Source organism: Sceloporus occidentalis, unplaced genomic scaffold (genome assembly GCF_023333645.1).
Source record: "Sceloporus occidentalis isolate IW3139 unplaced genomic scaffold, rSceOcc1.0.p SCAF_3, whole genome shotgun sequence".
In the NCBI taxonomy this organism is placed as follows: domain Eukaryota; kingdom Metazoa; phylum Chordata; class Lepidosauria; order Squamata; family Phrynosomatidae; genus Sceloporus; species Sceloporus occidentalis.
The window spans coordinates 220,313,367-220,385,455 of record NW_028316983.1 but is presented as its reverse complement, the minus strand read 5'-3'; the positions used below and the strand labels follow the sequence as shown (position 1 = coordinate 220,385,455).

At 40.3% G+C, this 72,089-nt stretch overlaps 1 protein-coding gene across 2 annotated transcripts; it reads left to right on the top strand.

Moving 5' to 3' along the window:
* The first annotated feature begins 24,157 nt into the window (after positions 1-24,157).
* On the top strand, positions 24,158-62,342 carry NIPAL2 (NIPA like domain containing 2). Of its 2 annotated transcripts, XM_089518926.1 has the most exons (11): positions 24,158-24,347; positions 28,187-28,255; positions 30,166-30,337; positions 32,857-32,916; positions 38,133-38,254; positions 45,263-45,359; positions 51,507-51,642; positions 56,183-56,271; positions 60,137-60,200; positions 61,574-61,668; positions 62,010-62,342. In XM_089518926.1, exons 1-11 carry the CDS (start codon positions 24,264-24,266, stop codon positions 62,102-62,104), a joined length of 1,083 nt encoding a protein of 360 aa, XP_089375052.1. In that variant the 5' UTR covers positions 24,158-24,263; the 3' UTR covers positions 62,105-62,342. The 2 variants fall into 2 exon arrangements, with proteins under 2 accessions (XP_089375052.1, XP_089375053.1); XM_089518927.1 differs by lacking the exon at positions 28,187-28,255.
* The last annotated feature ends 9,747 nt before the right edge of the window (positions 62,343-72,089 follow it).

Below are 72,089 nucleotides of genomic sequence, written 5' to 3'. Positions count from 1 at the left end.
CCAAAGCTGCACTCCAGTCCTTAGGACTGGAGTGTGGCTTTGGTGCGGCTTCTGGACTCTTAGGACGCATGTATCATTTAAATAGCATACTTGCAAAGTGACTCGAAGCAGCTTTATTTTGGCTGTCTGTATCAGGCCATAGTTCCATCCTGCTTCTTGGATCTGTAGTTTTATGAGAGATTTCGAATTACCTGTAACAGAACTCTAGTACTGCAGCTTAGAGAAATGCTGTGGTGTTTTCTCTAGCTGAGGGACACAGCAAGTGTATCTACTATACTACACCATTATGGCTGTTTGATATCCCTTTAATTCCTGTGGCTCCATCCTGTGGAATTCTGGAGTTTGTAATTTGGAAAGAAATTTAGTAATCTTTGGTGCTGTACAGACGGGTCCTACGGGGCGCTGTCTTTACGTATGAGGGGCGGCACTTCCAGATGTGACTCGCCCCTCGCACATGATGAGGGTGTCAAAATGGTGGCACCATGTACATATGGGTGCTGCCATTTTGACGTGATGGACGCCTAGAGTCCGCACATCCCAGTGCCTTTGTGATGCCGCAAGTGCGCCATTGGCGCTTTGTGGCATCACAACCGCGCCGCAGAAGGAACCCGGTTTTTGCAGGTTCTTTTTGCTGCGCGAGGGAGCTGCACGGTTTGTCCGCTGCAGCTCCCTCACGCAGCAAACCAGAGTGGCGGGAGACCGCCCTTTTTGGGCAGTCTATATCCCGCCTTTGATAGCGAGCTCTAGTTGTCTCCCCTGAGACACAGCACTAGAACACCCTAGCAGAAAGAATTCTAAGTACTGTGCCTTACCAAACTGCAGATTCTAGGATTCCATGGGATGGCGCAATGGCAGTTAAATTGATATCAACGTGACCAACAGTGTAGTATGGGTGCACTTTCACAGTACTTACACTGAGAAAGGGCTTCCCGATAAGCACTGCATAAAGTTATTTTAAAGTCCCTGCTGATTGGAGCTGGCCCAAAACCTTTTGCTGCTGAGGCAATGGACAAGATGATCAACAGCAACTGCTGCCTGAAGCAGTTCCCTCACATTGCCTAATGGTAAGGCTGGCCCTGCCGCTAATTGCCTTACATGGCTACTTTATTAGAACATAAAAAGACATCTTGTTCATATCCACTCACCCATGATCTATAGAAGCCAAATGTTATTTTCTAAAAAGGCCACGGCCCCTTTGTTTTCAAGTGAATGGATTCAGGGGACCCACACTGACATTAAAATATACATTTAGAGCATCCAAGACTAATTCTGAGTAATTTGAAACATGGAGCAAAATCCTTCATACCATTTGTACAGCTGTGATCAGTGCTTTCAGGTTTTAATGATGCCTCTGTGTTCCTGAGCTCAGATTGCTGCTGCTTCTGACTTTAAAAACAACAACAACTCTCTCTTTTCAATGTGTGGTTCAGTTTTCCTTTGTGGTTAGTGACATGCAAAATCTCATCAAGCAGAATCTCATCAAAAGCCACTTCAAAGGCAATTTGCCCTTTTTACAATTGTAACATCATCTCTCATGCTTCAGCAGCACTGCATGCACTGGAAAACATTTATGTATTGAAATGGATGGGGAAACAATGCATCACAGAGGGAGTCCTTAAGGCATTGAAACCAAACCAAATACATCCATGATTGCAAATGGTTTCAAGGCCCGGAAACAGTGGATGGGAATCCAAGGATGTTAGTGTAGTTCTCAATATTACATTTTACTACATTGCATACCACTGCAAGGTTTTAAAAGGTAAACTTACCATTGCTTACATCTGACCAATGGTTATGATATTTCCAGTTCCTTGATAAACCAGAAATTAAGCCACAAAAACTAAGAGATTGACCCAGCCACATCTAAGTCCCATTAATCTCAACCAGCTTTAAAAAAATGGACTTAAATCCAATTGTTAGTCCCTATTATTTATTTATTTATTGCACATATGTTCTACCTTTCTCCCAAAATGGGATCCAAAGCTTAAAGCTACTTAAGAGTGTGAAAAATTTACTTTCTGTGACTGTCTAGCCAGCATGAATTCTAGGAGTTATAGCCTCAAAAGTAACTTTTCAAAACTCTGAAATGAGGTAGAAATACTGTCCCAATGTCTTTTGTTTGGCCCTCATCAAACAGAATTAAAAGTGGATGCTTATAGTGCATGCAGCTGAGTGCTCATCTTTTCTGCAAATGAATAAAAAAAAGTCCAATCCATGACTGACTTTTGAAAAGGGTTCACACGTGTTAAGTTCATGTTGTGTGCTCTCTGGCAAAGACTAGGATGAACAGCTGTCCCTCTTTCCAGAGGGCACCACTCACCTCTGTTACTGGAAAACAAAAATACCAGCTTTATATATTTACTTTATATATACCTCATACTTTAACAGTAACTGTATAACTTATGATAATCGAATAAGAAATCCTGAAACTCAGCAAGCTGTGCCTCTTTTATAGAACAGAAATGACTGCACTGGATTTATATCGATTCCGCATGTATTTCTATGTTGCTTAGCATTATTATTTATTTTTTTTATAATCCAACCCAACCATTCTCAATCAACTAGAAAGTGAACTTGCCTCCCTCTGACCATGCAGATGTGGTGGGATTACAGTCCTTTAGAAAAGAGGGGGGAAAAACTCTTGTAAGAGTAAATTACAAAGCTGAAGAAAGCCTTGGGGGCTTGGAATTTGGGTGGATTCCATTTATTCCATATGTGTGAAAACTGGACATAGAACAAGATGATCCACAACAACCAAGTCAAGCTTTCTCCATGTGTTACGCCCATAAGTCTCTCTGATTGAAATCCCCATAAATCTTTTCCGTCTATAATCAACTCCCTTGTCTGGTACAGCTTGATTTCAATTTAGGACACTCTTTAAAAATATATATTATTCTTTCCAGCATGTGTATATTCATAGTAAAAAGCCAGTATCTAAATACTGTATATAAAATGACCTTTAACACACACACACATATGCACACGGAGTATTTTTCAAAAGAAAGATCATTTCCTGATGCCTAAACAAGTTGAAAAAGGGACACAGCCATGGAACACAGGAACAAACTATATGACCTTTTAACTTTCCAAATCATTATAATATGGTGAAAACATAATAAATATTATCAAAAATGTCCTGCAGATTCTAAACACAGAATCAAATTCATGACAAGAAAAGATTTACCTCCCCTGAAGGAAGGCAAATCTCACATGGCATCTCTGGAAAACATATTTTATGGACTCATTGTTTTCAAAAAAGCTTCAGTAACATTTTTAACAAAAAACTGGTGCGTGGGTGTGCTGTGTGCATGGTTGCGTCTGAAGTAAGTGAAGTATGTATGCATTTGGATAAGGTGGATATATGAGCTACTTGGAAGGAGACAGTCCTCCATTGGAAGGGTTATCAGTGGACCATCCTCTGTTTGAAGATGTCCTCTGTATGGAAGGACTGTGCAGTCCAGTGCCAGTGGACAACTATACAAACCTAAAATGGGAAAGCAGGAGGGCCTTAAAGTTTTTCATTTAAAATTGACACCTAAACATCTGACTGTGTGGGCACATACAAATGAACACAGGCATTTCTGAGTGCTCTTTGTCCAATTTTGGATGATACATTTCCTCCCCCGCCCCCGGACGGTGTGTAAGAGGCTGTTCAGAAATAATTCTTTCTCTTGGGGGACAGTATGGTTTGACATATGGAAAACTGGTAGAGCAAGAGAATAACTGAGATAAGATCTAAAGTAAATAAGTAGAAAGACAGAACTTGCTGTCTCATAGCAACCAAACTATCTTCCTACCTGGTCTGCACACTTGACCTTTGGCAAGGCTTAGAAATGTTGCCTATGTGGAGTAACACTCCCAGGATCCCCCAGCCAAACTTGTAGTCTAAAAAAGGAACATTGACAGGCTCTGGTCTTTGATACAGCCATACACTCCACTGAGCTGAAGCTCATTAAAGCAACTTCTGTAAAGGCAACTATAGTGCATCCAAAGAACAGTGAATAATTTGCCATTCTGAATAATTTCCCCAGCATTTTGCAAACAAAATCACTCATATCCACTCTGACTTGGATATTTTCACTGATACAGACTCAGTGGAAGTGCCTTTAGTGTCTGCTTGTCCAGTAATGAGAGATACTTTTTTATTTGTACAGCTCCAGGATGTGGGCAGGTGAGATCCAATTCATGTGTAGCAGACCTTTTCCCTTCCTGGCTCATAAAAAAGGCCAGAAGGGAACTGACTGGGCTAATAGAGGGAGTGAGTAATGCCTTACTACAACTAGGCATAGTTCCAACATGCCTAAAGAGGGCAATTACAAGAGCACTGTTCAAAGAGCCCTCCCAGGATCCCACCATATAATCTAACTACCAACCAGTTCCCAATATTTCATTTCTGGATAAAGTGGAATAGCTTCAGTACATGGTGGCCTTCTACTTCTAAAGTTCTTGTAGGAGATTAATTTTCTAGATTAGAGGTGGGCGACTGCAGTGATGGTGGGGATTTCCCCTTTGTCCTCTGTTAGCCACAGAGTCACTTCCAACATGGCTGGAACCTGGAAGACAATTCTGTATCAATTCTGGTTCAGAAATCAGATGAAATGTGACTGATTTTCCATGTTTTTCCCCTAGCTCAATTGTTTTTTTCTAATCTGGGGGATGGTTCCAGGCTTGGAGAGTGTCTAGCAGGTGTGGGGGCTGCAAAATGGCCCCCAAATGGTTGCATGTCTATTTTAGATCTGGTTATGGACATAAAAAACTGTGCTGAGAGCTGGCTGGGGACACTGATGGATCTCTCTGTGATTTTGATAATAGCAACCATAGTATTCTCAGCCACCTTGCTGAGGTGGCACTTGAAGGCACTGTTTTATAGTGGATCTGCTCTTTCCTGGAAAAGCAAGTTCAGAGGACAGTGCTGGGGAACTCTCATTTGAACCTTTGCTTATTGGCATGTTATGTCCCTCAGGGTTTGATTTTACTCCCTGTGCATGATACATGAAACCACTGGGACAGGTTGCCTATAATTCAAGGGTCCAGAGCCATCAGTATGCTGTTGACAACCAACTCTATTTCAATTAAGTATCCTTTCTACTTAATTCCAGGGAAGCTGTTTTGGTTCTAAACAAATGTCTGGGACCAGTAAGACAAACAAAATGTAAACTTAATTCAAACAAGGCAGATGTGCTCTCGATAGAGTGGAAGGCCGATCAGAGAACAGAAATTTAGCCTCTGATAGATGGAGTTATACTTCCACTAAAATGGAGTTTGCAGCTTTAGTGTACACCTGGATTGAGCCCTGAACCTGGAAGCTCAGGTTTCTGAGGTAGCCAGGAGTGCATTGGCATAGTTAAAGCTTGTGCGCTAGTTGCACCCATTCCCAGAAATGTCTGATCTGGCCACAGTAATACATGCCTTAGTCACATCCCATTTTGATTAGTGTAACAAACTCAATATGGGGTTGCCTTTGAAGAGTGCTTAGAAATAGCTGGTCCAAAGAGCTTACTGCTAGCTGGTTGTAGCTGGAGCTGGTTAGAGGAAATATACCTGGGGCTGGTTATAGAGAATATACAACCCCCTTGTAATGACAGCTTCAGTGGCTGCCAGTCTTTTCCAGGCACAATTCAAAGTGCTGTTTATGATCTATAAGGCTCTATGTGGCGCAGACCCAGACTATCTAACATACCATATTCTACCACGCAAACCTCTCTGTGTTTTGAGATCTTCAGGGAAGGTCCTCCTTTCTATCCCACCCCACCACTTTCACACTGAACTGATTGTTTATGAGGAAAGCACTTTTAATAGTGTGCTCTAATGTTCTGATTTCTTGTCATTTTAATGGATATGTTTTAAAACTACTTTAAATTCTATTGATGTTTGATTATATTTTAGCTCTTTGCTTGTTTGCCTGGCATAGTTGGACTGTGACTCTGGAGACCAGGGTTCGATTCCCGCACGGCCATGAAACCCACTGGGTGACCTTGTGCAAATAACATGCTCTCAGCCTCAGGGGAAGACAATGGCAAACCTCTGCTGAACAAATCTTGCTCCAACCCCCCATGATAGGTTAACCTTAAAGGGTAAAGGTAGTCCCTTGACATGAATGTCTAGTCGTTACTGACTGTATGGGGTGGTGCTCATTTCTGTATCTAAGCTGAAGAGCCAACATTGTCCGAGGACTGCTCTGGTGGTCATATGCCCAGCATGACTGCACCGACCGCTGTTACCTTCTCACTTAAGTAGTACCTTTCTAACTACTAGGTTCGCAGAAGCTGGGACTAGTGACAGGAGCTCACCCCATCATGCAGCACTCAGGCCTTGAACTGCCAACCTTCTGATCTTCTGATCATCAGAATGGCATCTTAACCACTATGCCACCACATCCTTTCACCTTAGGGTAGGTTCACCTTAGGGTAGCCATAAGTCAGAAATGGCTTGAAAGCACACAACAACAACAAACTGATGTTAAGCTTTTAAGTACATCTGCTTTGGTTTTTCTCCATGATTGAGGAAAAGGTGGGTTAGAAAGAAAGAAAGTTATGACAACACTGCACTACACTATAGTGGGCCCGAGAAACGAAGGTCAGAGAGTACGTCTATTAGGAGACAGTGGTCCACGGTGTCAAAGGCCGCAGACAGATCGAGAAGGACAAGGATAGAGTAGAGGCCATTCACCTTGGCTGCAAAAGATCATTTGAGATCTTAGTGAGGGCCATCTCTTTTCGCCCACGGCACTCCACAGAGATGGCTCTCACTAAGATCTCGAATGATCTTTTGCGGGCCAAGGCGAGTGGCCTCTACTCTATCCTTGTCCTTCTCGATCTGTCTGCGGCCTTCAACAACATGGACCACTGTCTCCTAATAGACGTACTCTCTGACCTTGGTTTCTCGGGCCTTGTCCTCGACTGGTTCACATCTTACTTGTCAGATAGATCTTTTACAGTGGTCTCGGGTGGTCAGACCTCATTCTCTGTCCCCTTATCTGTTGGAGTTCCTCAGGGCTCTGTTTTGGGTCCCCTTTTGTTCTTTTTATACACACTCTCCCTTGGCAAACTTATTAGTTCATTTGGTTTCTCCTACCATTTATACGCCAATGATACCCAGCTGTACCTTTCCACCCCTAATCTTTCACCAGAGCTAGAACAGCAAGTGTCATCCTGTTTAACAGCTGTCTCCCACTGGATGCACCATTGGCATCTGAAGCTCAATATGTCCAAGATCGAGCTTCTTGTTTTCCCACCTAAGCCTACCCTTCACTACTCCTTTTCTATTTCTGTCAATAACATCTCTATCCAGTCGGTCCAGGAAGCCTGCAGTCTTGGTTTCATGTTTGACTTCTCTTTGTCATTTATTCCCCAGATCCAGACTACAGCCAAGGTCTGTAGATTTTTTCTCTATAATATTGCCAAAATCCGTCCATATCTCTCAGCTTCTACTGCAAAAACACTGGTCCATGCCCTAGTGGTCTCACGACTAGACTACTGTAACCTCCTCCTGGCAGGGCTTCCTCTCTCTCACCTCCACCCATTGATTTCTGTTCAGCATTCAGCTGCACGTATTATTTCACTCACTCGCCGCTATGATCATGTCTCCCCTCTGTTGTCTTCCCTTCACTGGCTCCCTCCTCCTTTCCACATCAGGTACAAACTTTTGTTACTCACCTTTAAAGCCCTGCATGGGCTGGCCCCTCTTTATCTAGCTGATCTTCTCTCTCCCTACATACCTACTCGCACTCTCCGCTCTGGTAGCCAAAGTCTCCTCTCTCAACCCAGGATCTTCTCTGTCCCTTCCCAGATCTGTCCCTTCTCTCTTGCTGCCCCTCATTCCTGGAACCTTTTTCCTCTGCATGCATGGCTCATCACTTCCCTAACCAGTGTTAAGGCTGAGCTGAAAACCATATTGTTTAGGGAAGCGTTCTCAGGGAATTTGTGATTGTCATCTGGCTGTCTGATAATGTTTGATGCGATTTGCTATTATATCTGATGTTTTTTAATTTGTCTTTTCTATCCTACATTGTAATTTTATTTATTTCTCTATCTAATTGTTATTACTTTTAGAGTGTACGCCTCGGGCAGGCTTTTATATATTCCTTAATTTTACTGATTTTGTACAGCGCTGTGTATAATTACAGCGCTTTAGAAATAAAGTTTAATAATAATAATAATAATAATAATAATAGTGCTATTATTCCACTTTTACTGTTCTGGCTGCCTCCTGTGGCAGTCTGGGGTTTATCCTTTAGTGAGGCCGAAGAGCTATCTGGCTGAGAGTTTTGAATTCCCTTCAAGTGGAATAATAGCACTATAGCAGTGTACTGAGTTCTTAGTGACTTAAGTCAACATCACACTACACTGTTATAGCACTATTATTCCACTTTAACTGCTATGCTTGCCCCCTTGGAATCCTGGGAATTGTAGTTTAGAGAGAGGCATTTAGAAGTCTCACTGAGGGAGCTCTTAGGCCTCACTAAACTACAAACCGCAGAATTTCACAGACAGCAGTCATAGCAGTTAAAGTGGAATAATAGCTCTATAATAGTGTAGTGTGATATTGACTTTAGTGAGTTCATGCATTCAAATTGCCTGTCAACTTATGGTGACCTCATGAATTTAATAGGATTTTCAGAGGGAAGGATTACTCAGAGGTGGTTTTGCCAGCTTCTTTCTCTGAAATATAGCCTACAACACATGGTATACATTGGCAGTCTCCCATCCAAGTACTAACCAGGGCTGACCCTGCTTAGCATCTAAGATCAGACAGGATTAAATGCCTTTAGGGTACTTAGGTCCATGTGGAGGTAGGCTAAACACGGTCAGCCTTGGTTAGTACTTGGATGGGAGATCACCAACAAATACCAGGTTGTTGTAGGTTACAGTATATTTCAGAGGAAGGAACTGGCAAAACCACCTCTGAGTATTCCTTGCCTAAGAAAAACCTGTGAAATTCATGGGGTTGCCATAAGTCAACAGGTAACTTGAAGGCACACACACAGTGGTATTCTGTGGCAAATACACAGGAGTTCCTGTGTAGAGAAATCAAGGGGAAAAGAATGCATGAAGAGAGATGATGGCCTTATTTACACAGGTCTGCAGCTTTTAACCGGTTGGGGTAGTACATCAGGTGTGCTGGTTCTTAATATATAATAGGTTTTAATGGATTTCAATGGTTCTAAATTAATGTTTCTAAGTGGACTGTTTAATGATTTAAAGATTTTTGCATTCAGATTCTGTTAGCTATTTCGTTTTAGCATACAGTGTAAACTGCTTTGGGTCTCATATGGGAGATAAATAAAATGAAATAAATCCAACTGACAGTCCCAACTAAAGTCAAGCCATTCAGTTAGTGATATTTACATTCACAAGTTGATTCAATGGACTCTATCACATGGGAGGCAAGTGTCATTAAAATGTGATTAAAACGTGATAATAATACAATCGGAGAGAATATTATCACACCCCGTGTGCTTCTCCCGTTCTTGTCCCACGTGTAAACTGTAATGGGTGTGTCATTGGGTAATAACAGAAACTCCTGTTATTACCCAATGACACGCCCATTGCAGTTTACACACGGGACACAAATGGGAGAAGCGTGTGGGGGTGTGATAATCTTCCCCACAATCTTGCTATTACCACATTTTAATCATGTTTTAAATACGCTTGCCTCCTCTATGTGATTGGATCTACTTTAGCAGGGACTGTCAATCACATTTATGACAATGAATTTCTATGCTGGCCATCTGGATTTATGAGAACCTTCTTAGTTCTTTCATAAGGCTACACTGATTCTTATCAGCCAAATATTCTTGGGATGATCTCTGCAAGTCACCTTCAAAAGGGATTTCGTTTTGAAGGTGTGGAGCTTTGTGGCAGTGAAATGTGGAGATTAGCTGACAAAGTTTAGAGGAAAAGATTATCATTTTGACATAGTCTCTCTCTCTCTCTCTTTCTCTCTCTCCAGATTCGGGCTAGAGAATGTGTAGCAGTTGAGATGTGGGACTAAGACTGCATCTGCACTGAAGACTTAATGCAGTTTGACACTGCTTGAACTGCCATTGCTCATTGCTATGGAATTCTGGTATTTGCAGTTTTGCAAGGTATTTAGCCTTTTCTGTCAAAGAGCTCTGATAGCACAACAAACTACAAATCTCAGGATTCCATAGAATGGAGCCATGAAAGTTAAAGTGGTGTCAAACTGCATTAATTCTGCAGTGTGGCAACAGACAAAGCTCTATCTGTGAGGCAATTCAGAAGCAAAAGTAAAAAGGAACTGTGTGCCAGCAGATGCTTCCCGCTCTCTGTGAAAAGAATGGATCAAGTTTGTATAACTATGCTTGAGAAAAAAAACCTGCTCATATTTGAGGTTGTCACTTCCAGAAGTCTTGTGTTCTTGTTTTCAGTCATGTAGCGTATGCTGACATCTTGTGGCACTAGGAATGAGACCTTTCAAAAATAAAAAAATCTCAGCCATCCAAGGCCTCAGTTTTTCTCCTTGGCATTTATTATTCAGCAATTTACTTATTTTTCTTGTTTACAGAACCTCAAATGACATCCCACTGTGTTCTGCTGAGAAATACGTGACCAATTTTGTATTATTTTCCAAGCCTTCTTTTTAAAATTACCTCTGGAAGTTGGGAACTATGTTCTGTAGAGTTGCTTGGTGAGAAGATATGTATAGAAGTCCCTAAAAGACACTTACTCTGCCTGTCCTAGGGAGTGAAAAGTTACTTTAATTGTATTTAATTACCATTATAATTCCATTTCTCCCCCTTCCCCAATGGGATTTCTGCATTTCTAAAAAAGTAACAAAAAGGTTACCTTTAGGATTTTTTTTGTAAAAAATTGAACACTATGGGCTGCTTTTCTGAGCTACAAGCCATTCACTTCCTATCTACTTCATTGTCACCGCAACGCCCACAACAGACATAGAATCATAAAACATAACACAAAGCAGCATCTCAATCATGTGATATTCCCCCTCTGCCCTGTAACTGAGAACTATCATTATAAAAGTAGCTAAACATTGTAACTACCACTGTAATATATCTTAGTTAAGCCCTCATTATTAAATAACTAGTTATTTAGGACTAGTTATTCCTAGGCTTATGACCTAGATACCTTAAAGGCACCAGATCCCACCTGATCTTGGAAGCTAAGCAGGGTCTGCTCTAGTTAGTACTTGGGTGGGAGATGCTAAGGAATACCAGGTGCTGCAGGCAATATTTCAGAAACAGGAACTGGCAAAACCACCTCTGAGTAAGCTTTCCCAAAGAAAAACCTTTGAAATTCATAGGGTCACCATAACTCAACAAGTAACTACACACAGACTCCTAGGCTCAGTCCTGAACACTGCTGATGTGCCCCTTCAATATTAGAAGTGTCTAATAATTTTAATTCACATTCTCGGTTCACACTGTGAGGCATAACAGAAGCTGCTGCCATACTGAAGAATTAACACAGTTTGACATCACTTTAACTGTCATGGCTCCATCCTGTGGAATCCTGGGATTTGTAGTTTGTTGTGGCACCAAAGCTCTCTTACAAAGAAGGCTAAATATCTCACAAAACTACAGATCTCAGAATTCCATAGCATTGAGCCATGGCAGTTCATGTTATCAAGCTGCAATAATTCTGTAGTTTAGATGCAGCCAGAGAGATCAGATCCACATTGAAGTAAGACATGCTGTCAGGTCTCTTCAGCCAAAGTGGAACATGCTAGCACTTCCCTTTTCCAGCCCACTATTCTTTGAATACTGTCAATCCAATAAATTAGCAATTGTGTATATATGCACATATATACAGATAGATATGGGTCAACAGAGATACCTGTGTTTCCTGGACTTTCCTTGGGAATGTAGCTGTGGAGACTGTCATTATGCCTGGACTTCAGAATATACCACTATACAATGGGGACTCTGGTTAAATCGGTCCGAGAGTGTTTCACAGATAATGAAGCAAAGGGCTTCATTTTTCAATTTATTTGGAACCAGTGGCAGCTCTTCCCATTCTACTCCAAGCCCCACATTATACTCCAAGAAGGACCAGTACTATCTCAAGAATTTTATGAAGAGAATGTTATCACAACCGATGTTTTAAAGGCACTGTTTGACTATGAAGAGATTCATTAAACGAAAGGGATTGTTTGTCAGCCAGTTGTCAAGGTTTAAAAGAGATCCATTATATGGCTGTTTCTTGCATTAAATTTTGGATTGAAATTACATTTAACTTTCACTTCCTGTACACATACCCTGCTTTTGATTAGGTTTTGAGAGTAGTTGATGGTCTTGTGACTTAGAATTTTTTATTTTAATATTTTGTGTACATGGACTGGAATTTTATATGGAATTGTGGGTTTGATCTTTGACCTCTGTTTACTATAATACTGATTTCCCACTAATTTGATAGCATGGGTCTGTACTAGTATAGTGGTCTACTGTAAACAAGCTGCTCACTTTACATAGCTATGTTTGGCTCCTAAGCAAAGAAGTATGCATGGTGTATACTTTGGATACCATAGTCTACTGTAGGAATAATAAAAACCACATAATAACTGTTCAGCTTCACAGGTAACATACACATTTGAAGAAATATGTTGCAAGCCTGTTAGAGAGAAAGGGATAGCTTTCCTAAAGCCCTCTCCTATCCATGTTTACTCAGAAGTAGGTCCCACTGTATTAAGTTTCAGTGTGGTAACTTCCATACAACTGTACAGACTTAGAGCACAATACTATGAATATTCTCAAAAGTACATCCCACCAGATTCAATGAATTTACCTACCAATGAACTTACTCATATGTAAATCCCAATGAACCTACCTATCCCTTTGTTAAATCTACACAGGACTAGAATCTCCTAAATGGAATGTTTAAGACCTATAATCTGCATCATGTCAATGAATCATGTACTGGTCAATGTTCTAGGCATCAAATAATCAGAGGGACACAAATAAAATGATCCTATCGTATCAATGGGCTAGCCATCTGCAGTCTGAAGCTCCAGTGTATTGCCCCATCCCATATTAGCCAATATCAGGCACACTGATGCAGGCGCATGAATGTTTCCGACCATTGACTAATATGGTCTTGTGCTCCTGCATTTTTTCAATCTGTAGCCAAACGCCCAGAAATTGAAAGGACCCATTGTATAAAAATGTCAACTGTATGTTGTAGCAACTTGGCATCCTATTCAGGGCCCAGTCTTCAGGTGCTCAGGCAGTTTTGAGTAGTGATGGGCAACCTCAGTGGATTCAGGGATCAATTTGACCCCTCTCAGATAATGCCATAGGCCATATCTCCTTATACACTACCCAAACTGGGAGGCACAGGAACAACCAAAAGTGGGGGAAATGGGACCAGGTTTTACAGACTGTGATTTTAGGTAAACCAGAGAGTGTGTGCCTGGTTTTACAGGAAAAAATCTGCTTCCCAAATGAATTTGGGAGTAGGATTCCCCTCCTGTAAAATAAAGTGTACATTCTCTGTGCTTTCCCTGTCATGCCAGCACATCACTGGATTTCTATAACAGCAACAGAAACTCTGAGGGCTGCAGAAATGGCTGGGCATGTGCATGCAATCTGCATGTGTGACCAACCCTGGGTTTAAAGGTATTAAAGAAATGGAACAGTGTTGACAGTTAAAGAATAGTCTTTCTCTGTTCCCGGTAATATCCTCCTATCAGCTTTTTAAAACTTACCTTGAGCAACAAGATAATCTTTTAGCTAGCTACTATGCATTTTTCTAACTTCAGTTTTAACCTGATGGTACCCGTAGGACAATTGTACCATTGGGAATGTGTTCATTGGGCTGAATCCTGTTGATTCAGAGTAGATCCACTGAATCAGCTGTCCAGTGGTGAATCAATGCATAAATCAACCTCATAGATTCAATGGTTCTGAATCCTAGCAATAGAATTCAAGCCATTGTCTGTGTTCGGTGAATATATTAAAAGGGAGATACAGATACTGTAGCAGTGAGTGGCTTCCATTTCTTTCATTCTACACTTTAAAGGAACTACCCAAGTTGTGGAACCACATCTTCTAAATTGTGAAAGAGTTATCCAAGGTGCTGAACCTATTTGGGGGAAATAAAAGTCAGAGTAGACTAACCACAGCCCCGACGTGGAAGCCACTAGTCACCATAGTATTTTAACCTCCACCTCCTCCCCATGTTCACCAAACATGATCAGTTTACAGATTTGCTGCACCCCTGACATGTAAACCACCATTATTAGGATAAACACCATTAAGTTCCATAGTGGGAAAGCTTTTGCTTTTGTACACTCCCTGCATGGTACTGGACCTGGGTTTTGTGAGTGCTACACTGTTCAGAAAGCTTCCACTGATAGTACTGTAGATTCTTCCTGCTGTAAAAATTCATCTTGATAACAACGTGCCAAAGATAGGAACTGAAAGAGGGAGCAGCGCAAGTGTGTTTATCCTCCTTCCATCCCCTTGCATGCTCATTGAACACTTTTAAAGAATAGGGCAGAATGTCAAAACCCTATAAGCCTGACCCAACTGCAGAGTTTGGAAAAATTATTTTTGGGGACTACAGATCCTCGAACCCCCAGCCAACATGTCCAGCTGTTAGTTCTTGGGAAATTGGGACTCTATTGGCTAGGTTTCTAATAATTTCTGTCTAGAGATGAACCTGTGCAATCTGTTAAGTCACTGTGAATGTGGAAACCAATAGTTAATAGCCAATGTTCAAGCCCTCATGCGTTGGTCAGGAATTGCTCCTAACAGAAAAGCACTCCAAAAAATAAATATATACTGCGAATAGAAACTGGGAATGCAAGATTTTTTTTAAAAGACTTTCATCTTTTCTTTGCATGCTGTATAGTTTTACCTCAAGGGTTGGCGTGAGTTTGTAAAGATTGGAAAGAAAACTACTTAAAATGATGTACAGCTGTGGTGAAAGAGGTTAACAGGAGGTGACAAAGCTGGTCCAGCCACAGAGGCAAAGTCGGCTTCCCACTCTTTACTCCTTTGCCAAGGGTGCCAAATAACAGGGGACCTCTTTTAGCTATGCAGATGTCTTGGGTGGGGAGTCATTGTATGCATGTTTAGAAGAGACGGGATAGCCATTTGTGATGGGTCTTCCTTGATAGAGAACAGTTCTCTATTTAAAAGTCTTTTAGAGCACAGAAGGGCTACCGGATGAAGGTAACCACTATTTGAAGGACTGTCCAGTTGAAGCCCAAGTTTTATGATAAAGAACTCCAAGAAGGAAGAATAGAGACTTTGACATTCTCTACTAACAGGCAGCCCAGGCATGGGAAACATGTGGCACTTCAAATATTTTTGGATTTTAATTTTCTTCAGCCCTAATCAGCACAGCCAATGGTGAGGGATGATAGAAGCTGCAGCCCAATATCATCTCAAAGGTACATGTCCCTTGTCCCTGAGCATCAGCACATCAGAATGAGCAGGCACATGGATCAGTTGGCCACAGTGTTCTCCCGTATACAAGATGAATGGTATTTCTTTTTTACACCTGACTACCTATTTCTAAATTTGCACCTGTGGTTTTGAGTTAGTACATGCAAATTTTATGCAAACTTATGTCCTCTTTTGCCCTCTGGGGAGTGGAATATGTAAATGGTCACCCTAAAGATAACTTAGCAGTACTAAGGGTGGTTAATATCCTTTGTGTTCAAGAAAACTGGAGCCTACCTACATGTGACATTAACGCAAGCATGCGAATTATACATCCGTCCAGTCATTATTGGACTACAACTTCTAGCATTCCTCGCCATTGGCTGTACTGGGTTGGGCTTCTGAGATTTGCAGTTCAACAACATCTGGAAAGTTGCATGATTCCACAGACACCCCTCCAAATTAATGGCGTGGCTAGCTATCACCACATTAATTCTTTAAAATGAAATATTGGGAAACACCGGCTGGTAGGCTAGGGATAGTTACTAGCAGCTCAGCATGCAATAAGGAGAGGATTAAGCGTTCCCTCTACAGCTCATAGTAAAAATCATGTCCCCTTCCCATGGTCCTATTAGCATTAGGAAAACCTCCTCTTGATGCTAATGGGAGTTTTCCCCCAAATGCTAATAGCTGAATATATGGGGAGGGGGGATGTTACTGAGATCGTGGCTATGTAAAAATGTGACAGACATGAAATATGAAAATGGGAAAATAATATACCAGTCAATGTTGATCATTTAATGTGCTATTATTATGCTGCCCAGCATAAACACAACGGGCCCAATCATTAAACACAATAGGGGTTTTTCCTAAAAATTTCCTAGCTAATAGGAAATCCTGGGGCAGTTGTGACTAGACATAAATTGCCTGTTGTTAATCAAAATTAATGTAACCTTCCCCTGGGGTTGTAAACCAGTTGTACTGAAAATACAGCAACACAGTTCTGAAACCAACCTACCTAGAGTGACCAATTTAATTTTAAAGAACATCTTCAACTTTTTAACAAAAGATGAGACTGTGATTCAAGTATCTGAATTAGGTCACAGTAATATCCTGTGCTGAATATGTAACTGGACATAATTTGTGATGTTTCATGGAAGTCAAAGCAAGAAGTCAAACTCATAATAGGAAAGAAGTGGTAAATTCTGATAAAGAATTGTTCTTCTGGAAGAGACCAACTAGACCAGCATGCTGTCTCCAACACTGAACAGAAAAGGGACAGAATGGAGGTAGCTGTTCTGTATGCCTGGTCCTCATATACCATCAGCCCTATAATATAGGAATTTGTTCAGGCCAGCCTTTCCCAATCTGGCATCTACTCTGTTACCAAGTTTGGTTTTATATAAATTTTGGGTGCCAAGCGATTAAAAATCATGACCCCTGACTGACCCCATTGCAGCCGCCATTATCCCAAAAGTGAGCTGACCACATAGCCAGGCAGCCTAGCAAGGCATGGCTATAAGCAGAAGGTAAAGTCACACCTTTCAAAACCAATTTTGGGAGTCGCATTTCCAGTTTTCGCAAGCGACCCAAGAGAATGAGGACAATAGAAGTTTGCCTCACCTATTGATGGTATTAAGTACTCAGCCATCTACATAGTATTCTTCTCCCAAAGAAGTAGCAGACCCCTTTTGTGTATTTATTGTTTAACTTTAGACTTGGTCAATAGACAGTAATCAAGACCTTTGTTCCCAGGTAGCTATAGCCTGAGGATATGTTTCGCAGTATAAATAAGACCCAGATTTCGCCCTTCAGTGGGCTTTGTGAACTACAGTTCCAAACCTCAACTCTGAAGAGCAATCATTCTGGAGCTCTCTCTTGGGCACAGCGCCCTGCTGAAATCACTTGGGCAAGCCGAAGCCCGCTGTCTCTTTCGGGCTTCTTGTTAGCTAGCCCGCTGGAACTTAGCTCCTAGCCACCGCGGTCGCCGCTTGCTTTCTGTTCCCCGCGGCCATGTTCACCTTCCAACATCCCTCACATCCGTCGCTTGGAGAAGACTCCTAAGGTAATTATTCCAATGGTGACTCTATCCTTTCTCCTTTACCCCCAAACTCTTCCCCTCCCTTGCTTTAGCATTGAATGTGTGTGTGCGTGTGTGATCCCTTTTGTTGTGTGGCTTTAATAAATGTTTATATTTTAATTGCAACTCATTGGCATTGGAGTCTCTGTTTCTTGGGGTTGGACTAGATTACCTCTGGTATACATATAGGGACACGATCCTGCTGCGTGCATTGTTAGGACACGCCTCTCATAAATTTGAGCTAATTAAATTCCCCTAATTTGATCCTTCCTAACTTGGTATGTTGAACTACAACTCCCATCATCTCTGAATGCACCTAGATTGTAGAATAATGCAGACTGACACCACTTTAACTGTAATGGTTCCATCCTACAAAATCCTGGGGTTTGTAGTTTAGTGAGGCCCCAGCACCCTTTGGCAGGAAAGGCTTAAGACCTTGTAAAACTACAAATTTCAGGATTCCATAGGGTGGAACTACAGCACTGAATGTGGTGCATTATTTCTACTGTGTAGATGCACCATCTGATGAACATGACATTGGTTTACTCTTTGGGGGGAAGAGGCTTTCCAGCTAGCATTTATCATCATCTGGCAAGTTAATGCCCAAATGTCTCATTGGTGTTCCTTTGTTCTTTTCCTTTCTGTTCTCCTTTCTCCCTGTTTCCCATTCTCATACAATTGTAAATATTCATCAATGGTAGTATGTGCATTCATTGCCAATGTAGCCATGAGTTTTTTCTCACGGTAAATGAGCAGAGATGTATTAGAAGGGCATACTGCTATTCTTATAGCGCATGGCTTTTGTTTCTGGGAGTATTGCCCAGTACTAATAATAAGCAAACCTGGATGAGAGAGTAGGGAATGAGCGCAGGCTGCCAACTGAATCATTCAATCAAAGAATTTTGCCTGACAATATGGTCTCTCTCTGTGCCAGTTTAAGGAAATGGCGGCAGCCTTCAAACGCTGTAACCCCAGGAGGCTTACAGGTGGAGAGTGTTAGGCATTAAGAGCCAAAGAAAACAAATATTTCTTCTGAATACCCTTTCCAGAGTTTGGACGTAACATGCTAAATGCAATATTGGTACTTGTTACTCTTTTTGGTCTGTGGAAGTAACAATGGCCAATGGCTTAACTTTTAAGTCTTTTCATGTTAACGTTGCATTTTCAAAAAGCAATAGTGAATGTTTACTTCTTGCTTCAAAATGTTACTTCGAGGGAGCCATTTTTGTATTTTTAAAATATATATTTAAAATCAGCAAACAAATAGCATTACAATCCGTTACTTAAATGTAAAGTTTTCACTTAAGTTTACCTGGTCCATGACTTTTTTCATTAAACCATAGCACTCCATATGGTGTCAGAATACAGCTCCCATCACCCCTGACCACTGACTATTGGTGCTGGGGATTATGGGAATCTAAAAGGTTACAGACGCCCTAGACTACACTGGTATACATTCCTCTTGTATTCCTACAGATAGTCAGACCACCATTTATAAAACACTGTAAGAAACTTTTGATGTAAATTATATGTTGGGAAGCAAAAAACCAAAACAAAAAACCAGTGTGTTTCCTAATTCCACACTTCTCAGCCACATGACAAAAATATAAATACATTTCTAGCATAAACTATCATGGACTAATGTCTATTTTATCAGATGTATCTGATGAAGTGGACTGTAATCCACAAAGATTTATGCCAGAAATGTCATTTTCCCACTTAGTTTCAAAGGTGCCACTGGAAAATGACATTTCTGGCACAATTTTTGTGTGGATTTTGGTCCATTTCATCAGGTACATCTGATAGTCCATGCAATCTCATGCTAGAAATTTATTTTCCTCAATTAATCTCAAAGATAGTACTGGGTTCCTTTATGGCTTTTAATGCTAAAACAGAATGACACAGCTACCTCTTTAAACACATGCATAATGACACATGGACATCTCTTCTGGCATTGAGCTGTCAAATTTCATTTCTGACATGATTTTAAAAGAATGTTTTTAAAAGATTTGAAAAATAAAAATACAAAGAAAAGGAGGAAGATGATTTTATTGTGTTGTTGCTGCATGCTTTCAAGTTGTTTACCATTAATGGCACCCCTAAGGTGAACTCATCTCAGGGTTTTAATAGCAAGATTTGTTCAGAGAGGGTTTGCCCTTGCCTTCCTCTATAGCTGAGAAAGTGTGACTTACTCAAAGTCACCCAGTGGGTTTTCATGACCAAGTGGGGATTTGAACCCTGATTCTCAGACTCCAGTGCGCAAACCACTATACTGGCTCTGTTTTAACCACTCAGTAATGTGTATTGTACAGGCACTCACTCCAACTAAATGTAGTTTTTGACATATCATCAGGTTATATTATTATACATGCCTTGTCTATGTTCACATCATACATATTTGTTAAAGTGCTGGATTGGGATTTGGGAGATTCAAGTCTTCACTGAGCCTTTAAGCTCCCTGGGTGACCCTGGGACAGTTTTTCAGCTGCTATGAGGATATAGTGGATGAAGAGGAGAGCAACGTATAGTGCCTTGAGCTCACTGATGTAGAGAAGGAGCAGGAAAATAATTCCTGCCTAGCATCTTTGCGACACGCAGAACTATTCTTTAATAAACAAGAATAGAAGTGTATGCATTAATCTTCTTCCATGAAGAGAATAAATGCTTTTTCCTTGGCATCTCTTCCAACAAGAAATCAATCCAATCTGAAAGCAGTGTTCCAACCCACATAAGTCAGCTTGTGGTTGGGAACTTGTGTTCTGTCCCACACCAAGCAACACACAAGTAAACATGCTATTGACATCACTTTTCTAGAACACAAGCTATAGTTCTGAATGCCAGAGATTGATCTTCACTTGCAGGGGTTATAGTGTGGGGTAAAATCTGCTTGCCAGAAACGCATTCTATCCTAAGCAAATACAATCAGGCATGAGCAGAACAGATCTATCAGTCTACATTAGGGGTGGGAACTGTCTGGCTCTCCAGATTTTGTTGAACTCCAGCTCCCAGCATTTCGTGCCATTGGCTATACTGGATAGCCTTGATGGGAGTTGCAGTTCAACAACATCTGGTGGGCTACACAGTTCCCACCCTGGTCTATATAGTCTGACACATTCATACTGTGATAAGTAAGGAGATTACTACAGTAGCTTTTAAACTGTGATTAGACCCAAGGGGGGAAAAAAACAGCCTTCATGATACTTATTGCACAATGACACCTCCAACCTGTAGCTGCTGTGCCTGTGACCCATAGCTGTTGCATCCCTTTTCAATGATGGGGGAAACCAGTCAATGAGCTAGTAATTACGCAAGTCCCCAGGTGTAAAACGTCACTGCCAGGGCAGTTGTGATATTCACAGTCTTCTCTCCCCCTGTCCCCTCTCCTCCTCTGTATTCTTAAGCTCACAGCTTCTGCTTATTTCTGTCCATTCAAACAGAGCACAGGATTGCCTGTAAAAAAAATCTGTTTTCTTTGTGTGCCTTTTAAAAACTCAATTGCAGTAGCAAATTCTGGAATAACAGGAAAAGGTTAAAATAAAAATAAAATAAAATAACTGGAAGACATGTTGAGTAAGGGATAGGGCAGGGAACTGGGTTAAGGGGGGATCAGAGTGTGATGGCAGCAGCAGCTCCAGTTGAATGATTGTAAAGACATAAAATAATGGCTGTTTTGAAACCGGTATGCTACTTTTATTAAAAAAAACCCCTCAAGAATCATAGAATTATAGAGTTGGAAGAAACCACAAGTGCCATCTAGTTCAAACCCCTGCCATGTAGGAACTCACAATGAAAGCATCCCTGACAGATGGCCATCCAACTTCTGTTTAAATGTAATGTAAACCCCATCTCGCCCCCCACCCCTACCCGACAGTAAGGGTTGCTGGTTTAGGGGGTTTTAATCATTGGTTTTAATTATTGATGTTAATGTTAATTTGTATTTGTATTGTATTTTTCGGTTATGTAATTGTACTGTTGTGCACCGCCCTGATCTTAGGAAGGGCGGTATATAAATAAAAATTTTATTATTTATTATTATTAAAGACCTCCAAAGAAGGAGACTCTACCACTCTCCAAGGAAGCATAATCTCCTGTCAAATAGCCCTTACTATCAGGAAGTTCCTCCTAATCTTTAGGTGGAATCTCTTTTCCTGTAGCTTGCATTCACTATTTTGTGTTCTAGTCTCTGGAGCAGCAGAAAACAAGCTTGCTCCATCCTTAATGTGACACCTCTTCAAATACTTAAACAAGGCTATCATATCACCTCTTAACCGTGAATGGAATCCTGGGATTTGTAGTTTTTACAAGGTCTTTACCCTTTCCTGCCAAAGAGTGCTGATGCCTCACAAAACTGCAAATCCCTGGTTCTATGGGATAGAACAGTTAAAGTAGTGTCAAATTGCATTATTTCTTGAATACTTTTATAGCAGAGAAGGCCATCATGTGATTCTACAAATGATATTAGCCTGAAGCAGCCAGGGTTCCTCACTAAGGGCAATGCTGGCAGGGGCTGCTGGAATTTGCAGTCCAATAATATCTGGAGGACTGTTTGATTTCCACGTGTTTTTTAAAAATTTCTGTAAACATCTGCTGTCATAAATTTCTGTTCCAGTGCATTATGATCAATGCATAATGTGTGTCTGATCTTATCCTGCCCCTTTAGCTTGGAAATCTTCAAATCATGAGTTTGAGAAACTGATTTTAACGACAGCTCCCAGAATCCCCCAGCCAATATAGTCTGGCTGGCTTAGATATTGTAGGAGCTATTGTCACCAAAATAACTTTTCCAAGCTCTGCCACTCCATTTTTCCATGTAGGCACCGAGACATTTTCCAGTCACACATCTCCCCCATGGAAGAAAAGAAAAAGAGAAAAGAATCGGTCCAATAAGAGTGAATTATAAAATATGGGAGAAATGGAGTAAAAATCTGGGTATAAAAAATAGGAAGTGGTTACCAATTGAATATTTAAACAAAAGTAACAATGAAGATCTTGGAAAGATAATTAAAAAATTAAAGAATAAAGGATTTAAAATAATTGGAGATTTGTATGATTTAACAGGGGCACGAATTCAGGAAGAAAAATTAACCATTTTAATAGGTAAGCAATATTGGATTCAGATAAAAGGGATAATAAAATTACTAGATGAAACACAATTAAATATTGATGACCAAAATGAATTATTAGAAGAAATAATTTTAAAAAAATTAGAAGGGGGTAAAGGACTAATAGGAAAAATGTATAAGAATATGTTAATAACCCAATTTAGAATGATAGAGGGATTGACAATGAACTGGGAAAAAGATTTATTGGTTGATATAGATAAAATTAAAATTTGGCTACAAGAAATTGTTAAAATTAAAAACACAAATGTAAAAGAACAACAAATGAAAATGATCGGAAAACAGTATAAGACACCACACCAATTAGCATTTACGAATGACAAATTTCAATCCAAGTGTTGGCATGGATGTGGAGTTAAAGGGATATATATTCACATGTGGTGGGAATGCCCATTTGTACAAAAATTTTGGACTGAGGTTAAGCAACAGATAAATACAATTATATGGATAGAAATACAATTAAGTAAAGAAAATTGCTTGACTCTCAATTTAGGGGAATTAGGATTGAATAATAATAAAAAATATGTAACAAAACAATTTCTAAAAGCTGCACATGCAGTGATTGCTTACGGATGGAGAAACAAATCAAAATGAAACAAGGCTTACTTGTTTAAATATAGAAAAGAATATATACTATTTGACTTCCTTAGGGAAAGAAGATTAAAATATATAGGGGAAAGCAATAAAGAACAATGGGAAGACAAATGGGAAATAGTAATTAAGAACGTGAAAGGTAAAATGGGGTATGAAGAAGTTAATAATATAATCAATAATATTTTCCATATCTCTGAAACCGATTGTTAATTTGATTGGATTGTAAATTTCTCTATGCTGTTTTCTTATTTGGGTGGGGGGTGAGGGGAGAAATTATAATATGAATCATGATTGTATAATATGCATTATACACGGTATAATAATTATTTTGGGAAAAATTAAAAAAACAACACATCTCCCCCATGGCACCAAATATGTCCAACTGCATAAGAGCCAGCATGGTTTGTGTGCTGGGCTAGGACTCTGGAGACCAGGGTTTGATTCCCAGCTTGGCCATGAAACCCATCTTGGGCAAGTCACACTCTCTCAGCCTCAGAGGAAGGCCATGGCACTTAACCCCCTCTGGACAAATTTTGCCAAGACAATCCCAGGAGAGATCAGGACCAAAAAGCCAAAAGCACTCCAACTCATGCACTCCATCCATGCTTCAGAATGGTGGACATTGGAAAGGAGGCTGAAATAAAGGACATGTCCTGGAAAAGGAGGACGTTGGCTCGCCCTGTTGCTACAACAAGATTTCCGCCTGGTCCCTTTACAATTCTGATTCCTGGTTGCAATCACATTTAAAAAGAAGAAGAGAAGTAGCTGCAAATGAAGACAATGACTGCAGTGATGCTTCTTTGTGTTTTGCCAAGAGCTCCCTTCCAAGCACCTGTTAGGCTGCATCTGCACTGGTCAACTAATCCGGTTTGATGATCTGCTTGAAGCACTTCCGGCCGGAGATCGCCACCACTTACCTGTCCAGGTGAGAACAGCCCTTCCTCCTTTCCTCCTCCCAAAGCAGCTCAGACCAGGAAGTGGGAGAACAAGGTGAAATCCGGATTCCCTGGCTGCTCCTGTTGCTCATGGCTTTGCTTGGGGTCCAGAGGGGATCGGAGGAGTCCTTCTAGGTGGGGGTCCCAGGGGGGTCTCCTTGGCCAGGATGAGCTCCCTCTCCCCCCACAATGAGACAGCCAAGGGGAAAGAAGAGAGCTTTCTTTCCTTAGGGTGGTACTATGCGAATCAGGTAAGGCGAAAGTAGCTGGATTTACAAGCCCTTGAGTCCAGTATGCACTGGGAGGTTCGAGTTTTTAAAACTCTTACTGGATGTACAGCATGGAAGAATTGTTTTCTCAAAACTGTAAAAATGCCATTGTCCCCCCCCCCCCGCTGCATCCCTACTGCAGAAATAATCTGATAACCCCCCCCCCCCCCCGAACTGCCCCAGCTCCTTGCGATGGCATTTTGGAGCTGAGAGTTTGTTGGGGCACCAGAGCTCCCTTCCAAGAACCAGGCTTGGTACACAGCAGGGGTTTGTGGCCCTCTAAATATTCTGGGGTTGCAGTGTTCAGCATTCCCCATTACCTAGGGCTGATGGGAGTTTCAGAACTTGCAGACCAACACTATCTGGAGGGCTATGTGAGATCCATCCTTAGGACAAGGTAGAGTTTTTCTGAGCAGCAGGACTTTCTGTGTTTCTGCCTGAGAGACTACATTGCTGTGTTGTTGTTGTTGTTGTGTGACTGGGGAGGGGACTATAAGACCCCATCATATGGTTGCCAAGATTTGTTCAGAGGAGGTTTGCCATTGCCTTCTCCTGAGGTTGAGAGCATGTGACTTGTCCAAGGTTACCAGTGGGTTTCACAGCCAAGCTGGCAATTGAACCCTGATCGCCAGAGTAGTAGTTCCAACACTCAAACCACTCTGGCCATCCTATCATGGGTGTTTTTTGGCAAGATTTGTTCAGAGGAGGCTGAGAGAATTAGTGTAGAGTAAATACCCGCTGGAACATATTTTACCCACTGGAGAGCCAGCGTGGTGTAGTAGTTTGAGCATTGGACTATGACTCTGGTGATCAGGTTTCGAATCTCTGCTTGGCCACAGAAACCTTGGGTGAGTCACACACTCTCAACCTCAGAAAAACTCATGATAGATATCTTTGGGTCGCCATAAGATGGAAATGACTTGAAGGCACAAGAGAACACCAAATACACTCTGAGGCCCTAAACACTTTAAAAGCACCAGATCCTGTCTGATCTTGCAAGCTAAGCGGGGTCAGTCCTGGTTAGTCCTTGAATGGCTGTCCTCCTAGGAGTACCAGGTATTGTAGGCTATATTTCTTTGAAGAGCTCCAGAGAGGAAAAGCCCCTGTGCCCTGCAGATAGTTGGTTCCTCAGTCAAAATGCTTTTCTGTCATGGATTCAGGCTATTTGAAGGACTGTACATTCCCATGTGAGTTTGCTAAATGCTAAGGTCTTCTGAGGAGGCACTTATATCAATCCCACCACCTTCACAGGGCCTTCTCAGTGGTCCCAGATTATGGATCTGCCACCCCAGGAACTAGACTAGCTCTCTTTTTGTTGTCTTTACATTGGCAGGTGAGGAGCACTTGCACATTACATATTTATAGCACTGTGATTCCATTTTAACTTCCGTAGCAACATCCTAAGATCTGCAATTTAAGGAGATGTGTTTAGGTTTCTCGGCCAGGAAGCTCTGGTGCCTCTCCAAATTGTAAAAGTGGAATTATAACAATGGAAATTATCACAGGAGGAATGGGATGTCATTGTCCCATCCCTGTCCCATCCTTTCCATGCAATTGCTGGAAGGATATATATATACCCAACTTTTTCCAGGCAAGCATCCTCTGAAGTTGCCAGCCACTGATGCTGGTGAAACGTCAGGAAGAAACGCTTCTAGAACATGGCCACATAGCCCGAAAAACCCACAAAAAACCATGCTGGAAGGACTTTCAGATGACATTGTACTTATCCAGAGACTATCCCATCCAGAAATTGCAAGTGACAGTGATTGCATGAAAGACTTTCATATGACATTACTCTGATCCTGTCATTGTTCCGTCATTGAAGTGGCATTGCCCAGCATTTTGCTTTAATGGGAATTTGTGTTTATTCAGTGCTGCTTCAATGACAGGATAATGACAGGATCAGTGCTACATTTTGAAAGGCTTTTGCATGATCATTGTCATGGATGGGATAAGGACGGGGGAGCAATCCCGTTCCTATCCAGTCTCTGTATGATAATCTCATTGTGTAGTGTGAAAGGGGCTGAAGACTTTTATATTCCAGCAGGCAGTTGGGAACTGTTTGTTTTTCAAGAAAACTGCTTTTCTTAGCATAGCAGCCACTTTTTTCTTTGTTTTTAAATCAGTGTATTAAATATTTTAATTCTTTAGGCAAATCAATATTACTTTACTCTGGCATTTAAGATACATGTAATTTTATTTATTTCTTTTTATCTTGCAAACCATCTTGAGTCCCAGTTTTTTGAGAAAAGGATGGCATAAATGAAGGTATAGCATATGATGATGCAGTCACTATGCTCAATAGAGGAATCTATTTCTTGATTAAATATGGCTTTAAAATAATCAGCCAATGTAACTTCTTGTGCTATTCTGTGTTCCATTTGTTGAATTAAATTTCTGTAAATTATGTCTGACCAGAGTTTGGAAAATAGGTCCAAAACACATTATAGAAATCATCCAGTTTGAGACTGCTTTAATTGCCCTGACTCAATATTAGGGAATTATACAAACTGCAGTTTTGTGAGACATCTAGCCTTCTCTGTCAGAGAGCTCTGGTGCTAGAATAAACTACATTTCCCAGGATTCCCTAGCACTGAGCCAGGGCAGTTAAATCAGTCTCAAACTGGATGATTTCTGCAGTGTGTTTTGAACCATAACTACAAGCCATAGTTAACCTATTCCCCCTGTGTTTCTTTTCAAGAAAATGTAAAACCTTGTGGATCCTCTGCACTTAGGGTTGCCATAAGTGAGGACCTCCCAACCGGGACAAATGTAGGACAAATGTAGGGCAACATTTTCAAATGTAGGACAAGTTTTCATAAAAATGGAGGACGCGCAAAAAATGAGTTTTTTTTTAAAAAATGTTAATATAAATGCATGTTTTTTAGGCATGATCAAAATGGAGGACATTCTGGCATTATTCCTAGACAGATGGCAGAAATGTACTTGCCCTCAGGTTCAACTGTACTTCTCAGAAGTGTGTACTTGGGCAAGGGATTGTTTTTGCTTGGGCTGGTTAAGGCGTCTGCATTTATTGATTATGTATTTAATATAGTCATGTTAATCTATTAAAATACATTTAATACAAATGTTTTAAGAGACTGAAAAAAGAGGGGAAATTAATCAATGATAGCTAAGACACGTGGACTTCCTATGGAGTCAGACTACTTTTGAAATGAGAGCTGTAGAACTGTTGTGCGTCACAATTTCTATTTATCCAAGATTATCCAACTATTCTTCTTACATGGTTAAACAAATGAAAACATCAGTGTAGGCCTCTCCTTAGCAGTCACAGGCAGTGAGTACTTTTACTATTATTCCTTGCTCTGAAAGACTGATGGAAAGTTATGAATAGTAGCCAACACATACCCTCCAACATTTCACAAATGCAAAGCAGGATATGTGTAGCCAAGTTACATCAGAGTACGATCAAGATGGCCAAAGTTATTAATGAGGATGAACACACAAGCTAGGAGAGGCTGCAGCAGTTTGCTTTTGCCTGAGACTGCTGAGAAGGGCAAGATTCCACCACTTCCTCTACATCCTGCTGAGTTACTTCAGTGCAAACTAGTTTTGCACTTTGAACAACTGGAATAAACTGAGGGTAAATGAAGGAAAATGGGAAGAGAGAGAAACTGGGACATTCAACCTATTGGAGGGTATAACTTGGTCCCATATCGTCTCTTGAAAAAGCAGTGATTTTGACTGAAACTACATCCTAGACATTTGTCATTATATAAATGAGTGAAAGTATGTGAATATTTGTCTTCTGCTTTGCACATTCTGTCTCATTGTACATGGCTGTTGTTTTTCCCCCCCAGAATCTACTTTTAGGCATCTTGTTGGCGATTGCAGGGAATATTCTGATTAGCATCTCATTGAATCTACAGGTATGGATCTACATCTCCTTAACACTGTGAGCTGTAGTGTAACCAAAACTGCCAACCTCTGTAGAGGATTACAGCCATATGTCTTGTGTTAGTTCAGGGGTGAAAATCACATGGCCCTCCAGATATTGTTTGTCTACAAACCAGCATTGTCAGTGGTGAGGAATGCTGAGAGGTGCAGTCTGACTGCATCTGGGGGGAGGGCTTAATTGCTCTTAACTACTTGTGGTAGTTGAGAATCTATTAGCAACTACTTGTTCCATCACAATATGTTTTGAGATCATTTGGTTATTTATTTGTAGAAATTAATCCTCAGGTTATTTTGCCTAAATGAAAATATTTTATTTTATTTTTGATTTATATTTGGTGACAGCAAAATGTGCTTTTAACCTGGGCTTTTTTTATGGCAAATCTTACACTATATTGGGTTTTTGTATGTTAAAACTAAAACTCTTAAATTATACCATCGTTGCTTTATGTCCAAGAACCACAGGGCATACGATTTTCCTTCCCTCTCAATGCCTCCCCACCACACTCTTTGATTCTAACAGCTTGTAGTATTAAGACAATATGCTTGAAAGGGTGTTGAGCAAACGGCATGCCCTGTGGAGTAGTGATCAGATTACCACTCTGCCATGAAATCGATGCTTGCCACACACAGTAATCCATGTCCAGCCAGAAGAATCTTTTGACTACCAGTTTGAATCTTATGGCTCCCATGTGGAGGCTGTTGGAAACTGCTTGTGGGTGGAAGCGCTTGATACAATAACTCTACTATTTGCAAGCAGCTGGCCACATCATTAATCCTAATTGCTTTGTGATTTTCCATGCCAGCATGGTACAGTCCCTGGATTATATTGATACCCCACATGATTAGATCATAACCTATCCAAATAGGCTTTTATTTCTCATATTTACTATGTGGAATAGCAACTGGCAGAAGTAATTTTAGCAGCTTCTGGGCAGGGACCATAACTTATAAGAACATTTTAGGAGCTTCTGTTGCTCCCCCATCAAGTAGTAGAACTCTGATTTTGCACACAGAAATTTCCAGCATCAAAATATAAATTAAAAAACTGGCCTCTCCCAGATAGGGTTGAGAAAATTCTAGCCTGAAACCCTGGAGAGCAACCCTTTGATATAGCAGTGACTTCAGTAGAATGGGGAGGAGGGGTTTTTTTGCAAATTATTCCACTTAACCTTTAGTCCTGAGCCTTAATGCTCCTTTCTTTCTACTTCAGAGGGACTCTATGGTACAGCATGCGAGGTAGTTCCTTCCAGGAGCTACAGGGGAAGAAGAAATGGGTGAAAATTGCCCTGTATTCCATTCCATTGACCGAAGTTTCTGCAAGATCAAAGAGCCTTCCTTTGGTTGAGACACACTATTGAATATAACCTAATATTCCCTTTAAAATGGTTTGGGCTGTGGAGGGTTTACCGTCTTTGTATTTCAGATCTGTTATATCCCACATTCTGTACTTAATGTATAATTCAAACAAGAGTGTGCTAATACCTTGCCAGTTCAAACTGGCACATGGCTGGAGCTGCTTTTTTCTTTTTAGTTTTCCTAAATGGCAGGAGAGTTGGTATTGGCATTGAGGTAAGAGTTTCAGAATCCAGAGTTTCTGAAAAACTCAGTTTTTTGAAAGTAACTCCAAAATATGCAAAGCATTACAAACCACCTACTCAGCATGCTAACTTCAGCTGATGTTGACATTTTTGTTCCAGGAGTGTTTATTTAGAGACTGAAGATTTATATAATTTCTTAAGCATTGCACAATAACAACATGATTTCATCCAGGATGAAAAAAGTTTTTGTAATACTGTATTACTGTCAAGTTGTTGTCTCTTATGTTTGTGCAGACCCATGTCTTTTATTTTTTACATTCTTACCAATATCTACCAACTTCTAGAAATGTTCTCATCTTCGGCTGATGCACCAAGCCGATCAAAAGCCCTGTTACAGAAGCAAACTATGGTGGTCTGGAATTTTACTTATGGGGATTGGAGAAATGGGGAACTTTGCAGCCTATGGATTTGCTCCAGTCATGGTCATTGCTCCATTAGGAAGCATGGCTGTCATAGGTAAGACTCCTTCCTCACAAATTTTTTTCATGTGCCTATAAAAAAAACCCCAGAGAAACCACAATTTATCCTTGACAAAATTGCACATTCTCTGATAAAACGTGCTGCCTTTTCATGATACCTCAAATCTGCTTCCATGGGGTATATCCACACTGCAGAATTAAAGCAGTTTGAACCACTTTTGTTGATGTTATCCACCCTGGAATCAATCTTAACTCATGGCAACCCTGTAGATGAAACATCTCCAAGACACTCTGTGCTCCACTGCTCAGCTCCTGCAAATTCATACCCATGACCTCTGTAATAGAGTCCATCCATGTAGCATGTGAATTTCCTCTCTTTCTGCTTCCCTCCACCTTTCCTAGCATTATTGTTTTTTCCAGTGAGTCATGCCTCCTCATGATGTGGCCAAAGTACGACAGCCTCAGTCTTGTCATTTTGGCTTCCAGAGAGATTCCTGGTTTGATCTGCTGTGGGACCCATTTGTTTGACTTCTTGGCTGTCCCTAGTAATCTCAGCACTCTTCTCCAGCACCACATCTCAAATGAATTCATTCTCTTTCTATCCGCTTTCTTAATTTTCCAGCTTTCACATCCATACATGGTAATAGGGAATACAGTGGGCCCTTGTTATCCTTTTGGGTTTGGTTCCAGGACCTCCCGTGGACACCAAAGTCCATGGATGCTCAAGTCGCATTCAATACAATGGCATAGAAAATATATAAAATGGCAAAATCAAGGTTTGCTTTCTGGAAGTTATATATTGTTAAATTATTTTCAAGCCATGGATGCTTCTGCTTCGGGTACCAAATTTTCTGTTAAAGAAATAATGCCCAGGCCCCCTTTTTGTTAACTGAGATATACTTGCAATTTATATTGTGGATACTCCCTTGCCTCCTGCTGCTTTTGTTATACAGTTGTAGTTCTACGTTGCTTGGATACTAGTACCTTTTGCTTATGAAAGCCTTCATTTTAGTATTTCTTAAGATACATTTCTTAAGTCCATCTCAAAAAAATTATTCTTATTATCACAATAGTTCATATAGTCCTCAGTAGCTCTTTACAGCAATAACACTTAAACTATTTATAGGAAGAAAAGAAGTTATGTTACCTCCAGGAGAGGGAGGCTTCCTGCTGATGAAGCAAGTATGCATGCTGCTGTTTATCTTTTCTTAATCCCTGGGCAGCATTTGAAACAGGATACTGATTTTAACAAATGTGTTGTAATTCAAAGAACCATCTGTGTGTTTTCTTGTTGTGCATGCCAGTTCCTCCATTGGGGGTTTCTATGGGTCATTGACAGAATGGAAATGTGCTCAATCGATTTTTTTAAATGTAAAAACTGGCAATTTTCTCGCTACAATTTATGAATAATCTCAATATAGATTTGCATCTAGATACTATACTCTAGACAGAAATGAGAAAAATTACTTTGGTGGGTCATGTCATACTAGGTGAGGGATCCTGGGAGTTATAATCTACAAAAGGAATGTTCTTGAGCTCTGGTTTTATGACTGAGCATAAGGCCTATGTTCAGTACATAGCAGAATGATGTTGGAAGTAAGTGCTGGAGTCCTGAGGTGGTAGATTGGATAGAACTACCTAAGGCAGTGAGTGAGGCTCACTTTCATTAAATGTCCCCTTGTGCACAATGGTTCAGTGGAGGAACTAAACTCGAGTAAGAATGCTGCACCCAGATCTTGCTCTCACTTTCTCTGCTGCTTCCTTGTAAAAAGATGTGTTTTTGTAATGGCATCACTCACCTGAAGCCTAAAGTGATGTAACCTTCTCTGTAACCTTCTCTGAAATCAGGCTTGGTGAATATTTTTGGAGAAGAAATGCATGATTCAACCAGTTATATATAATCTCTGTCACTGCATGTATAAAATGAGACAGGCTTCTGTGACATTAACACAGAGATACTTTGCAAAATAACCTCCATGAAGTAAGTCATTCACAATTTGGATGTTATGTATGGAAATGTATTGGTACTGTGAAGAGATCTCTATCCCTGTGATATCCATTCTTTGGTTTATAGAGTCAGATTATGCTTGCTTAGCAGCTGGAGCCCTGATTGTTTGTACTTGTCCAGTATGGCGGTATGTAAGAAAGAACTAGAAACTAAGATGTATGTGGCACATATCAAAGCTGTCATTAACCAGTGAGCACATTGGTTTGGCTAGCGTATGGTACGTCGCCCATAAACATATTCATTGAGTGCCCCAGCACAGTCTTTTGAATAGCATTTCAATTTTAGTCCTTAGGTTGGGCCAACAGGAAAAAAGATCTTAGGTTGGAAAATCTAGCTAGCTAGTGTAACCAAGATTTGTTTTATTTTTTCATTTTTATATTCCCCCTCCCCCCAAGACCTGGAACTCAAAAAAGCTGCATTTTGCATTTGTCCTACCTTAGTTTATCTTTATGACACTATTGTCTTGTTACATTATAATTTTAAATTGAATTAGCTTTTAATCTATTACATGATCACATAACATTAAACAATGAATATTTATTTCCCAGGTAGCGCTGTTATATCTGTCTTATATTTAAAGGAGAACATTAAGTCCGAAGGCATATTAGGTAAGTTAAGAACTACTGCTAATCCTATACTTAGTAAATTGCTTTTATAATTTTAAAATGATTTATATATTTGCTTTATTCTGTTTTTGGAAATACTGTGTTTTTCAATCTCCTCTCTTTCATCAAGCATCAGCATTATTCTAACATAAGTGCAATGGCCAGAGGAAAGAAAGAAAGAATTTAAAATGTTTTCCAGTGTTTGTCAGCTGAAAATAAATAGTATTATAGCAGACTGGAACATAATTTTAAGAACAGGTAGAATCTTTGTGTTTTACTCCAAAAAAATACACAGCAATCCTGGAGTTCAAATCCCAGATGTCTCAATTCAATTGCTAGTTCCAACTAGAGCAAGCTAATTGAATCAAAATCTGAATAAATCAACACTTATGTAAACGTCATATATTTACTAGGTCTACTCCACTTGAGGCTAACAATTAAATTTTTGCCTCTGATGTTCTAGAGAGTTTTCTACATTTGGGCATCAGTTAAATAGGCATTTTATACAATAGTTTTTCTGAAAAACAAACTTTTTATATATTACATTATAATATATATGTTATGACAAGAATGAAGTACTATCATGAAAAAGACATGACTTAATTGCTTACATTCTTTGCAATGTTCTTTTAATACTAATATTTGTAAGCCAGTTACCTTTATTTAAAAATAAATAAATTAAAAGCAAACATTTCATTCCTTTTATACTCATTTGGCCATTTCCAAAAGCATTTCAGCAATGTTTTGCTGGCAAACATGATTTTCATTGAAAAAACAACAACCCACTGGGCTTTCTGTTTCCATTAAAAATATTTCTGCAAATTGAATTGCCATGCCCTATAATTCATTTATTACTCAATGACTAATTCAAGCAAGTATTTTTGTTTGTTTTACATAGGACAATCAATCCATTGCTATTTTTGGTGTCTGAGGCTGTATTGGCCAATTACTCATATGCATAAATGATAGATTTAAGATGGCTGTGTATTCTCATGCTCTGCCAAAATGTTCACCGCCACAGCAGCTATCTCTTTGTCTGGCTAATACTTAACTGGAATATAGGGAGATATTTCTGGCAAAGGTCCTGTTTTTGCTTCCTGCTCTTCTCCCAGCAAAAAGACAAATCCATTTATTCTGCTCCTCTAGTTATTCTCACCAAAATGTATAGGTCAGGTAGATCTAGTATAGACTCCACTCTGCTATTCATATGGTATGTGGGTTTTGCACAGGCATGCATCTTATTCTCATTCTCTATCATGGGGAATCTCAGGACTCAGGGCTGAATCTGGACAGACCTTTCCTTTTTCACTCCTTTTTCATGACACTGGGGCAAAACAACCCCCCCTCCAAAAAATGGTGGTCTGGAAGCGCCCGTTTAAACTGCAGAGGGATACCACAGCAGTCAAACTGAGCCAAACTGAGTAAAAAAAACCTACGAAAAGCAGGTTCTTTTTATGGCACCCGGCTGATGTCACCAGTGTGCCATTGGTGCACTGATGACATAAGCAACATGCAGCAAGTCTGTACGCTGCACGTCCCTTACGTCATCATGGTGGCACCCATGTGAACGGGATGCTGCCATGATGCCGCCACCCGTGAGGACTAGGGTTCTGGATCGTGTGGTTGCTGCACACTTGGGATCCCTAGTATCGGTGGTGGCATGCTGCTTTGGGCCCGTCTATTCCGGGCCACCAGTTTTTGAGCAATCTTTCCTTTATTCTAAATTGTTGAAATGGCTTTCATGAGACTTATTTCAAATCCACACTGGCAGAAATAATTCAGTTTGATACCACTTTAACTGCCATGGCTCAGTGCTGTGGAAATCTGAGAATTGTACTTTTGGTGTGGCACCAGAGATTTCTGAGACAGAAGGTTAAATGTCTCACAAAACCCCTGTTTCCAGTATTCCATTGGATTGAACCATGGTTCTTAAAGTGGTGTCAAACTGGATTATTTCTGCAGTGCAGGTACAGCCTTAGTTACTGGAACGAATGAGTTTCAAAGAGAATGCCATGTTAGTCTGTTGCAGCATTAAAAGAGAGGAGGGATGGAGGAATATAGCAGCATCTTTAAGACCAACTGGTTTAATTTTGTGTCAGCTGTTGTGGGTGCAGATCCAAGGTGTATCTACATGGCAGAATTAAGACAGTTTGACATCACTTTAACTGCTATGACTCTGTCCTATAGCATTCTGGGATTTGCAGTTTGGGGAGGCACCAGAGCTCTCTGATGGACCAGGCTGAATTCCTATCCAAACAACAAATCTCAGGATTTTGTAGGATAAAGTCATGGCAGTTAAAGTGGCATCAAACTGCTTTAATTTTGCAGTGTGTGTACACCCCAACTTCCTCAGATGCACTGATGGAGTTAATATTAAAAGCACCAGGTATATACCAGTTGTATAGCAGCTCTCTGGCTTTTTCAGGGAGAGATAACCAGAGTGGTAGTTTAGAAGTCACTATAAGCCAACCAAATATGGAAAATCCATGACTTTTTGAACTACTCCTGTTTGCAGTGGGATGATCCAGCTGTGTGCAGTACTTTACTGTTTGAAGACAATAAACCAATCTTCCCTTAAAATCCTGGCTTATCATGATATGTGAACTCATTCAATGAGTCACTCCTAATCATTTTGCCACTTCTTCTTGCTCTCTACATGCATCAAATTGATGATATCTTGTTTCACATAAGACTATTTGTACTTCCTTTGTGCCCTTTTCACTGTGCAGAAGAACATCTCCATCTCTTGTTTGAGAGATTTGTGCAAAATGAAGAGAATGGCTTTAGGTTCCTTCTATAAGTAAGCAAGCAGACAGTGTAGTATAACTTCACAGCTGTTGAAGATGTTTGCTGAAAGACATTCTCCTACAATATTTTATGATATTTTTTAAAAAAATCAAAATGATACATGGATAATTCTTCTCTCAGCTGATCATGTTCCCCTTAACCTTGTGTGCTGCACATTGTTTTAACTAGAGTTGTGTGCTGATTTATTTCTGTGAGTTTGTCTTTGCCATGGAGGGTTTAAAAAAACACACAATGTTGCTGCATTCCATTGGAGTTAGCTGTATAATGGCAGATATGGTGATTGTTGGGAGATTTGTGCAAGCACATAAATATAGACTGCAGCAGGGATTTTTCTTCTTTGAAATGAGTGTCCTATTAATGTTCCCTGCAGTCTTTTGTACCCCAGAAACTCACGTTCTACACTGATAGTTGGAGTGGGGAACCTTTTTGTAAAAAAACAAAAACTGCACCACCAATCCTAAAGACTCATTTTTATTGCCAGTTTTTAAATTGGCCCATCAGCAGCACCAAAGAACATAAGACATACTTATGCAGAGAAGCATATGTCTCTATACACTTGCACGTTCAAGTACACTCTGTCACAAGCCCACGTCCCATTTCACATGGATGCAATTATTCCTGCAATTACCCATGTTCATCTATAAGTTATGCAAAAAGAGAGTAAGGAGAAGGAGATGCTACTGGGAACTGTTGGATGAGAACTGGGATAATTCTCCCTTTACTGTGCTGCATTTATTAATTTTCCCACTCTGCTTCCCAGCCCTCAATGATATGTCTAAGCAGCTTCAAAATCTGCTCTAAAGACTCCAGAAGTGCTCTTTGCTTCCTGGGGAAAGGCCCAGAGTTTTTCAGCTTAAGGAGGCATTTGACTGCCTCCAGTAGGAGTAGCCATTTGCTCTCAATAGGTAGGAGCCAGTAGAGCAGTAAAAGGTACCCTAGAACTGGGTTAGCACCTGTTAAAGCTGTGATTTTAAAGATTCTTGCTTTTCTTCCTTCAGAATGATCTTTCTCATTCCCAATGCCAAATTAAACTGTAAGGCAATCCTATTTAGCGTGATGCCCTCCATAAATTATTGGCCCAATGTAAATGCACAGTACACCTGTTGCAAGCTTTCCAAGCTCCACTGGCTTTGTCATCAGTTAAAGATGTTAAAAACCATATAGGAGAAAGAAATGTGTGTGTGTGTAATATTTGAACATATCATTGCTTATGTAAGACAATCTTATTTATCGTGATGCCCTCCATATGTTCAGGATTACAATTTCTAATAGCCCAACTAACATAGACAATGGTCAGTGGTGACTGGTGTTGTAGTCTAAAAGGTCTGGAGGGCACCCAGTTGGAGAAGACTGGTATGCTCCAACTTGTCAACATCCTTTTTGAACTGGGATCCACAATTCAAAAAGGATATTCACAAGATGGAGCATGTCCAGAGGAGGGCTACCAAAAGGGTGAAGGGTCTAGAAACCATGTCTTATGAGGAGTAATGTAGCAAGCTGGGTATGTTTAACTTGGGGAAGAGACTGTTAAGAGGTGATATGATAGCCCTGTTTAAGTATTTGAAAAGAGTGTCACATCGAGGATGGAACAAGCTTGTTTTCTGCTGCTCTAGAGAATAGGACCCAGAACAATGGATGCAAACTGCAAGAAAAGAGGTTCCACCTAAAAATTAGGAAGAACATCCTGACAGTAACAGCTGTGTGACAGTGGAGCACTCTCCCTCTGAGAGTGGTGGAGTCGCCTTCTTTGGAGGTTTTAGGCAGAGGCTGGATGTCCATCTGTGCGGGTGCTTTGATTCTGTGTTTTTGCATGACAGAGGGTTGAACTAGTGGCCCTTGTGGTTTCTTCCAACTCTATGATTCTAAGGCATAGGTATGTAACCAGTCGTTGTTACAACAAAGGATTCCTGTGTTTCACATAGCAGATCAGTCTTAAATCTCAATGTTATCTGTGCTTGAGTTTTTCAGATTCAAAGTACCATGTTGTAAATTTAACCTGTGGAAAACCCTTCTGTCTGTCTATTCCTACAAAACCTTTCTCACATCTTTTCTGTAGTATGTGTCTGATGCACTCATCCTTTAAGATGGTCTGTCTCTACCTGGTGTACTTGATTAAGTTGAATGCTAACTCTTTCCTATCAGCATATCTTTTAAAAACTTGACAATATGTTCCTTACAATTGTGTTTTGACAGTAGTGTGATCATTGGAGAGAAATGGAAACTATGCTACCATGCTTTTTCTTTTTTTAAAAAAAATCCTTTCTTGTCATACTTGCTATATAAATTTGTGCATGATCAGTTTTATTTATAAATATTATCATTATACTGCTGTTAAGAAGTTTTCTGGCAGACATCTTGTTAAGGTTCTGTTAAAAAAAACACCTTTCTTATCTAAATGTTTTTTTTTTAAGGTGGAACTGTAACAATTGCAGGAACCTTTTTGTTGGTGACATTTGCTCCACATGTCTCTCAGGAAGCCAATGCGAGAAAGATACAGAATGATCTAGTTAGCTGGCAATTCCTGATTTATGCGGTGAGTGAAATACTCTACAAGTGTGCCATGAAACAAAATGTTGCAGTATGACATGTTACTGTTCTGGGTTCCAGACAACAATATATTTTTTTAGCACGCTCCATTCAATTCCCCTCCATTTCCCCATTTCCCATTGGTAAAACAAAAACAATATGAAGAACAAGACAGACAGTGTGTTTGTCCTGCACTGGCCATGTTGGCTAGGTGATTCTGAGAGTTGTAGTTTAAAAGTAACCTTTCAAAGCTCTTGGCAAGTAGTGTAAGAAGACAATAATTCTATGTGGCACTTTTAGTGGTGAAGACTAAGAAGACTGTGATGGTATAATACTAAAATGTCCTTTGTTTTTTCAGTATTTTAAGCAAAGAATTGCCATGCCAAAATAGCCCCTTCATTCTCAAATCATAGACTTGTTAGGAGAAAAAGAACCTTTCTCCACCACCTAAACGTTTAGGCTGTAGTCCAGGAAAGCACTTAAGCATACATTTGAATATATTTTATGAACATTTACTGGTGACCTAGTTTTTATGTGAGGAATAAAATAAGGGGAGTGGTCTCTGTTCATTTGAATGTATTGGGGACTGTATTGAGGGGTCAACAAATTTTAAAGCTGGGATACCATAGATTGCCTACACCTGATTGGTTCTTTTATTTACGTATTTTAGTTTTCTCTAAATGTTTCTCTATAAGCCATAACAAAACTGGATATATATATATATATATATATATATACACACACACACACACACACACATACATACACACACAGAACATAGCACAGATGCCTAAAATTGTAAAGGAACAGTATAAACATATAACAAAACACAGATGATTAAAATCAACAAATTTGTTTTAAGCAATCTACCACATATTTTGTATTAAGTTTATCTCCGCCTTTCTGCAAATAAATAAATAAATGACTTTTTCAGTTACAGAGATCTTCTTGCTTGCAGGGGTTGGGGGAAAGTTTTCAGAAATGTGGTCCCGACGGGGAAGGGAATTTAGAAGTGAAGAATCTCTCTTGCTTCTGATACATAGGATATTCTTTGGAACAAATAATAGGAGATTACTGTCTCTTTTTTGAAGTGTTCATTAACCCACCCACCCCGTAACAATAGTTGAATTGTCTGCCTTCTCAGCTTTGCATTCCTTTATATCAGGTGTTGAGAATTTTGGTCTTTCAGATGTTTTTACATTACAGATTCCAGCATCCCTGACAGTTGAAAATGCCAGCCAGGGCTTATTGGATTTAAGAGTCCAACAACATCAAGAGGGCCACACTTCAGCTTGTGTCTTGCATACATAAACATCCTATGACAGTAGCTTTTTTCTCTGTTTGTAGTCATGGCTGTAGCATATGTAGACATCTACCCCATGGGATATGCCATTTTCCAGTATCCTATTCAAGCATCCCTACTCTGTCGTGCCAACAATTAACCTCTGATCCCTATTTTCAGTTTTGTTCTTACATTTTAAATGCAGTAACACAGTTCTTTTATTCTGGGGCTCAGTACAGAATGCCAAAAGGTATAGAATGAGATAGCTGTGCCCATCTGTTTTAGCATAAAAAGACATAAAGGAATCCAGTAGCACCTTTGAGATTCATTGGGAAACACACACTTCTTTTTCAGACATATAAAGATTGTGTGTGGGGATTTAAATTTAATGGAAATGTCACCAGACCAACATGTTTTCTACTCCATTCCCTCTCATACACACTCCAACAGGCATCTGAAGAAGTGGGCAATCATTCATGAAGGTTTATGCAAGCATTTTATTTATTTATTTATTTATTGCAGTTAGTTTCAAAGGTGCAGTTTTAAGTATTTTTAGAATATTTAAGAGAAGAAATCAGAATAAGGAAGAATTGTAAATGTTACAATATGTGTGCTTCAGGTACATGTACAGAAGAAGGCCATAATGCACACTCTCTCACACATCCTGCATGTGTAGCTCACATGGAAATGGCCACTATACATAGTTTGGTTACTTTTCTATCATTGGTCCCTTGTGAGAGATACTTGGGTGATTCAGATTGCAACCATGTGAGAATATCTGGTTTCTGAATTACAAACTAGTTAATATTCTGAATAGATATTTTCAGAGCTCGTAAAGAGGTAGGGTTTTTTTTTTTGGGGGGGGGGGTTGTTTTTTGGACTACAACTCCTCAAATCTCCAAGCTGCAGAATGCTTTCTTGTTGTGGAAAACCCCATTCCCTTTGGCAATTGGTTGCTAGTTTGGCTTGCACATTATCATGCTAAGAATTCCTTCTGCAATTAGAATTGAGTGCACTTATTTTGTATTATCTGTAAAAAGCTGAGATATTCACTGAATTGGACATCTGTTCCTCTTCAACTTCTCTGAGCAGTCTGAGAAGAGTGACTTCCATCCCCCCTTCAATGCCAGATAACTTCCCTTCACCAGGCCTCTCACCCCCACACAATAAGGACTTCAGTCGCTTTTCAAATCTTCCATGGCAGAAAGCAGGATATACATTGTGGTGCTGAAACGTTCTGGGCTCGATCAGGAAGGGAAAGACCTACAGCCAAGAAACTTACATGCCATTTCATACATTAACCCAAAAGTTCTACACACCTGGCGCATCATTCCTCAAGTTTCTGTAACCCCCCCCCCCCCAAAAAAAAAAATCTGTCTGCTCACTCAAATACTGCTCTTCTACTGCTATCACTTCTGGGTCATTAAAAAAAAACTTCCTTTCAAACTCTTTTTTAAGGTTTGGAAACAGGAAATAGTCAGATGGAGCAAGTTCTGGGGAGTAGGGTGGATGGTCTGTGCACTCATACCCCAAATTCTTCAAAACATCCATCATCTTGCCAGCCCTGTGAGTAGGTGAATTGTCCTGCACAAACAGAACATTTTTTGCAGCTTACCTTGCTGCTTTTCCTTCATTGCCTTATTTAATAGACACAGCATGTTAAAGTAGTATTCTGCAGGAACTGTCTGGTCTTTCTAAAGATACTCTTCCCCAAAGACCTTTCCTACTGACCTTTGAATCTTGACTTTTTGGGCCTATGGAGAACTTGAATGGTGCTACTGCAAGGACTGTTGTTTGGTTTCTGGACCACAGTGATGTAACCTTGCTTCATTAACAGTGACAAGTCATTCCAAATAATTATCACTAGATCGCTCCACCTGCTCCAAAATCAACTTGGAGGTATCCATTCAATTTTGTTTCTGGTCAGTATTCAAACATTTTAGCATCCACTTGGCTGATAGCATCTGCATAGCCAAATGCTCATGAATTGTAAACCCAATGCATTCCTGGAATATCTCTAGTATCTCAGTAATTGAGATTTGCTGATCTGTCAAAAACAGGAAATGAAAATGCTCAACAATTCCAGTAGTTGACACTGTTAAAGGCCTCACTGGCTTTGCTGGAGGCAAGAGACGCTGAGGCCAGCAGGCTCCTGAGACCAGCCCTTACCACCAACCCCACGCTTCTGCTGTGCCATATAAAACCTGCAAGCAGAAGGACTGTGGAGGCAAGAGACACTGAGGCCAGCAGGCTCTTCGAATCCAGACTGTGAGAAAGGGAAATGCCTCTATTTTTTTTAATGCCTAATGATTGTATTTTAGTTGAGGGATGAGGGATGGAATTTTTGTTTGTATAGGTTTGTATTATTATCCATGTGTTTATGTAAATTGTTTATGTATTTTATGTACTTAACTTTTTATCTCCCTAGTGTAGATTTGATTATTGTTAATTATTATTTATTTTATTATTAACCTTTATTTATAAAGCTCTGTAAATTTACACAGCGCTGTACATACAATCTTTTTAATTAGACGGTTCCCTGCCCTCAGGCTTACAATCTAAAAAGACATGACACAAAAGGAGAAGGGAGTGGTGGAGGGGAAGGGGATGAGGGCCAGCAGTTCTTCTCTACCTCCGAGGCCTGGACCAAGGCAGATGGACTGGAGGGAGGGCTTGGCTTCTGAATGGATGGTTCATCTTCTTCAGGGAGGCCTGTTGGAGCTAGCCTGCCTCTCTAGTAGGATAATACATATAAAATACATAGCAATACAGGAAATGATTCAATAAAACAGACAACAAAAGAGCATCAAATAGCAAGTGACAATTATGCAAGTGACAACATATAGCAACATATAATTGGTTATATGTTGTTATGCTTTGTAATATATTTTGTATTCATATTTTTTTCTTTTCTTTTTTATCTTGGTACTATGTTATGTTTGTTATTTGAGTTTATTTAATATTGCTTTGTTTATGTAATTTTATTTAATGTTTAATGATGGGTGTATTTTAGTTAAGAGAGCAGGGATGGAATTTTAGTTTGTATATGTTATGTACTGTTTAGGTAATTTATTTATTTGTTTATGTTAATCATTTATGTGTTATGAATTTTTTGTAATTTTGTAAACCGCTTTGATCTTATTGGAAAGGCAGTATGAAGATAATTTATTATTATTATTATTATTATTATTATTATTATGCTGCATCTTCTGTCTTAAAATCTCCATGCTGCAAGTTGACACACCACTTCTTCACAGCTGAGTATGATGGACACTTGTCACTCAGTGTTTGTATCATATACTCATTACTTTCCTTTGCAGTTTTCTTTCTGCAGGAACAAGAACTTCATAATGGCCTGGAGTTCAACATTTGAAAATTCCATACTTTTTTTTTTACATGGTTCTATCAGTGATCTGAAATAATTCAGAAATTGGAGTTACAATCTTGCAAATTAACAGATTACAATGCAAAAGAAGACTCTTTCAAACTACAGTGACAAAATTGTCATATTTGGGAAATCTGCACCCCCTTGGAACATTTGACCAAGAAAAGTCAGTGTTGGATCTAGTGGTTGTATTTCACTTCAAACTAGAGTAGAGGGAAATCCTAGATGTTTTGCTGTGGCCTACATTGCCACTCAATGATATAGCTACATCCAGATTAATGTGTTTCCATGCTGATTGAAGGATTCTGGTAGTTTTTATTTCCTGCCTTTTTCTCGATCTGGAATGCAGCGAAGTTTACAAAAGTTAAAATGGATACAGCTAAAAAACTTACATCATACAAGAGTTAAAATATTATTAAATTAGCAATAAAATTTAAAGCAGTTAAAGCATAGCCTTTCAAAAGAACAACAAATGCACATGAAAGGCCTTCTGCTCCCCGCCTGAGCAGTTAACCATCAAAGTTTTCTTTCTGTTGAAAAAAAAAGGTCTTTGTCTACTTACAAAAGGATAGCAAAGAGGGCGCAAGTCTAGAATCATAGAGTTGGAAGGTACCACAGGGGCCATCCAGTCCAACCCCCTGCCATGCAGGAACTCTCAATCAAAGCATACAGGACAGATGGCCATCCAGCCTCCAAGTAAAGAAAGAGACTCCACCACTCTCTGAGGGTGTTCCACTGTCGAACAGCCCTTACTGTCACAAAGTAACCTCTCTAGAAAGGGAGTCCTGGAGCCTGGGAGCAGTCACAAAGCGGGCCCTTTTCCATGGCCCCAACAAATGTACCTGTGAGCAGATAATCTGTTGAGTGGTAGCCAAGAAGAAGGAGAATAGTTTAACAGCAGAATGCAGGTCTGCATGTAAAAGGTCCTAGGTCCAATAGCAAGAGTTGCCTGCTAGGATCCAATGCAGGTGGTGAAAAGGGACACTTTTGGAGATCTTGGAAAGCCACAACTGGACTGGATGAGTCAATAATCTAACCTGATCTTAAGCAGATCTTGTATTAAGTCAGAGGTAGCTGGAGAGACCTTTGCATGTCTGTACCTCATTTCTCTCACGTTATGAGATCCATTGAAAAACCAGCCCCAATACCGAAAAGGAATCCACTAATCTTCACTCAAGACTGTTAGTGACCAGGACTGTCAGAAGTCACATAGGATGAAGCCATCTTGACAGCAAATGACAACAACAAACCCACTAGCAGATATTTTGTAGCTGGAAGCAAAGGACAAGATGGTGTTCTTGTTTATTATATATGGCGGCTACTTGGACTGGGACTAGAAATCATGTTCAGTGCTAGCAAAAGGACGGCTCCTGCCCAGGAGCAGCAGAGTAGCTTTAACCCACAACTCTGTCCTCCAAGAGACTATGAAACTTTTAGAGTTCTGCTGTAATTGCTTCCAGTGTTTCTTGCTGCCTCAGTGTACCTAATGGTGAGGCCAGCCTTGCCCTCTAGCATGTGTCTACTAAACCTCAATCTGTAGCCCAGATGGAAACCACTTTCAAGTAGGAAGAACATATATGTAGGGGTGTTCCCGATGGCAATGAAGCAGCAAGGCTGGGCTATATCCAATAGTAAGGCAATCCCATCTGCAAAATGTCTTGCAAAACAGCTTCTTCTAATATACCCTTAAACTCTGCTGGTCTATTTTTCTATTATGCAAACTTTTGACAGGTAGTTGGCTAGGCAGTGATTGAAAGCCAGTATACAGTTACAAATCCATTGCAGGTGCTCTGAACAGAAGTGTAGCTTTAGTCCAAGTCTCATTGTTTAGGGTAGAACAGAAGAACAAGTGAAGTTAATTAATGCAAATGATAGTAAGATGAGCCATATTTTAGGATTGCAATTTTCAGGTCACTTAAACTGCAGTTGTCTCATTGCAGCTGGATGATGGCAGGCATTCCTTTATTTACTTTTCCTAACCAAGATGCTAAGTATGGACATAGTTCTATATTATATTATGAACTTGGATGCCTCTGCTTGCCAGATTATTACTGCAAAACACATATCCTCTTCCTCTCTCTCTATCCTTTGTTTTAAATCTTTTCAAGGCTGTAAAAACAAAACAGACATTTGAAATGGTAAGAAAACTTGACAGCAAAATGTGAACATCTCTTAGTTGTAGGCAAAGTTTATGGGAATAATTATCTGGTAAATGGTGAAAAGGTTATTCTTTTTACTCATCCTTTTAAAGGAGGAAGTAAGTATGTAACATCTCATTAAAGATTTTGTCTGAAGACTTTATTTTGCCTTTCTCAACTTAAGCTTTTTACTCTTTTTTCCATTTTCAGATCATTGAAGTAATAGCCTTCTGCATTCTTTTATATTTCTATAAGAGAAGAGAAATAAAGCATGTTGTTCTTTTGTTAACAATGGTGGCACTGCTAGGTAAGAATGTGGCTTGTTCATAATCCTTGGTTTGGATTACTTGTACCCTGGTCCTTGGATCCCTTTTGTACAATTATTTTGTAGTGATTGATCGCAAAATCTGTAATGGGAGGAGGTATAACAGACTGTTATTTGTGATGTTCCCTCCAACACTTTTTCCCATTGATCATGGATAGTTGGGGCACAGTAGGTGTGATCTCAGCCAATTCAGACAAAAAGTGTTGCCACTACCTAAAAGGTGCATGGGGCAACTTCTGGAAGCCATACACGCAAAAAGATGATCACACACAGCTCATTCTTGGTTGATTTTGGTATCCCTGAATGGACAGCTTCAGTGGAGTTGAGGGCCAATCCCCTGCACTGAGACATGCTGTGAAGCACATCCCTTTTAAAATATAGGGCTTTGGATTGTTTCTGACCAGAAATCCATTTTCAAGTGGAAAAAAAAATCCCCTAAAATGCTTTACAGGGGAATTGTGGTGTTTGGAGATCTGCAGGAGCATGACCCACCTTGTCCCCATATTTAGATGTAATTTTGGGAGAGACAGGTTAGTAGTTGAATGAGAGATTGCCAATGAATACCGGGTGCTGTAGGCTATATTTCAGAGGAAGGCACAGGCATTCATAGGGTCACCGTAAGTCAACAGGCAACTTGAAGGCACACATGCACACACACACACATTTCATATCCACACATTATAATTAACAGCTTAGGCTCAGGTTACTTAGTGGATTGTACTTCATACATCACTGTGCTTTAGCAACTGGTTTCAGTTCTTAATGGGGTTTTTATTTTGCCTTATAATGACATCAAGCACTGTAAGGCAGCAGATTTTGGCAACAATTTTAAAAGTGTTTGAAGTCATGCAAATATTTTACTATGCATCTTTGGTGATGAACTCACCTACTGAGTTTAGCAGGTGCAAGAGAGAGAAGTTAATATCTCAGAGAATTTCCACAACTTTCTCAAGATCCATGTTTGGTTCAGCAACTGAGGTTACCTTGCTGTTTCCCATGACAAATGCACAAAGTATGTATGACAACTGCATGCACTATCACATTCACTTGTATGGCAGCCCTGACTGCTCAACCTAATCTCCTGGTGTTTAGGTGTGCATGGCCAGAATCCTGCTGCTGACATATATTGGCATAACCTCCTGTTACACCGGACTATGGAGATTATCACACTAGGGAAAGTGATGGGAGCATACCGGGATGCTCCTATCACTATCGTGCTAATGTGCTAAGATTATCAGATGACGTCACATAACATCGCCATAATCCTGTCGTTATAATGTGAATAAAGAGGAATTCTGTGGGTGATTTTTATTCACAGGAAAGTTCCATGAATAAAAAGCAGCCGCAGACTTCCTTTTTATTCACCTGATAATGATGACATTATGACAACATGCAATATTTTCTGATAATCTTAGCACACTAGCACAATTATGATGGGAGCATCCCAGTATGCTCTCGTTACTTCCCCTGGTGTGATTCATTTAAGGTTATTGCAGAAGGAAGTATCCAGTACCTCCTTGCACAATGACCATCCACCAGGTTCAGTCTCAGCTGACATTTAACAATATAGCAATAGCAAGTACATTTCTATGCCACTTATCAATGCACTTAAGCATTCCCTAAGTGGTTTACAATATGTAAGCTAATTGCCCCCAACAAGCTGGGTACTCATCTTAGCAACCTCTGAAGGATGCTAGGCTGAGTCAACCCTGAGCCCTTGGCTGGGATTCAACTCACAACCTTGTGGTTGTGAGTGAATGGCTGCAGTACAGGCATTTAACCATTGTGCCACCAGGGATCCTTCAAGGTCTGGTAGGAACAAGTGGATCCCAGGCATGAGCTAAGTATAGTTTTTCAACTAGGAAAAAAGAAACAAGTCTGGGAGGGGATAGTTCTTTTTTCCCCCCATCTGCAAAACTATGCCATATTGTACTCATAACTCTCCTGCTCATACTGGCTATTGATCTGTTGTGAAGGTGTGTCCTAGTGCCCTCAGTTGAAGCTATTCTTTAGGTTGGAAGGGGAAGCCTAGCAGAAAAGTGTTCTTCACCCGACTCTACCAGCAACTGTATAAAATCTTGGCCCATTTCTGTCATCTATACTTTGTGTCTGTTTCAGTTTTCTGATAGCAAGCATGATTGTTATATGAAATACAACAGTGGCACTGGAGCAGCTGGTTTCCAGAATATTTCCACAAGCAAATAGAGGGTGATTTCATATGTCACCACTGGCTCACAGCCTACATACAGTATCATGAGATCAATAGTACAGTTAAAGCTATTTTGCTGACAGAACATCCTAAAGTAACAGATGGACTGGACCAGAATTTTAATAGCTACCTAAAGGAACTGGGACACTGAAATGATGATAGTTGTGTGGCATGGAGTGAGCATGGAGGGCTGGGCCACATTTGACTACTAAGCAGCTTTTAGGAGGAAGTACTTTCAAATTGTTTTCTGATTGACAGAAACACTTGGCTTAAGCTATAAAAGCGAGTGAATTTTTCTTCCAGTGATCTCAATAAGACAGGTATTGTACCTTTACCAACTAACAAACACAGAGCAATGACAAGCTGCTACTCAGCTGCTTTACAACAGTAATAGAATTGTAGAGTTACTTTGAAAACATAATTAGTTGAAGGTTGGAGGCCTGCATGGTACTATAGTTACAAATTTGTGAAAGTAACTATCTGTCACTCTTTTTAAAAACAACAATAACAACTGGATGTTTCTGTTTAACAGCATGGGGAAAGCACATGCAAGCATTTTAACTATATGACATTTCTCCTCCACCATTTAATGAGGCAATTCTGTAACTATAAAAGTAACTAAAAGGGTACAGTTGCACTGCTGGAGGAGTGAAATTATTCTTCATTATGTTATGATTGTAACACAAAGCAGTGATACGTTATTCAGTGTGGAAATGAGTTAATGATAAATAGTTATTTGTAACTAGTTGTAGCCAAATGCTGGTTTTAAATAATATATTCTACTGTTCTTGCTCAGTTTGCTTTTTAAAAATGGACTTTAGGAAGAGACTTGCTGGACCAAATTAAAAATGTTAAATAAGAAAGCCCACAAACTGGACACAACAGCCTCCCTGTTCCTACTCTATGGTGGCTATTCAGTGAAATGCAGCCTGTGACCATGGAAGATCCATGTAGCTATAATTGCCATGGATAAAACCTCTATGAATTGACATTAGGAGTTGGTGGCTCTGATTCTTCAGAGGTTTTTGACCTCTCATCAACTGTAGCTGGTATTGCCAAATGATACAGGTTTATAAACTTAGGTAGCCACAGCACCTCATGATATGCATTCAAAAGATTAAACCAGCAAGATATTAATGCTGTCCTATTTTGTGAGTGAGTTCTATGAAAGCTCAGGTTAAGTCTCTCTCCTCCTGTCTTATCCATATGTACAAATTGCCAGAAGTCACAGGGCTTTTCACATGTCTGCCATGCTAATCTTAATAAGCAGAATGGTCTGTGTTTCATTGGCAAGGAGAAGGTTTTATTTTCCCTGGAATGGGAGCAGAGAAGTGTTACTATAAAATTCAGCTATGGAAACTGGCTCATTGAGAACCACCTTGCTTCATGCCTAATCTGGAATTTACAGTATTGAGAGAGCGAACAAGTAGGATTTCTGAGCTTCCTGCTGTTTCAAATGATGTCACTTTTCAGCTGCTGCAGCGCTCAGTAGATGAGATCTGTTATCAGAGTCAGCAAAACCAATTCATCCCCCTCTTTGGTTCAGCATTCACCAGGAGAACAAATTTCTGTATTTAATATTTTTAAAAGGCTCTTCGGGGCTTCCTATGTCTGATCGTTAAACTTATATAGAAGTTGGGTGGAAATGGCCCCGCCAGTCGCTGATAATACTGTCTACTTTAATATCTTCACCTTCCAGCAATATAGCTGTCAGCAGGAAAGACGGAAATGGCAGGTTTTATTGGTCTTTTTTTTACACCATTTGCACAAAGCTACACGCCAACATGGAACTCATTGGGATTTTTTCTCCTGTATATTTAACCTTGGCACCTATGTTTGATACAAGAGCTGCAGAACAGGGCCTAATAGCTAAAATTGTTCTGTAACAAAGGGCAGCCATACCCAGACCTGACGTTATAGTCACTGGAATATTATACAATCTATTAGTTGTTTATTTAATTTATTTATATCCTGCCCAAGACAGCTTGCAGCACAAGTTAAAACAAAATGCAGGTTGAGATTCCCTTATCCAAAATGCTTGGGTCCAGAAGTGTTTTGGATTTCGGATTTTGACAGATTTTTTGAATATTTGCATATACACAATGAGATCTTAGAGATAGGACCCAAGTCTAAACATGAAGTTAATTTATGTTTTATATACACCTTATACACATAGCCTGAAAGTAATTTTATACATAATATTTTTAATAATTTTGTGCATGAAACAAAGTTTGTGTTCACTGAACTATCAGAAAGCACTATCTCAGTCAAATGTGGACCATTTTAGATTTTGGAATATTTTGGATTCTGGAATTCTGGACAAAGAAGACTCAACCTGTACAGCTAAAATGGTTTATAATACAAAAATTAACCAATTTTAAAAAAGCATTTCTATTAAAAACATTAATTTATTCTCAAGTTTTAGAAACATTTAAAACATAATAAAGAACATAAAGGCACAGCACTTCCCATTAACAGATTTTTCTGCTACAACCAGTTAATAGCAAATGGCTTGCCCAAATTAAAAAAAAAACAAAACTTTTGGCCTCTTGGCTGAAAGTGAGCAGAGAGAGAGAGCCAACCTAGTCTCCTGTGGGGGAGAAGTCCCAAGCTGGGAACTCTATTAACTTGCCACCAAAAAAGAGGGTTAGGAACAACTGAGGTACAGTATTCGTTTTCCTGAAAGTATCCTTGTTAAACAATATGTTTGGTTGTTGTATAGAAATTTGTGTGGCTTGAATAGGTAAGCGCTGCCATGTAGAACTGTATAGGAACAAATGGAAAACTGAGTAGGACAGCTTTTAGAAATGTAACTTTTTTGACTATGTATCCTAGAGTCCCCAGCCAACATGGGCAGTTATTTAGAGGTGTAGGAAAAAAGTGACATGGAAGCTGTGAGAACTTTTCTAAGGTGTCAAGGCCACTGACCAGAAGCCTAAATGACCAGTCTAAAGGCTAGGAGGTAAAATATACAGGGTTGAATTAATTTCAAAGCCCCATGACACCTGTACACATCTCCTCAGATTAAGCCACATTGAGTATAGCAAGGCTTGTGCCCAGGTATGTACAATATGTTTAGGATTTGTACCCTAAGTAAGCTGACCTTCTATTTGGTTGAAATCCATGGGTGTATTTAGTTGCAACTTAAGTTCTATCCATTTCTATTATTATTATTATTATTATTATTATTATTATTATTGTTGTCCTTTATTTATAAAGCACTGTACATTTACACAGCGCTGTACATACAATCTTTTTAATTGGATGGTTCCCTGCCCTAAGGCTTACAATCTAAAAAGACATGACGCAAAAGGAGAAGGGAGTGGTCGTGGGGAAGGGGATGAGGGCCAGCAGTTCCTCTCAACCTCCGAGGCCTGGATCAGGGGAGATGGATTGGAGAGAGGACATAGCAATACAGGAAATGATTCAATTTCAATGGGAAGTAGATGCAATTAATGTACAAGGTGATTGTATGAATGTCTTCTCAGAAGGAAGTTCCTCTCAATTCAGTGAGTCTCTTTCTCAGATAAGTGTGGTATAGGACATCCCCTTTTCACTTTTGTCAAAGTGTTAGGTCTGCCCCTATCATTCTGCTGGAGTATGTCGTTCCATAATATATTCTGCAAAATGTTTCAGAAGCCTTTGTATTTGCTTATGTACTTTTGTTTCCCCATCCCATCCATGCACCAAATTTTCCACTAATGACCATTTTGTAGAAAAATGATGTGTGACTTAAAAGGCACTTGGATACACCAGCACTAACAATTGCATAAATGGCAGTATAACAACAATACTGATACTGATATTCACACATTAATATAGGAGACATTTGAGTGATTAGCTGTTTGGTTCGTTTGTATACATAAATCATTCAGGTGGTGGATTATGTATGTATTGTTTGTTTATTTATTTCCTTCCAGCATCTATGACCATCATTTCAGTGAAAGCTGTGGCAGCCATGATAACACTTTCTGTGGAGGGGAACATGCAGTTGACTTACCCTATTTTCTATCTCATGCTCATTCTAATGGTGTTAACATGTGTATTTCAAGTCAAGTAAGTTTTTTAAAAAACCTCTGTATGTGTGTGTAAATATATATGTTCATGTACTAACTTGTTTTCCCATCATCAGCCATATGTGCTAATTTTTATTTAATGCTTAGTCGCATGGTTTAGAAATACAGCCAACTCTTGACAGGTCCTTGCCAAACTCAGTGCTGCTTATTTCAGGCACAGATGCATTATTATGAGTTCACTTCTAGCTTTGATTTATGATCATGATGCTTTATTCTGCTATTAACTAGCCATGCAGGTTTTTCCTAAATGCACTTGCACAGTTCAAGCCAGCTGAGCTTTATTGTCTTCCTGCTGCTTTCTCATTCTGACATTTACTATTGCTCATAGACTCGCTGTCCATCACTAACACCCAGAAATACTTTTTCTAATTCTTCCTCTCATGCTCTGCATTTACAGGTTGTAGCAACACACACTTTCACTTCTTGGCATGATCTCCATAGAACAGATGGAGACTGATGGAGAAATCTTTATTTATTTATTTATTTATTTATTTATTTATTTATTTATTTTGGTTCAGTTATGGAGATGTGAGTATACTAGAGCTGTACTCTAACATAGGACTTTATCACATGGGAGGCAAGTGTACTCCCCCCGTGAATAAAGTACATTTAATCCCATCAATATCCCACAAGACATTATCCCATAAGTAAAGCAGCAAAATTGCACTGCTGGGAAAATCCTGAAAATAAAAAGTGGTGTGATTTTGCCACTTTATTCATGGGATAATGTCCCAATAATGGTGACATCGGGGGACATCATCTGAAAATCATCCCACTCTTGTGGGATATTAATGGAATTAAATGCGCTTTATTCACAGGATTGCTTCCCATGTGATAAAGTCCATAGTTTTTCCCAACCGAATGCCCTCCAAATGCATTGAACTCCTCCTCCTCCATCTATTGCACATGCTGATTGGAGAATGATAGGAGTTGTAGTCCAAGACATTTGGCAGACACTGAATGGGGAAGAATGCTCTAACCCAATGAGATCCTTAAAAGCATTCTTTACTGAACTGGGATTTCTTTTTGAGGTCTACTTCCTGACTGATTAACCTGATTTTGCTGGTTAGAGAGCATAATAATAATAATAAATAAAATAAAAAAATTATTTTTATACCGCCCTTCCATAGATCAGGGCGGTGTACAACATGTTAAAAACACATACAATAAGTGCGATACAATATTAAAACAAATTAAAAACTTAGTCAACCAGCCATCTTGCCGGCAAAAGAGGGAGGAGGCCATCAGGGGCTTTTAAACAGGGAATGCCGATCGAAATAATAAGGTCTTCAAGTCCCTTCTAAACTGGGCCAGAGAGGTAGCCGAGCGGAGCTCTGTGGGCAGCGTGTTCCAAAGGGCCGGGGCAGCGATGGAATAGTCCTCCTTGACGTGGAGGTAAGTCTGGCCCCTGGAACCCTAAGTAATTGCTGCCCAGATGTTCTGAGGGTGCGGGGCGGAATGTATGGGGAGAGGCGGTCCTTCAAGTATCCTGGGCCCAAGCCATGTAGGGCTTTATAGGTCATCACCAACACCTTATACTGTGCCCGGAAGCGAATTGGCAGCCAGTGCAAGTTTTTAAGCACAGGTGTGATGTGGCTGGCCCTGGGAGTACCAGTGACCAACCTGGCTGCCATATTCTGGACCAACTGTAGCTTCCGAGTATGGTATAAGGGTTGCCCCATGTAGAGCACATTGCAGAAATCCAATCTAGAGGTTACCAGAGCGTGTACCACCGTTTCAAGATCCCTCTGGGCCAGGTATGGGCACAGCTGGCGAATAAGCCGAAGCTGATAACAAGTGCTCTTGACCGTCGCATTCACCTGAGATGTAAGGTGAAGCGACGAGTCAAGAAGCACCCCCAGACTGCGCACGGAATCCCTCACAGGAAGCGTGATCCCATTCAGGACAGGTGGAACCACCGCCATTCCTGGACCAGGGGAACCTATCACAAGTACCTCTGTTTTCTCTGGATTCAGTCTGAGTCGGTTTTCCCTCATCCAGCCCATTACTGACTCCAGACAGGCCACGAGAGGAGAGACGCCATCCTCAGTCACTGCATCAGTCGGAGACATAGAGAAGACTATTTGGGTGTCATCAGCGTACTGATAACCCCACGCCCCATGTCTCCGGATGATCTCTCCCAGCGGTTTCATGTAAATGTTAAATAGCATGGGAGACAGAATGGCTCCTTGAGGGACCCCAGTTATGAGGGCCCTCTTATCGGAGCACACGTCTCCCAGCTGCACCATCTGGAACCTCCCAGAGAGGTAGGACCGGAACCACTGGAGCGCAGTGCCCCCGATTCCCACCTCTACCAGGCGCTCCAGAAGGATACCATGGTCTATGGTATCGAAAGCCGCTGAGATGTCCAAGAGCACCAACAGGGACACGCTTCCCCTGTCGATGCCCAGACGGAGATCATCGACCAAGGCGACCATGGCCATCTCAACCCCGTAACCCGCCCGAAAGCCAGTTTGAAATGGGTCCAGATAATCCGTTTCATCCAAGACCGATCTTAAATGTCCTACATTTTGGGCTAAATTTTATCCTACAATTGTACTATATTTTGGTCTAAATTTTGTCCTACATTTTGTCCCGGTTTTTAGTAGAGAATTATGGCAACCCTACTTGCATCCATTGCTACGGGTCCTAGTCCCTGGAGCAGCAGAAAACAAGTTAGCTAGACAGCTGGTTGGTGAATCCAAGCAACAGGATATAAAACAAACTGCTCTAGCAGATCTCCTCTTATGTTCTTAATTGTGGCTTACCTAAAAGCATCCTATGTGCAGATAACAGTGATAAGATTTGAAGCACCAATTTTGCCTCTCACACATTTTGCTACTAGCTTGCTCAAGCTCTTAAAGAATAGCTTGCTACCAAACCTAACTCAAACCTCATCATAGCAATTAATTTAAACAGTCCCCTTTTGCAACATCTTCATGCAAAAGGGTTGTGTTGGATTTCTTCAGGCTGACATTGGAACAAATGGCCAAAAATAATGAGGTGTTTGCAGTGACTTTAAAATCATGACTATCCCATGAATGTGCAGGATTTTATTTTATTTTTAAAGTTCCATGGAGACTGCTCAGCAGTTGCTAAAATAGCCATGCAGTCACTCCTAATGTCTAAAACAGACTAGAAGCTGGTCTGATATATCTTAGGCAATTTGTAGTACTGTTGTATTTAAAAGATGCACAATATTTTCTACTTCAGGTGTAAGGTCTTGATCCAACTTCCTTGGGCTATGGTAGTTTTCCCCAGGTGTTTATGCTTCAGTGGCTTTTTCTTTCTAACCAATCATTGAGTACCTGGATAAAGTTTGTTTGCCTGCATTTACCCAGATAAATAATGACATAATGTAGCATTCCTGTGTTCAAAGTGCTTAACCCATTAATTTACAACAGTTCTGTAAAGCCCAGACTGATTATCATGGGAGTGTAGGAATTCATTTTATATTGGCTCAGATTATTTCCCCAACTAGCATAGTATTTTCTGCTCTGATTTGCAGCATCGCTTTGGGGTCTGAGACAGTAAATCCATACAGCAGGTTTGTGTGTGATGTTGAGAGAGTGATTTGACCTGGTTAGTTTGTGATAGGGTTAGAAAGAATGTTTGACACTGTTTCTTGGTAAAAAAAAAAAAAGGGGGGGGGGCGCGAGACTAGATTCCTGTTGGGGAATTACGAATGTGTAAGCACCGTAGCTACAGTGCTACAAAGTGAATCCTGTCCCAGTTCCCCCAATGCTCACTTACCAGACAATAGCTACTGCAATCAATAGGTGTCAGTTCTCCTGTTTATTGGGAAGCAGCTAATAGACATTCGCACTCCCTCCTGTGAGTAAACTCCAGTGTGACAAGCAGAAGCAGGATCTCTGCAACAATACCCCCTCATGCTGGAGATCACTCATAGAAAGGTGGGTGGGACCACCAGCCAGCTGCTTACAGAACAACAAGGGAACAGATCCCTGTTAATCACAACAGTTGTTGCCCTTTAAGAGGGGACTGGGGGACTTTCATGGTTCCTATGTATCCCCTAAACTAGAGCTACTTAGGGATCAGGAAAATAAAACAGTCACAAGTGCATAACTCTAGGTTACGCATTTGTAATGGCCCAACAGGATCACAGCACAGCTTCCTGCTACTTGGAATAAAAGAAAGAATAATATTGTGGCAAGAATTCTGCACAGTTTTCATCTGACCTTCACACATCCCAGAGTATTTTGAGATATTATACTGGGCAGAAATACACTTTGTATGAGAGAATTGTGGGATTTTGCACCCCAAAACCCTGTTTTCACACAGCCATGCTGGTTTTTGTTCACATTTGCTGTTTTCTCTGCAAAATAAAAACAAAAACACTTTGCAATATGTAAATACTGGGTGAAAACTGCATAGTGGGATCTCAGCCCATGGAAGTTTTTGGCCAGTATATTTGGAGGACACCAGTTTGGGGAAGGCTTGCTTAGGTTTTGTATTCTTATTGACAGGTTTGTAAAAATGCATTATCTTTCTTCTCCTAGGTTCTTGAACCAAGCAATGAAGCTCCATGATCCTGGAGATGTCATTCCAATGAATTACATGTTCTTCACTATTAGTGCTATTTTGGCAGGTCAGTGTACACATCTTAACCAACTCAAAGGCCCCATACAAACAGGCCAAAATAAAGCTGCTTCGGGTCACTTTGGAGATATGCTGTTTAAATGATGCATGCATCCTAAGAATCTGGAAGCTGCACCAAAGCTGCACTCCAGTGCTTAGGAATGGAGTGTGGCTTTGGCGCGACCTCCGGACTCTTAGGACCCATGCATCATTTAAAGAGCATACCTCCAAAGAGACCCGAAGCAGCCTTTATTTTGGCAGTCTGTAACAGGCCAAAGTGTCAGAACTATTTAGCACCCCCTGTTCCCCTGCATCACTTTCAAATAGGAGAGTATTTGAGTATTTGACTAAACCATCCCTATTTATGCATCCTTACGTAAAACCCAGCTCCCGAGTTTCAACCCTTCTTTTTCACTCTGGCTCAGGTCTACTGTGGATCACTCTGGGTCAGGAACCTCATGGCCCTCTGATCCACTTTTCCATGCAATCTTACAAGCCTAGTCAATGTTGAGGTACAAAAGTTCATCTCTCTTATTATTATTGTGGTGGTAGTGGTGGTATTAATTATATCATTCATTCATTCATTCATTCATTCATTCATTCATTCAAATATCACTTTTCCCCCACAACTAGACTCAAGGGGGCTTAACAGACACTAAAACAAATACTGATAAAATCACATAGAAAGTCATATTTAAAGACCTACCAAAATTATTTCTAAAATGGAGTCAACCTACCTCAAACTGTTCAGGCTTGCATTTACTGTATAGCAACCCTATAAATGAAAGACCTCCAAGTGTCCCTGTTATGAACAGCCATGCTAAGATCTTGCAAACTCAGGGATATGGCTTTCTGGACTGAGTCAATCCATCTGTAATGCTAGTGCATTCTTCCCCTTTTCTTGCTGTTTTCCACCTTACCAAACATTATTGTGTTTTCTAATGAGTCATTCTTTTTCATGGTGTGTCCAAAGTACGATGGTCTCAGGTTAATCATTTTGGCTTGTAGGGAGAGTTCAGGCCTGATTTCCTACTGGGCAGCAGCAGTAGGAAGTGACACCAGCTGAGGGTCTCCCAAAGGCAATGGCACTGGCACTTGAGCTGATTTGTGTTAGGATGCCACAGAAGAAGGAATTGGTAAACCGATACTGAATGTCTTTTACATGAAAACTCTATGATGAGACAATCCAAAACCATTTAAAACAAATCCATTAAAAAGACAAAGGACAAGTCAATAAAAGAGCACCCACCATTAAAAGTCTTTGCAATCAGTTCCTAAAAGTCTATGGGAAGAGAAAAGTTTTCACTTAGAAAAATAGCAAAGAGGGAGCCATCCTAGCCTCTCTAAGCAGAATTTTCCAAAGCCTAGGAGAAGCCACTGAGAAGGCACTCTCCTATGTTCCCACCAAACATCCCTGTGAAGGCAGTGGCACTAAGGGAAAGGTCAACATTTGGGAGGCTGAAGGTTCCCCTTCCCTTCTCTAACTTGCCCAAGCAATGGGAGGCAGATAGAGTATTGCCAAATGAGTTGAGTTCTCTTCTGCTCCCAAAGCTCTGAATGACATTGTTATTCTCAGCTAAAGTAAACCCACTGAATCAATGAAAAATATGTAAGTCCTGATTCAGTGTGTCTACTCTAGTTGGAACTAATAGTTGGATTTATGACACTAAGTGGGAAAAGAGGAAGAAAACAGGCAGAAACATTTTCATTAAAAAAAGGTTGGGAGAATTTTTTTAAGAGTGTTGTCCTATAAGAAACTGGAGTGAAGATTTATAAAGGGCAGGTGCAGGTTTAGGTCTAATCAAAACACTGTTTTCCAAGTGAATGGCTGCCAGTCATTCCACTGAGGACACTTTGGCATTGGGGACACTGTCTGGGGCTCCTGAAACTGATGGCTGACCTCTTGTGAAACTTCTTGACTTCCCCTAAACCAGGGTGGCCTGACATTGATTCCTGCTAGGGAGAAGGACTCCTGTGTTCCTGGAAGCAGAGTGCCCAGAGATTCATTGCATGGTTCTCTTCTGCTACCTCTCAGAATGATGAACATTTCCCTGGAGTTTGGAAAAACAGCTAAGCTGGCTGGGTGATTTGAGGACTTACAGTCCAAAACAGTAACTTTCCCAAGCTCAACATTCCCCTTGTGTAATATATAAAATGGCATGATGGAGCCAGAGTTGAGACCTTTTGTCTCATTGATTACAATGGTAAAGAGAAAAAAGTATGTGCTTAACTCCCTTGTTGAAACCAATGGGATTTAAAAGTGCTTACTTGTGGCTGGACCAGGGATCTCTGTGGGGACAAAAATCCAATGTCATCAAAATGTAGTATTCTCAGGGTTGACATTTCCCAACGATACTGTTTTACAGGTTTATTACAGGTACCTGCATTGACATACAATGAATGGTTTTCCCATGCACATGCTGGCTTCTCATTCTTTCTTACCTGCTAAAGTAATTTCAGCAATGATGAAACAAGCCCTTAAGATAGCAACCAGCTGTGCTCTGCAGCAAAGTATATATTTTCTTTCAACAAGCTGTACATACTAGGCTAAAGAGAAGGAATTAAAATGAATCCAAAGCCTATTTTAAGCTATTAAGATTTTATCCTGGGTGAGAACTGTTGAACTAGATATGATTGAAAAGAGACTCCAATTCCCTCAAATTGTATGCTGTGCTAGTGAGCAAAGTGGGACCAATACGCTGCATTTTGCAGTGAGCCAAAAAGTTATTGTTACTATAACTTTTATGACCCCTTTAACACACACAGGGGGCTGTTCTGTCATTGGTTTTTCAGGTGATCTGCATACGAAAATTCCATTAGTTTATGTCAATTACTTATTTGGAGCTTAAAAAAATATGGATTGATTCAGCAGCTGGGTTAAAATAGGCCTATGCTGTATGATCCAGAGGAAAGAGTGACCCAAAACAGCTGTAATGATGTAACCAAATGGAGAATTTGATTCTGTGTGCTTCTGAGCCAACTCCTAAATATCCTTACTCATACTGAATTTGACCTGGATAAAGTCCTATTAAAAACTAAAATGAGGGAACTTAGCCATATATGCCAGGTTTGTTAATGCAAAAATGTTATCGTTATTATTAATTATTGGCCATGGAAAGTGCTCCTCTGCAAATCAATTAGCGTTAGGAAGTGTTCCCAGTCTGCTGGCATATGTGCTTGCCAGCTACATGCAATTATTGGGCATTTAGTAAAATGGAATAACAAGCTGTAAGCGGCAGAAATAAGCATATGCTGTTATCCACAGTCATTATTCTGGTCCAGCCACTCCTGGATTAATGTCAGTGAGGTTATGCCGGATCTGAAGCTTAGCACTCAATTTCTTTAAAATCAATCAGCATGACATTTGGCATGGCAATTCAAACATCAGTCTTTAATTCAGGTGTTCAGAACCTGGTGCCCACTGGATATTTGGCACCACAACTATTTTCCATTGGCCATGCTGGCTGGGGAATGTTGGGAGTTGTAGTTCAACACATCTGGACTACCCCAAATTAAAGGAGAGGGCTGTTTCGGTCAATATATAATGGGTGAGTTAATAAACTAACATTTTCATTTCAGTCATAATTTATTTCCATTTAAACAATGGGACTGAGAATGATGGGCACTTTGTTGCATTGGCGTATTGCTCCCCTCTTACTATATTGTTATTTCTTACCTACCTCTCCCTATGAATTGAGGGAAGGAACAACAATAAATTAAACACATACCATAATTAAAAGAGCGATAAATACAAACTTTATTATTCATAATTTAAAAAAATTGTTTCGTTTTGCCTGTGAAAAACAGAATGAGTTTGGTTGCTGTCAATTTTTTTGCCATTCAAGAGACTATATTGAGATTTTGTCTCAATCCAGGGGCCATATTTTATCATGAATTCCAAGACACAGGCTTGCTGAGTGGTTTCATGTTTTTCTTTGGGTAAGTATGACCTTTGGAAAACTGTTTCCAGGTTTGTGCTAAATGTGTTGATGTTATTGCTTATGTTCGAGATGGTTTTAAATAAAGAAGTACTGTGTAAATTGTGGGGAATTTTCTGAAGGTTCCAGTGTATTGAAGCTTAGCATGAGGACTGGTGGTACGTGGTTAGGTTTTAACATTCCCAATTATATTTCCTATGGAAGAAACGTCAGTTTTCCTTGGAAGGGATAAACCTACCAACAACCAGAACATGCTACATCTGTTGTGCTGCATCATGGGTTATTCACTGAAAATCATCATGGATAGTTTTTATCCATTGTTTTTATCCATTGGTTGGTTTGTTTGTTTTTAAAATAATCTCCAAAATGCTTTTTCTGGGAAATTTTTGGCCCTTCTGTTTTTGGTTTATAAAAACAAAATAAAAATCTTCACATGACATGTAGTTCAAATTTGGGGATATTGGCTAGCATCCTTCATCGCAGGTACATATTCATAACCTAGAATTATGGATCCATAATTGCTCTGTGTTCTGCTCTATTTTATACTCACAATTGTGGCACTATTGCCACAATCATAAATGCCCCTGAAATGATCCTCAAATTCCAAGAAGCCAATGTGAGCGATGGAGGTTTGCAGCACAGTTGAGGTGGGTCCTTCAGAACAATGCAGCCAGCCCCCTCCAACCTGTGAGCATTTGTTTCTCCTTGTCACATTGCAGCTTGTGTGTGGAAGGGGTCTGGCTGTATCATCCAGAAGCCCCTGACTCAGCGTCCCCATAGATTTCCATTGAATGAAGCAGCTCCCTGGAATTTTAGGTGGTTTCGGTGACCAGTTCCTTGGTCATTCGTAGCTAACATTTACATAGCTCATTCCCAAAAACCTACCAGGGTTTCTGGGATCCTATTTAGTAAATAACAAGATATGAAACTAGGACCATTTTATATTTACATAGCTATGAATGTGATACAGGAGCTTGGCCAACATTTAAAACTGTGCAGGCTACAGAATGGCTACATTTTTGGATCTAATTCCGTGTGGCTATTGCAACAAAAATGTGACCCTGGGGAATTAAAATGTCCTGGCCTGGTGCACGAGGGTTAAAAACGTGAGACTCAAAAGACCATTTTGTATTTGACTAAGTCAATCTGGTTGCTACATGGTGGCAACCTATGCCAGTTTTTGTGGCTAATGCTTCTCATGTGGTGGAAATAATGTGGGGGGGGGGGCAGTCTAGCTTCTAAATCATAAAAGTTAATGTCAGAAGGGACCCCAAGTAACTGAGATCATTCTATATGTTGTCTTTACCCAAAGGTCTACTTTTAATGCAAGGGATGATGAGACCTGATTTCATGACTTTCACAATGCTTCTACAGGTGTTTTCTGTCATTTGTTGGCATATTTATACTCACCAGGAACAGAGGCGAGGAATGTTTGACAAGCCTTTATATTGACTATGGACACATTCCTGGTAAGTTCTGAACCTGGAAATATTTTGCCTGTCATCCTTAGTCATGCAACTGAAAACCATCCATTAATGGAATAGTTGAAGAGAAAAACCACATCACATGCTTCTTCCCATCAGTTTTTATAAAAAAAATAATTTTCACTTAATCAATTTTCCTATTTTCACTTGATATTTTTAAAGAAATAATCTTGAATTATTTCCATTCCATTGCCACAATCTATCATAGACAAATAAAGTAAATCTTGTGGTGAGGAACCTTTTAAGGGAGAAACAATTAAACATGTTAGATTTGATTCATCATACTTGCTCTGAGCATTTTTTTTCCATTTTTTAAAATTCCATAGGGAAGAAGATGAAGCAAAAAATACAGCCAGATTCAAACAGCTTATCCTATGGCTCTTTGTATAATGAAGGTGATTCTGTGAAGACTCAAAGCTAAGAGAAAAGAGCACCTTAAATTCCAGTTAACAAGAAAAACCTTCAATGTATTGGCTTTATATTCAACACCACCCTTTTATCACACATGTTCATTATGTGTCAAGTTATTTTATTCTGACAGCTCTTATGGCTATTTAATCCTCTTTGGGGATCCCCTGACTATCACAAATACTTTGCAACCTAAGCCAGCTATTGTGCTTGGAAAAAAAGAAAGCAATCATTAAATGGATCTGGGTGTTTCCCATGTGCAATGGTCCTTTTTGTGCTTGCTCTTTTTTCTGTTTCTTTTTTCTTTTCTTTTCTTTCTTTCTTTTTTTTTTTTTTGCAACCAAATATGCTAAGACAGAGATACAGCTGGGTCACATGCTGGTTGGTTTCAACATACAGTCTCACTGATTTCCATTTCAATAGAATAAGATACAGAGAGCAAATCAGAGTTATGCCTGATGCCACTTCAGCCAGAGCATGTTTGTTCACTCTGTGGGTTGAATCTAGTGTTATTAACGTGGCTTAAAAGTACTCCTGTTGAAGTCAGTAGGATAAGCTGGTCATGCATATAGCAGAGACTATGGCGCGTTACAAACTGCCATATAGGGACGTCCTCAGGATGTCCTAGATTTAAAAAGGGGCGTCACTTCTTGACACCCCCAAGCCTAATACGTCCTGAGGACGTACAAGATGGCGGCGCCCCATCTACATGGGGGCCGCCATGATGGCATCATGAATGCGCCACCTCCAAACAAGGCGGCGCAGACGCTTACTGTGCCCTTTCATCAGAGCAGGAAGGAGCTCCGAAACTGAGCTCCTTCCTGGTCTTGCATTGCTGGGCGCAGCCTTTAGATGGCTGAGCCCAGCGACGCAAGGGAGAAAGGGGCCAAGCAGCCCCTTTCTCTTCCTCCCCGCCACCGCAGGGTGTCCTTGGGGCTTCAAGCCCCAAGGACACCCCTTTCCAGGTCTTGGGGAAGGGGCCTTTTGCCGTTTCCCCGCGGCCTGGAAAGCGGTGGATCGGGGCCTCAGCGGTTGCCACTCTGACCACTGAGGCCCCGATCCGGCGGGGAAAGGAGCGGGTGCAGGCCTCCGCTTTTCGGCGGTCTGTAACGCGCCTATAACACTTTTCTTATGGTATAATAGTTTTCAAGGTCTTATCAATCCATTTTGTAACTTGCATAAAGTATTGCCATCGATTTTCAAGACTCTGTACACATTGTGGTGTGTGGGGGATTAATGGTCTGTAAGGTGCTACAAGATGCTTTTCAGTTTTTGATTTCACAGGCATAAAATATCTACCTCTCTGGGGGAAAAAATTAATGGATTTAGTCTATTTCTCTCTATATAAATCATATTAAGTTTGTCTGATTTATGTTTCTTACCACATCATGTGAAAACAGCTGAACAGATTTCCACTAAATTTCAAGGGTATGTTTGAATGCTCTGACTTAAAATATAGAGTATGTGGTATATACAAAATTACTTTTGGAGATTCCTGGGGAACACCAATTATATTTTTATTCATATAGAAAAGTATGTTTGCCAGTCAGGCGATACATGGGGACCATTCACACAATGCAATTATAGTACAATGATTTCACTTTAGTTGCCAGAGGATTCTCTTTCCAGCAAAAATAGTCCTAGTGCCTCACCAAACTACAGACCCCAGAATTCCGTGGGATGCAGCCATGGCATTTCAAGTGGAATCATAGTGATATAATCATGTAGGGTGAATGGCCCCATGTCCAAGTACAGTTCTAACAAGAGAACCCAAAGAGGTAAGCATTTATCTTTCAGAGCTATCAAACTGGAACGATCAATAGTGGTAAATAATTATTTCAAGCAAAGCTGGGTACTGTATGTAGTTTTAAATAATCTAGAATATGTACCTCTTATCAAACCTGTACCCACATCATCCAAGCAGTGATTCACATCTCAGAGATTATGTGAGAAAAGCTTGAGAACTTTTGTAAGCATTTGCAGAACAGTGCTGGTGACTTATTTTCCTTCTGCTCATGATTGTTTGGGTCTAAAACCACATTCATTGAGCAAGAAGAAATAAGAAACAGTGACTTCATAAAACTTGTGGAGAAATAGTGGGAAGCTGTATGTAAGGACTTATCATTGGATATGTGGCTACTTGGGTAGACATTATGTCAAATCCACATATGCAATCTTACACACCCAACCAGTTTTCAGAGCTGACCACTCTATATCTGTCGTATGGTGTGCAGACAGTGTCAGAGCTTGGAAAAGTTATTTATCCAGGTTCCAGATAGTGGGTGAACACCCCACATGTACTGGCCAGGAGGGCTAGTTGTGGAAATTCACCCTAAACTATATATACATAGTGACTTCCGTGATTTTTGCCTACAGTAACCCCTGAAGGGATTCTATATAACAGGGGTGGAAATCTTCAGCCTACCCACACCCCAATTTCTGTACAATTTCTGTACACCGCTTTGATCGTTGGAAAAGCGGTTAATAAATGAACAATTTATTATTATTATTATTATTATTATTATTAAGTTGTTGTTGGATTGCAACTCCCAGCATTCCTCACCATTGGCTATCCTGCCCAGGACTTCTGAAACCCAGGGTCCAGGTTTCTAGAGGGCTACATGCTTTCTCCTCCTCCACTCAGCAAAGGGAAGATGATGAGGCAGAAACCTGTCATTTCTATTTAAGGTGCTTTATATACTTCCCCCACAGAATGCAGCTCATCTGTTCTTCAGATGCTAACTAAAATTCAAAATGTTTGCTGTGCATTAACTGTCTGCCAGCAGACTTCATAAAATAGTAATGTTTTTTTATCCATTCTCTGTTTTCTCTGTCATTACTAGATATACGGTTTGGGTGTTTTTCTGAACATGCTGAGCCACTCAAAAGAAATGTGCTGTTCCATAGCGCTATGGGGCTTTTCTGTGTGTTCTGATTATAAGCCTATGGGTAACGAGAGTTTTCATTTAGAACAACTACCAACAGGCATGTTGTTTGCCTTGAGTGGGCAAGAAGTGTAGCAGCAGCCACTAGCATATCATTTAGGGCAGCAGATGTTTGTTGCTGAGAGTGAAGTCTGTAACTGGGAGACTGGCAAGGGAATATACACATACTAGAAGCTGAAACCAATACATCCAGCCTTTTCCTAATGGGAGTAAAAAAAAAAAAAATTAAAGGAATGACTTAATCCTTGAAACATAGGCCATATGCCACTTCACATTTTTATCATTAAAGTTGCAGCAGCTATGTTAAGAGTCAGTTCATCTGTTCTTTCAGAAACCCAGCTCAGCAAAGTTACTTTCTTTTGAACTACGTCTCCCAGCTCCCTGCTTGTGCTGGTGGGGGGTTCTGGTAATTGTAAGCCAATTTTTATAAAGCACTGGCTGTTAGTAGCTTTATGTTCTTGTCATGTTCATTTCTGCAACATTTAATATAACCTATGATAACAGTTACTTAGTGCTATGAGTCAAATATTCTCTACCCTTTAGTGTAATGCCTGAAGAATAAGATCCACTTCTTCACTAATGCAGCTCCAAACAGCAATAACCAACCTCAGGCTCGCTGGCAGTGGCTCACCTCCTTCTGTTGGCATAATATTATAGGCTTCCCAAATGAACTGAGTGGAATGACTTAAGCATACTCCTGTGCTTTTAACAGTAGCTTCATCTCCAGAAGCCAGTAGGTTAAAGTTTTCATGGCATGGAGGATAAGTATTATCACCTCCTAATGGCTGCAGATCAAGTTGCTGTTAAAAGGAGCTAAGAGCAGGGGCTTACTGAAGAACTGGCAGACAACCCTTAATAAACATAAATTGGCATACCTGGTGCTGATTGCCCTTTGTCTCACCTTTTTGTTGGCTGATCTTCCCCCAGATGCAGAATAGCCAAAAATAAAACAAAAGGCTCTTTGCAGTACTAACATCTGTTTCAGAATCCTGCTGCCATTAACAGCAATATAAAAAAGCCTCCTCTATTCCTCATTAGCAACTGCAAAAAAACTAACATACATTGATTATTATTATTTTAATTAGGAAGACCAGTGTATCTAACTTAGGAAGTTAATCATGTTTATCTGGACTTTCCTGGACTTTAAGAATCTTCCTGTATTCACATGGACCTAAGGAAGAGAGGTCTGCCTGCATAAATACCCTTCCATACCATCTGAACTAAGGATAGCAACCACAACATCTTGACAAAATGCAGGCTTATGATTAACATGGTCATTTTTTCTTGCTCCTGTATGATTTTTAACACCTTTGCCTAATGAAGAAGCCCATGGAGCTTTGAAAGCTTACAAATGTATAATGTGCATTTTGCTTGGACCAATAAAAGTATCACTTTTGTGCTTTTGGATGACATTGTACTTTGCTATATGGCCAGCATGGCTACCCCTGGATATGTTTATCTGTAGACATTGTTCTTTTGGACCTAACTCCATGTTCTGTATTTGCTTGCATTTTACCAGTGTTAGCTGGGTCACAAGAACCAGCATGGTGTAGCAGTTTGACTACTCGATTACAACTTTGGAGACCAGGGTTTGAATGGCTCAGCCATGGAAACCCACCGTGTGATCTTGGGAAAGTCACACACAGTCGGAGAGAGCAAACCACTGCTGAATAAATCTTACCATGAAAACCCTGGGATAAGGTCACCATAAGCTGGAAATGACTTGAAGGCACACAACAAGAAACAGTTTTACCAGTGTTGCCATTTTGATCAAGCTTGAAGTTGACCAAGGCCTTCAGTATTCCAACCCAGGAAAAGGAATTTTATCAGCCAGCCTTGATTGATTGATTGAATATGCCACCTTTCTCCCAAATTGGACCAAGGTGACTCAAGTTTATTAAGGGCAAAGTGTGGTCCCCAGATGTTGGATTGCAAGTCCCATCAGCCCAGGCTGACAGAGCCTGTGCTGAAGGATCAATGGCATTCCAGTCCAACAATATTGAAGGGGCATGCTTAACCCACCTATACTATAGTTGTTACGTCCTGGTTGAAGAGATGCCTGGGCTCAGTCAATCATTCCTTCCTTATTAGGTGTAATAAGCCAATATGGGCAACCTGAAAATGGCCTGGGAGTGGGACCTTATCATCAGGCTACCAACTGAGATTCATCCAATACAACTGGGCCAGACACTGTCTGGGACATAAAATCATAGAATCATAGAGTTGGAAGAGACCACACGGGCCATCCAGTCCAACCCCTTGCCATGCAGGAAATCCAAATCAAAGCATCCCCGACAGATGGCCATCCAGCCTCTGCTTAAAGACCTCCAAGGAAGGAGACTCCACTACACTCCGAGGGAGTTTGTTCCACTGTCGAACAGCCCTTACTGTCAGGAAGTTCTTCCTAATGTTGAGGTGGAATCTCTTTTCCTGTAGCTTGCATCCATTGTTCCGGGTCCTGTTCTCTGGAGCAGCAGAAAACAAGCTTGCTCCCTCCTCAATATGACATCCTTTCAAACAGGGCTATCATATCACCTCTTAACCTTCTCTTCTCCAGGCTAAACATCCCCAGCTCCCTGAGTCGTTCCTTATAGGACATGGTTTCCAGACCTTTCACCATTTTAGTCGCCCTCCTTTGGACATGCTCCAGTTTCTCCACAGCCTTTTTAAATTGTGGTGCCCAGAACTGGACACAATATTCCAGGTGGGGCCTGACCAAAGCAGAATACAGTGGCACTATTACTTCTCTTGATCTAGACATTATACTTTTATTGATGCAGCCTAAAATTGCATTGGCCTTTTTAGCTTCTGCATCGCACTGTTCACTCAAACATGAGTGAACTTGTGGTCTACTTGGACTCCCAGATCCCTTTCACATGTAGTCTCATTCAGCCAGGTGTCCCCCATCTGTGCATTTTATTTTTCTTCCCTAAGTGCAGTACCTTACATTTCTCCGTGTTGAATTTCATTTTGTTAGCTTTGGCCCAGCTATCTAGTCTATTCAGGTCATTTTGAATTTTGATCCTGTCCTCTGGGGTATTAGCTAATCCTCCTAATTTGGTGTCATCTGCAAATTTGATAAGTATGCTCCCAATTCTGTCATCCAGGTCATTGATAAAGATGTTGAATAACACTGGGCCCAGGACAGAGCCCACTGGTCACTTCTCTCCAGGATGAAATGGAGCCATTGTTGAGCACCCTTTGGGTTCGGCCAGTCAACCAGTTACAAATCCATGTAACAGTTACCTTGTCTAGCCCACCTTTTACAAGCTTGTTTGCAAGAATGTCATGGGAAACCTTGTCAAAGGCCTTACTGAAATCAAGATATTCTATATCCACAGCATTCCCTTCATCTACCAAGCTGGTAATTTTATCAAAGAAAGAGATCAGATTTGTCTGGCATGACTTCTTTCTCTGAAACCCATGTTGAGTTTTTGTGATTATGGCATTGCCTTCTAGATGTTCACAGGCCCTCTGTTTAATGATCTGCTCTAGAATCTTTCCTGGTATAGATGTCTGACTAACTGGACGATAATTTTAGGATCCTCTTTTTCCCCCGTTTTGAAGATGGGAACAACATTTGCCCTCCTCCAGTCTGCTGGGATTTCTCCTGTTTTCCAGGAGTTTTCAAATATGATTGCCAATGGCTCCGATATTACATTTGACAATTCTTTTAGTACCCTTGGATGTAGTTCATCTGGTCCTGGAGACTTAAATTCATTTAGATTAACAAGGTATTCCTCTACTATCTCTTTACTTATTCTGTACTGAAATTCCCCTATTCTGTCCTCTGCTCCATTATCCTCAGGTTGAGCACCCTTTGCCTTTTCTGAGAAGACTGAGGCAAAGAAGGTGTTGAGTAATTCTGCCTTTTCTCTGTCCCCTGTTAGCATTTTGCCATCTTCTCCACGTAGTGGTCCTACCATTTCCTTCTTCTTCCTTTTGCTGCAGACATATCCAAAAAAGCCCTTTTTATTCTTTTTAACCTCTCTACATGTCCCCTAATGGGATAGCACTAAGCATGGTCAACTTAGTTGTGACAGATGAGAACAACTTTGGACAGATCTACGCTGAAAATCAACTTAGATCAGCTCATTCACTCTTCATGTACATGAAGCAAGGCCCTTTTTGACTCAAGCCACAGTAATTGCCTCTTTGTTGGTTTTCCCACACTCCATTTATGCCATCTTTTCTTCCTGATACTTTATGTTTTTTGTGCCCTCAACCTGGAGATGATTCTATCTGGGAGAATGCTACCTGTACCTTTTGCAAAACATTCCCACACTATTCCCTTATTTGCTACTATTGCTTCCCAATCATCCCTTGCTCCACATGATGATGTGGCATGGCAGACTCCTCTCCTTTGGATTCAGCACTGAGATGTAGCCATCAGATGGATTAAAAGGTAAGGCTACATGGTCTTAACTACTTGGTATGCAGTCAGGGCTGCTAATGCAATACTGTACTTGCATAATGTATGTTTAGGTCTTTTAGACCTCAGGGGTAGATCCAGCCTTTCCCTTCAAAGTGTTTTGCAAATATACACAGGATGCCACCAAGGATACAACCAAGAGGAGACAGGAAGCCTTGAGTGTCAGCATTGTCTTAACTCTCACTCTGCTTGGGAACTCTTGTGTACAATAAGAGGATTCTGAACATGCAATGACTACAGTCGCCCCTCCTTTTTTGCAGGGGATCCATTCCAGACCCCCTCGCAAAAACAGAGTTTTGCTTATATTCAAGAAACTATAGTTTTGTCAGACATTCACACTTCCCTGTCAGAGAGCTCAATAAACTACAGTTCCCAGGATTCCCTAGCACTGAGCCAGGGCAGTTAAAGCAGACTCAAACTGGGTGTTTCTGTAGTGTGTTTTGGACCTAAATTTCCAAACAAACCTTCAGCTCCTTCTTTGGTGTGTCTTTGTAGGCATTTGCTTCACGAAAAGCCCACAGTGGCTTGCTCTGTGACTGGGATGACTCATTTGCTAATGGCTATTTTGTGACCAGGACCTCTTCCAGTGAACCAGGGTTACTGATCTTTTCCACACATAACATGAAAAATATCCTTCCACCAAGTCGAGTGAGCTGTAGCACATCTGCTGGAACTTGGCTCTTGTTCACTTAGCATTACACATGCCCTTTGGTAAAGCAAACCACCTGTTGCCTGCGCACAATTTAGCCCCAAGCACTCTAAATGTTTCTCTGAGGAGGAAATCCATCCAAACCACTGATGGGGAGTGACAACCTTGGCATTCTTTTCCACTCCATTTGCTGGTGTGCCATTTATTGTATTCTCCGCAGAGTATTTCAGCCTTTAGCCCAGGGTTGTTGATTTTTTTGCCCCTACAAGAAAAACAGAAGAGGGGTTCATACAATGCCAAAAGCAAACAAATTCTGTTTCCCTCTTATTAAGATTCAGACCCCAAATGGGAAATGAAACTCCTTGTTCCGCCATCCCACGAAGTCACCATTTCAGAAGCTAAGAATGTACTTGGTAAATAAGAGCAGGGTAAGGGTGAAGGTAGAAAGGAAACATACAGAGAGAGAGAGCAATATGATATACTTCAATAAGTTGCTATGCTAATCTCTCCTGCATTCTGTTTCTGGTCTGGGGCCAAAAATTACTTGTATTTTATTTTTAGAAACTTAAGCTAATCAGTAAGAATGTGCCAGAAGTCAGTTTTAGGCCAGATCTTTTCAGGTAGAGTTCAAGTTTCTTCAGGGAGGGTTTTGGCTGACATGGCGGGGTCACAAATGCATCCTTTACAGGACCCCCTCACTAAGAGAGATCAAAGAAGGACCATGTTTAAGCACAACTGAAAAGAAAAAACCAAAAGATAGTGTACGTGATAAATCTTTGTTCTGAATATGATAAAACAGTAGAGGACATATATCAGAGAAGTGTCCACCACATGAAAAATAAAGGAGAAGCGATCACATTTGATGAGTGTGTGCATGTATAAAACCCTTGAGGACCAATGAACCTAAACCAGGTTAATATATTAAGTTGGCAAGAGGCTTGAAGAAGAGCATTTATATCAATTTTCCTGCACCATGTAAAGCGGTAGTTCTCAGACTTTGATTCTACAGATGTTTTTGACTGCTGCTACCAAAAATCACTGGATGGCCTTGGGCAAGTCACATGCTAGGTTCATCTCATTGTTGTTAACTGCCTTCAAGTCAACCCTGACTCATGGCCACCCTACAAGATAGATGAGACATCTCCAACACCTCCTATCGTCTGCTGCTCTGCTTAGGTCTTGCACATTTAGGTCCATGTCCTCTCTGATTGAGTCTAGCCATCTGGTCTTCCTCCTTTTCTACTGTCCTCTACCTTTCCTAGCATTATTATCTTTTCTAATGAAAGAGCCCTGGTGGCGCAGTGGTTAAATGCCTGTACTGCAGCCATTCACTCGAAACCACAAGGTTGCGAGTTCAAGACCAGCAAAAGGGCCCAAGCTCGACTCAGGCTTGCATCCTTCCGAGGTCGCTAAAATGAGTACCCAGACTGTTGGGGGCAAATTAGCCTACTTGCTAATTAGCTTACTTGCTGTTCACCGCTATGATCTTTGGAATAGCGGTATATAAATAAAACTAATTATTATTAATTATTAATGAGCCGTGCCTTCCCATGATGTGGCCAAAGTATGACAGCCCCAGTTTTAACATCATCACTTTCCAGGAAGAGTTGGCTTGATTTGTTCTAGGACTCATTTGGTTGTCTTTTTGGCCATCCATGGTATCCTCAGCACTCTTCTCCAGCATCACATCTCAAATGAGTTTATTTTTTTCCTATCCACTTTCTTCCTTGTCCAGCTCTCACATGGTAAAGGTGAATACAATGGCTTGGATTATTCTAACTTTAGTGCTTAGTTGTATATCTTTACATTTTAAAACCTTGTCTAGTTCTTTCATAGATGCCCTCCCCATTCCTAATCTTTGATCAATATTTGAATCAAGGAACTGATTTTCTTTTAACTATTTCTATTTCCTCATTATCTAGTTTGAATTTATGTAGATCGTCTGTGGTCATTATTTTTGTTTTCTTTATGT

Bases quoted from the DNA above. Each gene is read 5' to 3' on its own strand.
- NIPAL2 (XM_089518926.1), top strand. From the start codon at position 24,264: ATGAGCTCCCTCTCCCCCCACAATGAGACAGCCAAGGGGAAAGAAGAG. The intron at 24,348-28,186 runs GTAAGGCGAAAG...TTTCCCCCCCAG, and splicing joins GGTGGTACTATGCGAATCAG to AATCTACTTTTAGGCATCTT. The intron at 61,669-62,009 runs GTAAGTTCTGAA...AAAATTCCATAG, and splicing joins TGACTATGGACACATTCCTG to GGAAGAAGATGAAGCAAAAA.